Source organism: Humulus lupulus, chromosome 8 (assembly GCF_963169125.1).
Source record: "Humulus lupulus chromosome 8, drHumLupu1.1, whole genome shotgun sequence".
NCBI classification, from domain to species: domain Eukaryota; kingdom Viridiplantae; phylum Streptophyta; class Magnoliopsida; order Rosales; family Cannabaceae; genus Humulus; species Humulus lupulus.
In genome coordinates this window covers 6360305-6432393 of record NC_084800.1, presented here as the reverse complement: position 1 = coordinate 6432393, position 72089 = coordinate 6360305, and the positions used below count along the sequence as shown (strand labels likewise).

At 35.6% G+C, this 72089-nt stretch overlaps 2 protein-coding genes, 1 long non-coding RNA gene and 1 pseudogene across 3 annotated transcripts; 2 read left to right on the top strand and 2 right to left on the bottom strand.

Moving 5' to 3' along the window:
* Positions 1 to 17689: 17689 nt before the first annotated feature.
* Positions 17690 to 20537, top strand: LOC133793458 (uncharacterized). The gene is made up of 3 exons (XR_009874829.1): positions 17690 to 18173; positions 19106 to 19169; positions 20330 to 20537. It is a non-coding gene; the product is annotated as an uncharacterized LOC133793458 (long non-coding RNA).
* A 6814-nt stretch (positions 20538 to 27351) lies between these two features.
* Positions 27352 to 28799, top strand: LOC133794354 (uncharacterized). Its single transcript, XM_062231574.1, has one exon. It carries the CDS (start codon positions 27493 to 27495, stop codon positions 28132 to 28134), a length of 642 nt encoding a protein of 213 aa, XP_062087558.1. The 5' UTR covers positions 27352 to 27492; the 3' UTR covers positions 28135 to 28799.
* Positions 28800 to 39565: 10766 nt separating this feature from the next.
* LOC133794937 (protein phosphatase 2C 7-like) lies at positions 39566 to 41295 on the bottom strand (annotated as a pseudogene).
* Positions 41296 to 42557: 1262 nt separating this feature from the next.
* Positions 42558 to 49649, bottom strand: LOC133794353 (homeobox-leucine zipper protein ATHB-15). Its single transcript, XM_062231573.1, has 18 exons — positions 48393 to 49649; positions 47808 to 47967; positions 47550 to 47650; positions 47356 to 47446; positions 46938 to 47033; positions 46729 to 46842; positions 46569 to 46652; positions 46254 to 46409; positions 46059 to 46133; positions 45843 to 45949; positions 45565 to 45757; positions 44777 to 44962; positions 44560 to 44640; positions 44158 to 44292; positions 43751 to 44076; positions 43520 to 43625; positions 42990 to 43139; positions 42558 to 42903 (listed from the first exon to the last, which is right to left on the bottom strand). The coding sequence occupies exons 1-18, from the start codon at positions 48596 to 48598 to the stop codon at positions 42757 to 42759; spliced, it is 2514 nt and encodes an 837-aa protein (XP_062087557.1). The 5' UTR covers positions 48599 to 49649; the 3' UTR covers positions 42558 to 42756.
* Between the last annotated feature and the right edge of the window lie 22440 nt (positions 49650 to 72089).

Here is a 72089-nt window from a genome sequence, read left to right as displayed (position 1 = left end):
TTGTCGGACGTTGGTCAAAGTGGATGCCTCTGGTCTGACTCCCATCATAGCCCGGAACTGCTTCTTGAAGTCCCTAGACAACTGATCCCATGAGGTTATCGAGTGTCTCTTGTACTTCTCGAACCAACTCTTGGCAGGTCTGGATAACGACGTTGGAAACAACATGCATCTGAGCTCGTATCCCACGTTACTAGCTCTCATGATAGTGTTGAATGTACTCAGGTGGCTACATGGGTCAGTTTTTCTCTCAAATGCTGGGACGTGAGGAATCCGGAACCCTTGGGGAAACTGAGTGTTAGAAATATTGGGAGCAAACGGCTCGAGCTCCTCATCAGAGTCCTCATATCGACCGTTTCCTCGTTCATTCTTCAAAAGCCTAAAGGCTTTTTCGAGCTGATCAATCCTTTCTTGGACTGGGTCCTTAGGCGGTGTCTGGAATTGCCAGTCATTGATTATGATCCCAGGCTCGCGTCTCCGTGAGGGATCTCTACGCCCATTTAGGTGATTCCTTAGGTCCGGATTCGTCTGATCTCCCTTCCCCCTGCTCTGATTCAGATGATTCCGCAGGTCGGGATGGGTCTTGCGGCTTCCGATATTTTTACGATCTCGGTCGCGTTTACTGACGGACCTGGTTTCTCCGGACTCGTCACTGGTGAAACTTATTGATCGGTCATTTCGTGGTGAATCCTTTCTATGTCGCCTTGTCTCCGCAGTGCGAGACCGGGACGTCTGACTTCTCTCAGATTGTGCGCCTCTCCGCTCCTGGAAAGTCTCCCTGTGTCCCTGCCTATCCCCCGTACGCCCTTGACCCTGATTTTGAACAGGTTGAGCGTTTCTACGGAGAGGTGAAGGATATCTTATGGGAGACGGAGGGAACCGTATAGGTGACGGTGGTTGTCGTCCTTGCCTCGGCCTAGAGGGCCCAGAATTTGCCCGAGATGGGCCAGTTGCGTTCGGTGCACTACCAGGAACCTGAGTCCGAGCCTCGGTAGGAGCTCGGTTATTCTCAGCTCCTGCAGGTGCTTCCGCAGGTGTATTAGGCGGGACCCGAGCCCGGGTACTCCTCTGAGGCCTAGAAGGGGCGGATGGCTCTGCTGGTGTTGGAGGTTGTGTCGGCCTCCTTGTGGCAGCATTTTTTCGTGGACGTCCACGGGGCCTCCGGGGAGGAACGTGCACGTCCCTTGGAGGAGGGACTTGGTCTTCGCGCGGAGGCGGGGGCTGAGCCACCTGCGCCTCTGCGGCTATCCTAGTCAACTCCTCGTTACGTTTGTTGGCTTCTGCCAACAACTGTTTCAGCTGCCGATTCTCCAATTCTACAATAGGGACATAACGTTCAGGGTTATAGTACATGTCCTCATCCCTTGGTTGTGGAGGTGGCCCCCGGGAATCGGAGGACCCACTCCTTTCATCAGCGTCCGGGTTCTCCATTGGCTGTTTTCCAGGACGCCTTGGGTAATTTTCTTCAGGAGTGTTCTGATTGTTTGCAGCCATGAATCTCTCAGGGATGAATGCTTAAGGCTCTCAATGAAAGCACCAAACTGTTAACGCCGTTTTTCGTCAACAGGTAAAAGAATAGAGCACGTAAACAATTAAAGACAATGGCCAAAAGAAACAAACGAATCAAACACACGGTTTTTTACGTGGTTCAGCAGTTAAATCTGCCTAGTCCACGAGTCACTGTTATTAACCTCAAGATTATCTCTGAACAATTCTTTAGCAAGAATTCTCCAGATTTTTCTCTCAAGGATCAGACTTTCGGTCCTTTACAATGGTGCATGCCTTCTCTATTTATAGAGAAGGATGCAGAATACTATCCCACATATTTTGGGTAGTTACTCCTTTGTGAATAAAAATAAATGACTTTAAATGCCAATAATCAGATATTAAAGGAAACGTCCCCCAAAGATCAGGGGGCGTATAACTGTATTAAATAATATCCCACAATTCTTGGGGATTTACATCAATTAATGAGGACTACATCTCATAGTTATTACACTTGTAGATACTCAAGGTGGTTATAGCATATCTTCAAGGCTCCAGCATTTCTGGTCTCATGTCATTGTGCAAGCCACTGACATCTCCCGAGCTAACGTTTCTTTCGAAATGGGATATCGAGCTCAAGAACCATGCTCCAAAGTTCCTGAAGATGAAGGTGTTCTCGGAGCTACCTTTCGAGATCGAGGTCATTTCGAGATCACCGCACTCGAGATCATACATCATACTTTGCAAGCTCGACTTACAATCCTAGATCACTCTAATCCTCACGAGACCATTTGTTGCGAACTCAGCTTTCGAGGTCATATTTACTATGGCTCGAAATCTGGGTATAACACATATAATCATTAAATACTATAATAAATCATTTGTGGCCCTCCTGGCCTCCTAATCAAGGTCATAAACCTTATTAGGTAATTTGGGGCATTACATAAAGTATCGTGAATATTCATTTCCCTTAGATGAAGGTTTCTATACTTCTGCCAAAAGACCATTCTATCCCTCCATCAAAATCCTTTCCTAACTAAACCTCATGGGCATTTTTGACATTCCACTTTTCTTGCAAATATACCACTTTCTCATCTAAAATCTGTTACTCCTAATGGTCACTCAAGTTACTCAATTACCATTAACCATAACTCACAAACTCAAGGTACAAAATTCCCAAAATACCCATAGGCTCCTCCCGAGCCGGGTATTTAATCCCGTTGTGACTTTTAAACTAATTAGCTCCCTAGGACCGTCTCGGCACGTGCATCACAATAATATCACCACTCACACGTGGTATTAACCATATAATACAATTATCACACTTATGCCCTCAGCGGGCTAAAATTACCAATTTACCCCTAACAAACAAACGGGGCCCACATGCATATTTATTCCACCTAAACATGCATTTTAATCACCTATTCATTTAAATTCATATATTAACATGTTAATTCACTTATTGCCCTCCAGACACGCTAATCAAGGTCCTAAACCTTATTAGCAAATTGGGGTGTTACAATGCACAAACACAGAGACTCAAACTCTGATCAATCTCAGATTTAACATTCATGGCATGCCCTAACCATATGTTTCTCATGCATCACATTTAATCACTCGACATGCCTCAATAATAACCATGTCTGTCATATACACATGGTACAGTTTTCTTACCTTTGGTCCAAGCACAGGTTACCAATAAATGAGCCACAAGCACGACCCTGATTCCAAGCCCCTAGTGATAACCCAATCACAACCATAATATAAAATCTCATCAAAATGAGTAAATAAATACTTCCAAATCCAACCCAAGCCTCCGGGACGTCGAATCCCACTCAACTAAGTAGTAGGATCGATCCCAGGCCCTCATAGTTACGTTCCCATGACAAAAACACAAATCTGGGCAACTTTTGCCTTAAGGGCCGCGGCCCTCCATGCACCATGCTGCAGCCCGCCCCCCTGGCAGAGCCTCCTCTTGCTTCTTCAAGCTTGGGCCGCGGCGCCCTAGAACAGGGTCGCGGCCCAACCGCAAACCAGCCCAAAAGCCCTGTTTTTAACCTTTTAAAACCTTCCAAAAACCTACCCAAACTTCTCCAAACTCAAAAATCAAAGTTTCCAAACATCTCCATGATCCAAAACCAACAAAACCCAAGTCTCAAATCAATCAAAAACTCATCAAAACACAAAGTCCAATTCAAGCTTGAAAACTTTAAAAACTTAGAACTTAAAACTTAAATTACCTCTGATTAAGTTGTTTCCCAACTAAATCCTCCAGCTAATAAGCTTCTAATCTTTCCTAGGATCACTATGCCTCGATCCTCGCTTGAATCCGAGTCCTAGAACTCAAGTTTCCTTCGAAAATGCGATCGAGAGACAAAAATGGAACTTAGAAGGGTAGAGAACTTACTGAACGTTCTTTTTATTTCTTAACAGGTTACTTCAAGCTTAAGTAGCCTCAAACAAATCCTAACGCTCGGGGTCCTGAAAACACCACCGGGGACAAAATAGTCAAAACCTCCAGAATTTCCCCCTGATCTTACTTACTCTCAATTTATCACCAAATATGTATTCCCATTACCCAATAACCCGGTAATGCTCTAAATACCCCTTAACTCACTCCGAGTCAAGTATAAATCCCGTTGTGACTTTCCCACTAGCTTACCCCCTAGGATCGCCTCGTGCTGAGTAACCCTGGCATAACCAAATAATAATTAAGCACCACACAAATATTACATATATGCCAAATATTTCTGAAATGACCAAAATATGAAAATCACCCAATTACTCAAAAATGGGTTCACATGCATATTTAATACACCTAAACATGCATATTATCATTTAATAGCATAATAAATCAATTATGGCCCTCCCGACCTCCTAATCAAGGTCCTAAACCTTATTAAGAAATTTGGGGCATTACAGTGCAAGCCCTAAAAACTTACGTGTCCTAAAAGTTTGAATTTAAAAAAATCACAAATTCCCTCCAATCTCTCAAATCACCCAATAATATAAAAAAAAAACACAAAAATCACTCAAATCACTCTCTCTCTCCTCAGTTCTCTCTCTTTCTCTCTCTCGCTCCTCGGTTCTCTCTCTGTCTCTGTCTCTATCTCTGTCTCTGCCTGTCTGTCTGTCTGTCTGTCTCTCTCTCTCCTGAAGCTCCCTCTTTATCTCTAGCTCGTCTTTGCCAAGGCCAAACGACTGCCTTGTCTTCATCGACCATCGCCACTCGACGCGCTGCCCCCTAAAACCCCCAACCCCTAGAGCTCAGCCCCTCACGCGAGGCCTAAGGCCCTCAAATGACTTGTCGAAGTTTCTGCGATTTTGGGTTTTCCCAAACTTTCCGACCACTTTCCGGTCTCCTCGAGCCACCACGAGATGAACCTGTAGGATCTTAGAATTTAAATCTAGATGCATACTTCCTATTATTTTTCCAAACACATAATAGAAACATATAATAACATGACATACATATGAACATCAAATTTGTAAATTAACATAAACACAAAGATGTAGAAACTTACGAATATGCAGCGGAACTGGAATAACTCCTTCCTTCAATCTCTCTAACCCTTAATTCTTTTTTATAGCTGAGTATTATCAAGAGATTGAACTAGATCAACAACACAATATTCCTCACCAAGCCTTTGATCAACCTAAAACTAGTGTGGGCTGGTTCTCAACACATGGGATAGAGATCTAGAAGAGAAGAAGAGATAGACACTAAGAAATAATTAGAGTGTCTAGGTTTTCACTTACCCAATGAATCAACTGAGTCTGACTTCCTTATGAAAACTCTAGATATCATATCCCTTATATAGACAACTTAATGGGCTTTATTTAAATTTAAATTTAAAAATCCTAATTGATAATTAAATTAATTAATTGAGACATTCTAGATGGTTTACTCAAAGGTTATTCGGGGACCATGGATCCATGAAATGAAGCTCCAATAAGTTACTGTGAATTTATTTACGAATAATTTCACTACCCTATTAATTCCTCATGACTCCACTATAGACTCAAAATTGAACTCTTGAATTCATAGAACATATTTTTCAAACCATAAATACGTTATCCATTGTTATAACCATTATAGTCAGACAATCCACTATTGATGACTTACTAACGAAATGGGTGCAAATTACCGTTTTTATTTATTTTTCGTATTTTTATTTAGTTTTTTTTATTATTTTATTTTTTGTGTGTTTTCTTGTGTTGGTCTTATTGAAAGCATTGGTCGATGATGAAACTTTGAATTATGCTTAAAGTGATGTTAGACAATGAGGAATTTTTGTATGATTTGTGTGCTTGACTCCTATGTGAATTGCTATTTTGATTTATGTTGTTTTTCACTCTATGCACGATTGAATTCACCACTTAAATGTGTTGAATAAAATTTATGCTTGTTGAAAAAAAAAAAAAATTAAGTCCCAACCACTCTAGAAATCATTAATCAATTGTTTGAGGTGAAATCATAAGTACACATGATTAGGAAGATGATTAAGACAGTTCTTTGGATCGTTTGAGACAAGTATTTTTGGTAACAAAATACTGTAAGAATTCTACCTATATGGACCGATGGCTGTCGTATACCACACAAATTTAACAATGATTTTTCTTTCAATACTTCCAATTATTTCAGTATAATAGCAAGCACAGGTCGAACCCACGAGGACTATCGTTCACTTTATTATTCAAGAATTAACACTAAAACTTAAAAGGGGATTTTTATTTTTAACTCAAAATTAAATAGCATAAACTAGAAAGCAATTAAAGATTGATATTACGATATTAAGAAATACTTAAAGGTTAATCTCCACCCTCAACAATCATTCCTAATCACTAATAATAAATATTATTCCAATTTCTCAATTAAACTATTAACCCCGTAGATAATACTGAAGCAGTCAATTATCCCAATCTCCCTATTATAATAAATAACCAAGGCAAAGCGCTCAATAATTAACTCTTTTATCTAAGCAATAAATCTATGAAGCATACAATCTATTTAACTTAGATAAAGCATTAAGTCCTATGGAAACAAGTTAATCTAGGCAATAAATTAATGAAGCATATAATTCATTTAACCTAGGTTCTATTTTTCATCACAATCAACAATTCTTTTGACATAATTATCAATTGCAATTTATCACATACACATAGAATCCTACACTATTAGGCCAGTAATAATTCTAAGATGACAATAGAACAATGTAAAACCTTAATTAGTTGGCCACCTAACAAGAAATTACAAGATTCATAACATTCAATTGGAAAAATAGAAACAATCTAATATTGAGAGAAATTAAAGAACAATATTCATTATCAATAATCAAGAATTCATTTCTTGGGTTTTGAATTAACCCTTAACCTAAAAAGAACCTACTCCATAATAGTAATCATAATCACAAACATAATTATAATTAAAATTAAAGAGATTAAGGGAAGAAAAGAAACTAGATTGATGAACAAAAATAATGTAGTCTTCTCTTCAGTCCTTTCTCAGTCTTTTTCTCTCTTAAAAACGTAATAAGGATCCCTCTCAAATTAACCATAATCATCCTTTATAGTCTCAATTAAATTCTAATTAAAAAGTAATAAAAAATCTGAAAACAACGTCGCAAGTCGCGGCCTGAAAAATGCGAGCCGCGGCCTAGAACAAAATCTGAGCCTAAATCTGTCCCTCAGGCAGCGGCCTGAAAATTATGCGCAGCGGCTTGGCACCCTAGCCAGCGGCCTGTCTGGAAGAAAAAATTCTGAAACTGCAATTCCATTTAAAGTGTCGCGGCCTGAGTTTTATGAGCCGCGGCCTACCTCCAATTTCTTCAATTCTTGATCTTAGATAGCTTCCACGTTGCCACCACTTCCACATTTCAATCCCGAAAGCTTTGAATACTCCTAAAACTTTATTTTAACTACACTTGCCATCAAAATGTCAGATTTATCATCATAAAACGCAACGTAGAAAAAATGTTGTAGAATCACGAAACTTAGTGAAAACTATTAAAAATGTTATCATAACACCATCCAAGCATAGAAAAACTTAACAAATATTAATAAAAAAAAATGACCTTATCAAATTCTCCCACACTTGAATATTGCTAGTCCCTTAGCAAAACACTAAAATAACAAAACTAAAAATAAAACAAACTAATCTAGACTCACTAAACAACGGTCTTGTCAAAAGCTTGAATGTCTCTGAGAATCATACAAATAAGTAATGCCAAAACAATTCAGATTTTCATACTCATTAGAATTTCAACTCCATATGTAATTTACCATTTGATTTTCAAAAATAATTTACTAAGCACTTAATCACAACACCAACCCAAATGCATCAAATTTAATCCATACTTGCCAAATAATTTTCTTTTAAATGAGTCCCTATATACCAAAATGTTTTTCAATGAAAAGCATCCACTCCATAGACATTAACCAATCTGTAATGCCCCAAATTTCCTAATAAGGTTTAGGACCTTGATTAGGAGGCCGGGAGGGCCATAATTGATTTAATATGTTATAAAATTAATATATGCATGTTAATGTGAATTATATTATTATATGATGATAAATGCATGCATATGGGTGTACTTATAATGATAAGGGTATTATGGTAATTTGGCCTATTGGGTGCATATTGTAATATGTGAATGAGATTTTATTATTATGGAGATATATTCGAGCTATGCGACATGAGACGATCTTAGATTATGAGTTAGCGGTTTTGTCATAACGGGTTCAATTTCGGGGTAATAGAAATGTTTATTTGGTGATAGATTGGGAGTATTTGAGATCAGGGTGAAATTCTGGAAGTTTTGACTATAGTGTCCCCGGGGGTGTTTTCGGGACCCCGAGCACTAGGTTTTATTTAAGGTTACTTAAGCTTGAAGTAGCTTGACAGATAAGAACATACGTTAGAAACTTCTCGTTCTCTCTCAAAACAGTCTGTTTTACCGTTTGAGCCTTTTTGAGGGAATCTTGAGCTCTAGGAGTCGGAATCAAGCGAGGGTCAAGGCATAGCGATCCTAGGAAGGATTAGAAGCTTCTTAACCAAAGGATTCGACGGAAAACAACCTAATCGAAGGTAATCTAAGTTTGAAGTTTGAAGTTTTTAAAGTTTTAAAGCTTAGAATTGGACTTTGTGCATTGTTGAGTTTTTGGTTGGTTTGAACCTTGGGTTTTGAGGGTTTTGGAGTATTGGGAAGCTTAGGAACTTTGATTTGATGATTGGGGAATGTTTGGGTATGTTTTTGAAAGATTTGGAGTGTTTAAAACGCGTTTGGGAATGGCCCAGGGTTGGGGGCCGCGGCCCTGTTCTTGTGCGCCGCGGCCCTAGTTCGAAGAAGCAGGTGTCAGGAAGTGAGCCTTGCTGGGCGCCGCGGCCCTAGATGGAGGGCGCCGCGGCCCTTGCCTCAGAGAACCCTGGGGGCCGCGGCCCAAGGTGTTAGGGCCGCAGCCCTTGCCCTGTTTTCACCCCGTTTGCTCGTTTTGACCCCGGGAACTTAGCTATGGGCCTCGAGAGTGTCCCTACTACTTGGATTAGTTTGGATTGATCTCTTGGGGGCTAGATAATGGTGTGGAACCTTTGATTATCATGTTATTAATGGTATTCCATATATGGTTATGATTAGGTGACCGCTAAGGGCTTAAAGGTTGATCGTTCTCAAGGATCGTTCTTATATTGGTACTAGCTCGAATCTGAGGTAAGAAAACTGCATCCTGTGTATATGTGACACGCATGGCTATCATTGAAGCATGTTGGTTGATTATTGAGTATGACATGCATGGTTATTATTGATGCATGTTGGATGTTTAAATGGAAATGTTGATAGCATAATGAATGCTTGGCAATCTTGCCCATTTGCATATGATTGTTGTTGAGGCATGCTTGATGATTAAGTGAGATGCATGTGATGCACGAGAAACATGTGATTAGGGCATGCCATGAATGATGAATATGAGATTGGCCAGAGCTTGAGTCTCTGAATTTGTGCATGATTATGATTATGCTGGAAACTGTTTAGTAAGCATGCTGAATGCCCTATTCTTGGATAACTGGCATATGATATATGTTGATAGCATTGCTTACTTGTGTATGGTACTGACTAATTAGTCAGAATCGACAAAAGTGTTAGTATCAGCTGTGAGGCTGTGACTTATTTGTCAGGCTCGGCAGTGTTACTGGACACAGGTCAGGAAGCGCTGACTTATTTGTCAGAACGGCCTTAGCGTGTATCACGCAAGCCAACAGAGATTAGATCTAATTGACTACTAGCATTGAATGACTCAAGGAGCATTAATGCCTGACCGACCCTGAGGGTCGATGAACAAACAGAGCTTGAAGGCTAGTGGCTTACCCATCAGCCACTCTTCCGCTACAAAACAGAGCTTGAAGGCTAGTGGCTTACCCATCAGCCACTCTTCCGCTACAAAACAGAGCTTGGAGGCTAGTGGCTTACCTAACAGCCACTCTCTCGCTACAAAACAGAGCTTGGAGGCTGGTGGCTTACCTATCAGCCACTCTCCTGCTAGAAAACAGAGCTTGGAGGCTGGTGGCTTACCTAACAGCCACTCTCCCGCTGAAATCATGTGTTGTTCATTTGCTTGATTGAAAGCTTTATGCTCAGTGTGGTTATAATGATAATCATTTGATAATGTTTATGAAAAGTGTTATGTTTTCTTGCTGGGCTTCGGCTCACGGGTGCTATGTGGTGCAGGTAAAGGCAAGAGGAAGCTGGACCATCCTTGAGTTGGAGAGCTTGGGTGATGACGTGTACATATGCAGCTGCTCGACCGCCACGGCCGAGGTTTAAAGTGGAACTAGGGTTGAAACCTGTTTTGCCGCTTAGAACGGCTTGTAGTAAATATTTTCTATAATAAGCTCTTAAATTTATATTTTTTTTGGGATCCCAATGTATATATTAAACGTTCTAATGAAACGTTACATCATAACCAAAGTGTTTAAACCCTAAACCGCTAATCATACTTAGATCACGTTTTGGCCAAATGACTCGATTAGCGAGTTTAGCACTGTTTACAAGGCACACCGTAACGGTCCCAGGAGTTGGGGCATTACACAATCATTCTCCACTAATATAAACACACAATGATCAAAAATCAAAAGGTCTTTATAGGCTTGTAATGTAAGGCTAAGGTTAAGGGTAGTTGAGAAAGATACATTTAAGCTCAAATCACACCATAACATACATCAATTTCATTCTTTGAACTTGCCCCAAATTTTCCCATACAAATCAAGAAGTACCTATTTTTTTTCTTAATCTTCTTTCCATAATGATCTCACTATTTCCCCCACACTTATAGTTTTGCAAAATTTGCATATATGCATTTTCTTTCATTGCAAATCATTTTTTCTTTTGTTTTTTTTCTTCATAATATTCCAAGGAGAGAAATAGAGATCATACACAAATTACAACCAAACAAATAACCCATAAGTATTTTCCCCTTTTTTTTTACAAACCATCCCACAAGATCAAATCATATATAAATAACCATGGTGTAATGGGTTACAAAAATAAATATTTTTCAAGGAAGTATAACATCTAATTTACTAGATTTAATCCATAGTGATCTTTGTGAATTAAATGGTGTTTTAACTAGAGGTGGTAAAATGTATTTTCTTACTTTTATAGATGATTTTAGTAGATATACCTATGTGTTTCTTTTAAAGCATAAAGATGAAACTTTTGATGCTTTTAAATTGTATAAATTAGAAGTTGAAAATCAACTAAATAAAAAGATTAACGTGCTAAGAAGTGATAGAGGAGGAGAGTACTTCTCTAATGAATTTAATACATTTTGTAAAGAAAATGGTATAGTTCATGAGTGCACTGCACCTTATACACCACAACACAATGGTGTTGCCGAAAGGAAAAATAGGACTTATCTAAAGATGATAAATTCTATGTTGGTGTTTTCTAAGTTGAACTTCAACTTATGGGGTGAAGCGCTTTTAACTGCTTGTCACATTCTTAATCGAATACCGATGAAGAAAAATGAGATATCTCCATATGAGTTATGGAAAGGAAGAAAACCCAACATAGGGTACTTCAAAGTATGGGGGTGTCTTGCATATTACAAGAAAAACGAACCTAATAGAACAAAGTTAGGTTAAAGAGCCAACATAGGGTCTAATTTTATGATTGAATCTAGAGAAGTTGAATTCTTTGAGAATATGTTATGTGACAACAATTCTCAAGCTTCAACATCTCTAAAGGAGAATTTGTTATATGAGAACAATTCTCAAGCTTCTACATCCAAAGTTGATTCTCAAGAGGAGAATTCTCAAAAGGATGTAAAGCAACCCTTTGAACCTAGAAGAAGTCAAAGGCTTAAAAACCATAAAAGTCTAGTAGTGGATGAGATAGATTCTCAACGAATTTCATTCTACATGGTAGAAGGAAATAGAGAGGAAGTCATTAGGAAAATTCCTATTGTACTTCTCGTTGAGGATGATCCTAAGACTTATAGAGATGCTATGCAATCGAGAGATAGTGCATTTTGGAAAGAAGCCATCAATGATGAGATGGATTCCATTCTTTCCAATAACACTTGGGAATTGGTAGACCTCCCACCGGGGTCTAAGCCAATTGGGTGTAAGTGGGTATTTAGGAGAAAATATCACACTGACGGTACTATCCAAACCTTTAAAGCTAGATTAGTAGCTAAAGGGTTTAGGCAAAAAGAGGGTAACGATTATTTCGATACCTATGCGCCTGTTGCAAGAACAACTTCTATAAGAATTTTGTTCGCTTTAGCTTCTATACACAACTTGTATGTTCATCAAATGGATGTCAAAACGACATTCCTTAATGGTGACCTCAATGAGGAGGTCTATTGTAGTGCCCCGAATTTTCCGTTGTGTTTAACAGCGTGAACAGTAGGCCGGGAGGGCCATACCTGCTTAATTATGTTATTAATTGATTAAATGCATGTATATGTTGATTATATTATGATATGATGTGAAATGCATGAATATGTGTCCATATTTCTTTATACAGGGGTGTGATGGTAATTTGACCCGTTGAGGGTAAATTGATTATTTATTCACATGTTGGTGATATATCTTGAGACCACATTATGATGTGGGTTTGTTCGAGCCATTTGGCATGAGACGATCAAGGAATGTTAATTATCGGTTTGGTCATAACGGGTTTAAGCTCGGGGCTCGGGGTGAGTCTCGGGGTGTTTTGATGATTAGAATGTTACCGGGTATTAAAGGGTAACAGGAGGTGAAATATTGGAGTTTGAGGATATTGAGATTAGCGGGAAAAGGAAAGCGTTAATTATGATTAACGGTGTAGGTGGAAAATGTCAAAATTGCCCTTGGGTGGTTTTAGAAGCTTTATTATGCCTAGGGGTATAATGGTCTTTTGGTATTTGGATATATATGATGTATGGGTGGCTGTGAAATAGAACCCAAAACAGAGTTTGCTTCATCTTCTCCTTCCCGTACATTCATCTCCATAGTTTCTCTTCTTTGGAATTTTGAGCTCAAGTGTGGAGCTAAGCTAGGAAATCAAGGGGCTAAGGTTGTGGTTTTAGTTCAGTCATTGGAGAGGGTTCAATACCAAGTTTGAGGTAAGCTTTGATCATTACTTTTCTGGTTTTGCCCTGTTTTAATGATAAGTTTCAGCTTGTGTTTTTATGGAGGATTGTTGGAATTGATGGAGGTTTTAGGGGGTTGTCTTGGGTTATGATGAGGGAGAGTTTTGAGTGTTATTTAGGGGTTTAAATGGGTGTTTGGGAGAGGTTTGGGTGGTGTTTAAGTTGGGTTTGAAGGGTTGGTTCTAAGTGAAATCGTAGAGGAAGAAAAACAGGGGTTTTGGCTGAACTGGGCGTTGCGCCGCGGCATGGCCAGGGTGAACCGCGGCCCTTGGTGAAGGCATGGACTTAGCGTGGTTCACGCAAGCCAATAGAGATTAGATCTAATCGATTATTAGCATTGAATGACTCAAGGAGCATAAATGCCTGACCGACCCTGAGGGTCGATGAACAAACAGAGCTTGGAGGTTAGTGGCTTACCTAACAGCCACTCTCCCGCTAGAAAAGAGAGCTTGGAGGCTAGTGGCTTACTTAACAGCCACTCTCCCGCTAAAATCATGTGATGTTCATTTGCTTGTTGAAAGCTTTATGTTTAGTATGATTATAATGATAATCATTTGATAATGTTATTGAAAAATGTTATGTTTTCTTGCTGGGCCTTGGCTCATGGGTGCTATGTGGTGCAGGTAAAGGGAAAGAAAAGCTCACCAAGCCTTGAGTGGAGAGCTGATGTGGTGGTGTGTACATATGCGGCCGCTTGACCGCCACGGTCATGGTGTTCTCAGAGGAACTAGGGGGTTTACCCTATTTTTGCCGCTTAGGTCGGCAGGATTGTAAATTTAAAACTGTAATGACCATTTTGTACTGAGAACCACTTGTAAACGTTTTGTTTAGCTCTGCAGAGCAGTTTGTAATAAAATCTCCATTTCCTTTTTATTGGTTTTACACCTTAACCTGTTAATTACACTTAGAGCACGTTTTTGACCAAAGGACTCGGGTAACGAGTCAAATTTCCGGTCCACCGTTCACCGTAACTGTTCTGGGGTAGCCAGGGCGTTACATCTATATGGAACAACCCGAAGGGTTTGTCCTACCAAAATATGAACATAAAGTTTGTAGACTTGTAAAATCCTTATATGGATTGAAACAAGCTCCTAAGCAATGGCATGAGAAATTTGATCAAGCCATCATGTTTAATGGGTTTAGACATAACAATGGAGACAAATGTTTGTATTCCAAAACTTGTAAGGGATATGTGATCATTATTTGCTTATATGTGGATGACATGCTTATTCTAAGTAATAGCATGAAAGGGATAGAAGAAACGAAGAGGTTTCTATCATCAACCTTCAAGATGAAAGATCTTGGAGAAGTTGATACCATACTCGGTATCAAAGTAAAGAAACATAGTGGGGGTTTTGCATTAGGGCAAGCCCACTATGTTGAGAAAGTATTGAAAAAATTTAACCATCTCAAGGTTAAAGATGCCAATACTCCATTCGATCATAGTGTAAAACTAGAGAAGAATGAAGGAAGAGCGGTGGCTCAATTGGAGTACGCTAGTGCTATAAGGAGTCTAATGTACGCTGCCCAGTGTACTAGACCTGATATAGCAATTGCGGTAAGTAAACTTAGTAGGTTTACAAGTAATCCAAGTGTGGATCACTGGAAGGTAATTGGAAGAGTCCTAGGTTATCTTAAGAAAACCAAAGGACTAAGCCTTCACTACTCCAAATTTCCTTCGATTTTAAAAGGATATACAGATGCAAATTGGTTATCCAATCTTGGGGACAACTTGTCCACAACTGGTTGGGTATTTACACTTGGTGGAGGTGCAATTTCTTAGGGTTCCAAGAAACAAACCTGTATATCTCATTCCACTATGGAAGCAAAGTTCATAGCTCTAGCTGCTACTGGCAAAGAGGCCGAATGGTTAAGGGATCTGTTGATAGAGATTCCCCTAATCAAAGATAATGTATCTACTATATCAATACATTGTGATAGCCAAGCGACATTGGCTAGAGCATACATCAGAGTGTATAATGGGAAGTCTAGACACATTAGTCTAAGACATGGATATGTAAGAGAATTGATTCAAAGAGGAGTCATCCCAATATCCTATGTGAGAACAAGTGAAAATTTGGCAGATCCTTTCACTAAGCCACTAACGAGGGATTTAGTGGCTGCATCATCTCGAGGGATGGGACTTAAACTCCCTAAAGAGATTCACGATTGATGGTAACCTATCTTAACACTAGTTATTCAACTAGTGTTAGGTTCAATAGGTAACAACAAGTCAATCAAGTGAAGAATATTAGTTGTACTCAAAACAAGTCCCATCTGAGATATTGAGTACTTGTGTGTTACCAAGTGGAGGGTTAAAACCGAAAGGTTTCTTAATCATTTTTTCCTTAACACATGTTTCACATTTACGATAGTTTTTAATATTGCATGCAATCATACCACATTTTACTACTCTTTTCATGGTAGAAAAACCTATATGCGATAGTCTAAGATGCCACAAAAATAAAGAATCATACTCAACAATATAGGCGGAATTAGCATTTTTATTGATCACATTGAAAGTTACATCATTGGTGCACAATTTAACCATACCCTCACAAGAGTACCCATTTCCCAAAAATACATTTGATTTGGTAAGTATAAGTTTACCAGACTCAAAAACGGCTTTAATGTCGGGCTTGCCAAGCAAATCACCACTTATCAAGTTTCTACTTGTTCTCCCCATTTCCTGCGTGGACCCAGGACATTCCTCCAGGCCCATGGTCAAGGGCTGTTCAGCATGCGGGCCCGGGCCAAGGCCTCTTGGTACGGGAATGTCCAAGAGGGGCACGGACCCGGGGTGCACGTCTGGGCCCATTAGGGGGGTCCGGTATGGTCATCCGGGACAGTCATCCGGGAGACGTGCAGACCGTTCGAACCCCCCACGACATACGCTTCCTGGTCCCGGACCCTGGTACGGTCAGGGCCTGTGGTAAATGAAGAGGGACAAAGGTAAACGAACCCGGATCACATCGTCCCCGGTTGGAGGGACCCAGCGTCCAAGACCCTAAAGCCGCCCCACTCCGCGTGGGCGTTGTCCCCACTTTTCACCTGCGAAAAGGCCACCTCGGGATTGCACGTTGTTGTTTTAGATCAACGCTGCCAAGTACTCTGACTGGTCTTGTCCCCAGAATCTGCCTCGTAACTCGAAGTGTCCAGACCAAAAGCACCAGTTTGTCGGGCAAGATATAGCTCTTGGGTCAACTTATTGGGCCTTAACTGGTCTGGAATTCATGTATGTTTTATCTTTTATATTGGGCTTCCACTAGAAAGGCCAAGAATATCCATATCTCTGATGGGCCCGGGTCATACCCGGCCCAGACCCAGTGTTCCCATAAGCCTATAAATACAGGCTATAGAACATTGGAAAAATGGATCTCTCTTCAACGAGTATACAGTTAATCTGTCAAAATATAGAGAGAAACTCCATTGTAAAGGGCTTTCCAAGCTCTAATACTATTGACTCGTGGACTAAGGCTCATTAACGCCCCAACCACGTAAAAATCTCGTGTTAACCTTCTACTTCTCTTATCGTTACTCTTAAATATTCATTAATATAGTTACCGAAAATCTCGGTAAACACTACTCATTTCGGGAACATAAAGTACATTCACTAATGTAACTTTCTTTCCGGAGGTGAAGTAGACATCAATAGTACCTTGGATTTGCCCTCATTACCCATTTGTATCTCATGGTTGCCCTTTGATTCTTCAAAGGTCTTGAACAATGATTTGTCATAGGTGACATGGACGGTGGCACATGTATCATACCACTACCCTTTCACCTTGCCTTGGACCGCATTCACCTCACTAAGGGTAGCAACTATGTTTTCCTCTTGAGTTGCGTTCACCTTAGGTCTTTGTTGATCTTTTCTATGCCTACACTCTCTAGCATAGTGACCCTTTTTCCCACACACAAAGCAAGGACATGTCTCGCCCTTAAACTTGTTTGGGTTGTTTTCTAGACCCAAAGGTTTCTCATTACCCTTTTTCCCTTTGTTTTTGGGATGTTTTGGTTGTGACACCGCATTTTCTTTGGAAGTCTCTCCATTAGACCCCTCCACAAGTTTATCTCTACATATCGATTCCTCTTCGATTCGAATATGCTTTTGGATCTCCTCCAAAGAATAATCCTCATTTTTATGAAGGATTCTTTTCCTATAGCTCTTCCAAATTGTTGGTAATTTAGCCACTATAGCACCAACTTGAAAGGCCTCGGGAAGCTCTGTAATATCCAACATTTTCATAATACATTTATTTATTATAAATCAAAGTTTTAATACATAAAATGTACAACTTTACAAATTTAAGAAATAGTAATGGAAAAATAGTGTTTAAAATATGATTTTATGTTTTTAATGAGATTAAAGAAAGAGAAACTTGAGTAGTCAAGTATTGGACCCAAATGTCATATAATTTTAATTGGGGATTTTTATAAAAATTAAGAAAGTTTGGCTAAAGGGCTTATTTGAAAAGAATTTTAGTATTTTGGGTCCAAGTGTAATTTTTAAAAATAAATAAATAAATAAATAAATAAATAAAATAAAAGGCTTCAGCCTTTCATTTTACCCGAGCCCCTCTCTCTCTCTCCTCAGAAAACCTCTCTCTCTCTCTCTCTCTCCCTCTCTCTCTCTCTCTCTCCTCTGCGTATTACTGTTGCCGACGACGCAGGAGTACTTTCCGGCCACCATTTTTAGCCACGCGCCGGACCGTTGGATTCAGAGGCCTCCGAACTATCGACCCACGCGGGAATCTAGAGCTCACTCGCCGATTAAACGCCTCAACCACTCGATTTAAGTTCGGCCACCCCGCGACTTCAAAGTTGCGATTCGGCCACCTCGGGCATCCGTTTGCCGATCCGTCACCACCATCGTGCTCCTCGTGTTGTGGGCTTCAAAACCCAATAACTTGTTCCTACATCTATCATAGTTGGGTGGTGGGCCCACCACGAGCCACCGCGATCCACCGTAGACTGACGGTCGAAACTTAGTGTTCGAGGTTCCGAAGTACGTTTTGAGTCTCAGAAAATCATCGTTTGACTTATTGTGGAACCCGATCATTTTGGTATAGTTTCTTTAACCTATATATTGTGATTTAATTGTGATTGATTAGAGTAATTGTTATTATGTGTATTTATGGTATATAATTATATATTATTGATATATGGAATATTTTCTGTAATTTACTGGCTGTCTGGGATTATATATATTTTTTATACAGGTTTTGATTTTGGAATTGTCCACTTTATAGCTGTTGTGCTGTCTAATTTTCTAGAAAATATTAGATATTAAATAAAGTATAAAAATACATATTTAATTGATTTTATATTAATATGGAAATTATTATGATTAAGTAATTTTAATTATTATTGTTATTATTTTGTTAAGTAAATCAAGAATACAGATTCATATATATATATATATATATATGAAAAGTATGATTTATAGTAAACCTATTATCTAACCATTATTATTGTATATTAATATTTGAATATTAAAATAATATCAAATATTAGTTTCTTACAGTTATTGATATTTGTAAGACCAGTGAAGTTTGGAGAAAGTATATTTATTATATCACTGGAATTGATATTATGACTAATTAATAATAATATAAATATTTATATTTATATTATTATCATTATATTGATTATTACAACTTTATGTTAAAAATATGATTTCTTTTATAAAATGACTATTTGAATATATACATCCATATACGTATTGCTATTGAAGTATTTTGTTATTAATATCGAAATAAGTTTAATTATAGACGATAATTATTATTTTTGTTGGGATTATTATTATTATTATCATAAGGGTACATTATCTTATGAGCAAGGTTTAAAGCATGGTTTTATATGAAGAGTTATTTGCATTACGTTGATAATAATTTATTATTATCATTTATATAGTTTCTGGTATTATTAATATACACTATCAATAGTGTATATTTATGATTTTGATAGAATTTAATAAATGATGTGCCTTGAATAGGATTTGTATGGATTTGATTGATTGACTCTTGGTGAGGAATTTTAAAATAAGCTAAGGACCTAAGGTAAGTAAATCTCACCTTTTGTGCTTAAGTGTAAGATGCATGACTACATTGATTGTGTACATGTGATGAGTTAAGTATGGTATGATGATGATGCATATAATAAGTATGTGAAAAATGGTTATATGAACACCATAAGGGTGTTGTGTGATATGTAATTGATGAATTCTGTGATATGTGAAAGATGTCTTACTTGGTTAAGAATGATATGAATTATGTGCAAGTATGTGTTCTTATGTTGATGGATATGTGGATTACTCTATGTTCATGATTTGTTATATGTTATGATATATGAAGCGTTTAAGTTTTTAGGCTGGAAACCTTAGACCTGAGCCATAGCTCTACGTTAAGGTATAACAACGCCACCAACCCAAAGCTTCATGTATTATGACTAAAGATGTTTTGAGTTATATGAGATGTGATACAATGCCTTGATTGAATACCATCAACATCAGTCATGAACACGAACATTGGCATTTCAGCATCAGCATGTATGCATGGCATGTACAGTTATGTGATACATTATTATGTGATATAAGACCATGCATATGAATATGAGAAAAGTTATGAAATGTCTTGAAAAGTCTTATGTAAAGTTAAACATTTTAATGACACAAGGCTTAAGCAAAATGATAATAAGATGTTTAAAAAGGGTGCCACTGTTTTGATGAAGCAATCAAGTAAGTTCAGTAAAGAAGACGGAAGTCTATAAGACTTATAGTGGCTGCCCACTAGTGTGGGCTAGGTCAGAGTTGACCATTCAGATATGTTTGCCATGTTTCCGTCTTTCTCCTCCATATGTGTAATAAGTATGGCAGCTATGGCAACGATGAAATGAATGTTATGATGAGCCTAGCTGAGATGATGGCTAGCCGGAGGAGAACCCATGGGATTCTATATGATATGTGTAACAAGCCCTGCAGGCATTGGCTGAATCAAACAGTGTGCACAAGTGAAATCGGGCCCATAAAAATGTGAAACTAAAAGAAAGAGCATAAAAGTAAAGTTTGAAAGTGCATGAGCAATAAATGAAATGCATAAGTATATAAGTCAGCATATTAGTATATGTGCACTACAAACTCACGACATTCATGTGTATGTGTATGCATGAGATTTGCTTACTGAGCGTTAGCTCATTATGTTATTTTCTAACATTTTTCCAGGTGTGGCTTTAGCTGTTGAGCAACTTGTGGAGCACGGACTCAGTAGCAATGCAATAATGGTTTAGAGTTTTCATATGGCTGCCTTAAATTTAAAGTATTCATACGTGTAATAATTTCTTCTAATAAGTTTATATAAAAGTTTAAATTTTTCTGTATTTCTTCGTATCATTTTATTTAATTCTTTTGGTCAAGTGCCTTACATACTCGTAAACCCTAGAATTATGAGTATGTGGCAGACGTACCCTACCTTAGGGACGTTACAAGCTCAATCTTTAACATTTTCAATTTATTAACAATAATTTGCAATTCATGAATTTGAGGAAGAATAGGTTTATCACCAAAAAATTTGAAATCGAAGTATTGAGATATCAAAAACTTTTTGGTACCTTCCTCTTCCGCCTTAAACTTTTTCTCAAGTGCATCCCATATCTCCTTGGCCGATTTGGCCTCAGTGTAGAGGTCATAGAGCCTATCGGATAGGGCGTTGAGGATATGACCCCTACAAAGAAGGTTGTCCTCCTCCCTCTTCCTTCTCTTCTCCACCTCCTCGGGAGTGTCTTTGTCAGATGGCTCGGCTAAAGGTGCCAAGGATGACTCAAGGATGTAGGCAATTTTAAGAGTGGTTAAAAGAAACATCACCTTGTCTTGCCACCTAGTAAAATTGGATCCATCAAACCTATCCAATCTCACTAGGTCTTCGTTCATGATCTTGATTGTCTCCCTTTCCATTGAAACAAAAAGGGATAAGCTTTTGAATGTTAGGAAAAATTGTTTTGCCTCAATGGAAATTGATAATAATATGACAACTCTATGCAATATATTACAAATAAATAATGATTGATTGAATAAGATTACAACTCTATAACTGAAAATACAAATAAACTAAAGAACAATAAGAAGAGAAGAAGAATAGAATGGTGAAAATACAACTCAAAGCAAAATGCTACAAGTAAAGTAAAATGTTTGAAATAAAGAAAAGAAGATTACAACTCAAAACAAGAAATACAAATAAACAAAAGAGAAGAATATGAAGATGAAGAGAAATAGAATAGAAAGAAAGAATAAACAAACTAAATAGAAGCAACTCTCACTCACACTACCAAAGTGAAGAGTGTTGGGGATCACCAACTTGAACAAGATTTGAAACATTTGTCCAAAAACTTATTTCCCCCTAACTCAAGCACTAAGGGATCTCTCACAGATTATAGGAAATGCTTTCTAGAATTATCAAGCCTCAAGGTGTTTCTAGCCAAGTGCTATAATAGATAGAAATGTTGTGTCTTACAAGTGAGCTATAGGCTCCTATTTATAGAGTTTAGAGACACCCTTTGAATTTCAAATTCCACCAAGCCCATGGCTGCTACCAATGTTTAATTGCATTAATATGGAATTAAAAAAAGAGATTTGAGAGTTATTTGGGTTTTTTGAGCCGTTCAACAAAGATTGAAAAAACTGAAAATTTGTCAATTTTTGGCCTGTGGCCGCGGCCACCGACTAATTTCAGCACTTAAAAATGTGTTGTTTTTCCAAACGGTTCCAAACCCTCCCAAATGATTTTGTAACTCCCAAAACACATTATCGGGGTTAAAATCATATCTCTAACAACTATATCACATATGACTTTATGAAATTCATCTCAATATTGTGTAACAACAATTTTACACAATAAAGGGTAATATTTGGAAGTTACAAATTTGTAACACTAAATATGTTACATTATTTGGATATATTTCATATATCTAAATATTGTAACTCTCTATTATATGTTACAATATGTGACACACTTTGTCACATTTATTTAATGTAAACATTATATTATAATATAATATAATATTACATTATATTATAAAATAATATAACATAGATCATATCGTAGATTACCTAATCAGTGAAAATCCAATGCACTAATCAAATATTAGGACTCGTTTTTTTGAACATATAATTACAACTATAAACCACTGTGACCTAGTCACTATAATTGTAACTATCCATATGTTCAGGATTTTATAAATGTTTGTATTATTTCAATAATCACGTAATAAAACAAGCAAGCAACACGGTTGTCATACTAAATGATTTCTACTACTTTTATTGACAATATGAAATTGTGTTACATGTCCGACATGGTTTTATAAGGGCATAAAACCCAACAGAACCACCACCATATTCCTTGCATCTTGGGCTTCAAAACCCACTAAATAATCAGACCCAATGGTCACCGGAGTTGGAAGTCAATGTTCGCCAGAATCCATGGTGATTTTCGAACCTTCAAGCGTAGATCTATGCTTTTCCAAGCCATTTCAAACTAAACCACTGCCACCACGATATTTCCCATGGCTTGGGCTTTAAAACCCAGTAGTTAGTTTTCCGAACCACCACCGTGGAGTAGTGGCGCCACCACTTACTCCGTCCATTCTTTTAGGGCTCACAATGCGAGCCCTAAAAACATTCTATTAGGACTCGTGCGAGTCCTAAAAAACCTCAGTTTTTAAGGCTCTCAAAAAGAGGACTCGCGCCCCGCGAGTCCTAGAAAGCCTTTTTTGCAGTAGTGTTTGATGCCTTCATATTCTAAAAAGGATTATGAAATTGTTAATGTTGTTGAGGTATTTTCTCTTTTACACATAACTATATTTTACTTGTTTATGAATTTATATATATTTAGCATAGATATGTATTTTGTTTTTATTGTTGATTGGATTGTTATTTATATGTTAGGTTATATATATATGTATATATGTGTGTTATATGATTGATATTGAGCATATATTGATTAAATTGGTTTGTTTTTGTTTTGTTTTCAAACATGTGTGGATTTATATATGTGTTAGTATATACTATATGTTTGAATGTTAGTATTAGAAGTTTATTTGGAATTATATATGTGTTAATATATATAGTGAACTTTGTTTGATGTTAGAAAGTAATTTATGTTTTTTTTCTAATTATTTATGAGTGTTGAAAATATTAAGTTATTAATTAAGTTTATGTTTTAATGATATGAGTTGGTTAGAATTGTGATTTTCTTTAGAATTTTTTTTAATTTATTATTATTTTTAAATTTATTAATTTTTTTATTTCGAAAAAGACGACATGTCGTCGTTGTAGGTCCTAAAATAAAAAAAAAAAAATTTGAAAAAGACCTACAGAGACAAGATGACGTCGCAATAAGGTCCAATTTATAAAAAAAAAAAAAAGATTTTGCGAGTATCCTACTGCGACAACCAAGTCGTCGCAATAAAGAAATTCTATTGCGATGACATTTTGATGTCATCGCAGTAGGTCCCTACACATAAGCACTAGGTCCATGCGCATACAGACCTTCTACGATGATATTTTTGCGACGACATGTTGTCCTTAAAAGCCTACAGAGATGACTTTGTTACATACAGAGACGAATTTTGTTGTCGCTAGCTGTAGGCCTGTTTTCCTGTAATGGTGGGGGATTGACGGGGTAACACAGAGATTTGGTGGGTTAGGGATGGTCGGAGACAGAGCCAAGGGTCGGGGTTGAACTGAGAATCTGGGCACTAGTCTTCGCCTATAAATCATCCTTATTTTGATATGAAACTCGAGAAAACATTTTATGAGTAACAAAATTAAGATCGCTCCATGGCTTGCTTACTTGGGCACACTGAAATTCGACATCAAAAAGCATTTTAGAGAAGTTCATAATTTTTTCAAAAAAAAATTTAAGATCTGCTTTGAAAACCCATATTCTTTTTTTTATTATTATTTTTTAAGAATTTGGTTTGTGTTGAAAGATTCAGGAGCACTCAGAGGGATTTTGACTAAGTTTTTGTTGGACTATGATTGAATCTATTGAGATGAATAATAAGTTTTGTATTGTGATATGGATTATTATTTTTGTTTGGATTGATGAATATCGAATCTGATTTTTTTTCTTATAAAATTTTGTTTGAGTATGTTAGGTTTAATTGGAGGAATTTGTTGATGAGATGAGGAAGATTTATTTTTATTATTATTGTTTGTTTGTTTTAATTAATACATATTTTTTTATTTAAATTCATTAATTACTTAAATATATTTTTTATTTAAAAAAATCAAATTAAAATTAAATTACAGGGTCATTTTAGTCCTATTAAAATAAAGTTTGACCAAAATTTGAATCAAAGTATTATTTTGTTTCATTTTCAAAAAACGGAGTCTGAATTAGTCATTTAACAAAGGGATTTGTTCATATTTACCCGTTTTTAGAGATCACTAACTAAATATACCCAACAACAATATTTAGTTAATTTATACCCAATTTTTAGAGATCATTTACTTGAGTTGCCGGAGTGAGGGCTATGTCGTGACTGAAATTAATGGTGTCAAAAGTGCAATGGTGAGAGAAGCAATTGTTGGTGGTGAAACTGGACTGGTGAGATATTTCCGAAGTTGCTGGAGTATCACCGGAGTATCGACAGAATGTGGAGAAGCTCAAAGATCATTTGCGTCATGGGCAAGAAGAAGATGAGTGAGGGTTGTGCGTGACTGTGTGTTTCAGTGTGTGTGTGAGTGGGAGAAAGGGCATAAATGAAAGAATTTTAAAATCTGGTTAAAAATTAAAGATGTCCTCTAACAATGGGTACTCCATCTAATTTTTACTTTAACAAAATAGAAGGTCTGATTAGTAACTTTTGCACAACATAAGAATTAAAATGATATTTACATATATATATATATATATAAATATATATTTTTTTAAAAAGTATTGACAAAGGAACTTTTGGGATTGAGCACACAATACGAATAAGCTATATAACATAAACATTAGGATAATAGTATTATTAAATTGGATACGATTATATAATTTTTATCATGTGATAATTTTGTTGTGAAATTTAAGAGAATATTAAAAAAAATTAATCCAGCAACAATAATAATCCACCTAAGATAACTTAATGCCTTCGAATTTTTTATGAATTTTTTTATCACATTCTCTCATCTTCATATATTTTAATAGTTGGAAAAAGAGATTATAATATTGTATTCAATTTATTTTTCATAACTTATTGTTAAGAAATAATCAACTAATTCATTTCTTCTATATATATTTTGTTGACTACATTTTTCGCTATCAACCGTAAGAATATAGATTAAAGAAATAAGTGAATCGAACTCAAGGATATTTACATGGTTCATGTTATAAATGAACTATAGTTTACGAGTCTCTGGTATTAAGATGATTGAAAGCTTGTGAGGGCAAACTTCAATGGTGTATTCTGAGTCAGCATTTAGATTACTCTGAGTACAAAGTATTTTCTCTCTAAAAAACTGAACATTTTACAATGAGACTCCCGACCCTATTTATAGAGGGTGGGGTCATTAATACTAATCAAAAGTAATTAATACACATTCTTCCCATTATTGGGAGATTAATACAACTTCAATGCATTGGGCTGCATTGAATAGAGACCACGACCCAAGCGAGATTTGCGGGGCCCACTGCAGAAAAAAACACATACATTATAGGGAACATGCCCCAGGTACTGTCAGGGCGTGCGGTACATGTACCTCCATGTCAGACAGCGTCGTAGTGGGTGTGCGAATTGTGGAGTCGTACACTCGACAACTCTGTTGACGGATCGCCCATAAAGGTTGTCAGACGATCCTGTGGCTCTAAAAACTCACATTTGCTGACACGTTGTGCCTTATCTTAGGTCCGAGAACCAAAACCTTGGACCTGTGAGACGACTGGGAGACAAGAGCCCTCGCCTTAATTGTCCGAGCAAGAGAACCTCCATCTCTGAGGACAGACCTCAGAGAGTAATCTATCAAGGCACCCACAATCCTGTTCGAGGCAAGGTCTCACCTAGGAGGACCCTCGCTTCGACCATAGTCCTCGAGCAGTAACATGTCCTGATGACGTTTATGAACGTCCAAGCCAACCACTAGGGGCCACCACGTGTGTGTGGTGAAAATACGTCCAACATATTTTTTAATAAACTCTATCTATTCAATCTCATCATTGTGATGAAAATTTTAACCCATACCTATATAATTAGTAATGTGGTTACCCAACACCACTACTCTTTTAGCATTTTCCGTGAATAAAACTTTATAATAACCAAGTTATTTAGTTATTTATATATATAAAATCTCTCATCGACATAAAAGGGTTGGAAAAAAGAGAGAGAGAGATATTGGTCCAAAACAAAAATGTGAAGAGAATGAAACAAAATTGTATATATATATATATTTATGATCGATAAATTTCTGTTAAAATATGAAGTACTAACTAAAATATATTTTTTTGTTCATATGCATAACTTGGTAGTATATCTATTTCTCCTCTTGGCAAGCTCAGGTTCAAATTCCTTTGTCCCATTATTAAAAAACAAAATTAAATAAATAAAAGTGAATATTTGTTCAAAGAAAAAAAAAACTGTAGCGAAGACGGTCAATTAAGTTGTTTATTATCATGTAAATTATTAATTAAGTGAAATGCATTTAGTCGAAAATTTTAATGTCTATCTACATATATGTATAAAAATATATTGCTATATATGCTATAGGATATTAATTAATGGACAATAGACCATGCATGTGATCACGTCCACTCAAGAAAAGAGCAGCTAAAATAGCCAAGTATTTAAAATCAAGACCCCTTGTCCTAAGACATGGTCTTCAGCAATTCAATACAACGACCCTGAAAACTGATGGTGTCAATCGAAGACCTCGTCCTCATCATCTATAATAAAGTGGGTAGAGATAGATATTATGAATACAAAATAAATAAAATAAAATAGAATAGAATAGAAATAAAAAGAAGGTATCCATATATATATCGTCTTTTAAAGTTCATTGCATGCATAATATTTATTTCAAACCTACAAAAGCAAATCTAAACTTGCTTTTCCTTCAACTACATCTGGAAAAATCTAGCTGATTCACGAGTAAAATCCAAGCTTCCATTGATAAGTGACGTCTAAACTTTCAAGCTCCACAGAAAACACAACTATTCCCACTCCAGAAAGTGGGATGAGAGCCACTATAAATACACATGCATATACTTAATCAGTTTCCACAATACCATTCATATATGCACATGACTAGCTATAACCACTCGTAATATTTGCTTCGAAACATTCCTACAAAGCCTCTTATATTAAGTTCCCTACTTCCATAATCATCAGTAGCGAACAACTACTTTCTCAGCTATGGCACCCCACGGAGAGTCAATCCCAAGCTCTACTCCAACTTTCTCAAACCGGACGGCCTCAACCTTCTCGAAGCCGCCTAGGCTTCCAATGTCGGAGAGCCTGCACCGAACGGTGTCAGACATCTCCTTTGAGCTGAGCAAAGCCGAGGCGGCAATGGACTGTGATCTACCGCCGATATCGGAGGTGGAGGACGCCAAGTGCGAGTGTTGTGGCATGGTGGAGGAGTGCACGCCGGAGTACATAGAGAAGATAAGGGAAAAGTTCTTCGGCAAGTGGGTGTGCGGTCTGTGCTCGGAGGCGGTGAAGGAGGAGTTGCAGAAGAAGAAGAACGATGCCGCCGCCGGCGGTGGTGGTGGTGGTTGCAGTGACGGAAAGGACGTTGAGGAGGCTTTGGCGGTACACATGAGTGCGTGTGTGAGGTTCAACAAGTTCGGAAGAGCTTATCCGGTTTTGTTTCAAGCTGAGGCTATGAGACAGATGCTCAAGAAGAGCCAGAGTGATGGAAGAATCAGGGCTAAGTCTATTAGTCCTAGGGACCTCAAAGGTGGTGCCTCAAAGAAGGGTGGGATTGCTCGGAGTTCGAGTTGTATTCCGGCGATCACCAGGGATATGAACGATCTAACCATGACTAGTAGCTGAGCTAGAGCTAGCTATAGCTGATGATGATAATCATGATCGATGATGATGATGATTAAAAAAGGGAACATGGTTTAGTTATTTTGTAAACCTCTTTCCCCCCTTTAACCATTATTTAGCCTCTACCTTGATTATATATGGACTCTTGTGTTTGAGTATTAATTTTAATTCTCAGACACAGAGTCTCACCTATATTCTACATATATATATATATATATATATTCTTGTTGATGATTAGCCTTTTTGTTACCTTGCCAGGTTTTTTTGTGTTTTAGGTTATTGTCCGAGTTCTGCCCTATCTTCTTTTTTGTATCCCATCCCATGAGATCTCCATGGTTTTCAGGTCTTGTATGTTTTAAGGTCCATCATTTTTAGAGTTTGTCTTGGGGCCCTTTTTTTAGGTGGAGAGATGACTTTTAACCCTGTCATTCATATAAGTTCTTGTTCAACTTGGAATCATCAAATGACTTGGAGTTTGTGGGTAGTTAGCCTAAATATGTTAAGGCTTATAAGTAGTGTGTTAATCTCCTTTCTCAAGGGGTTTTTGCTTTAAGTAGTTATGTGACCACGAAGTCTTTATTTATTATTTTTTTTAGTTTGAAAAATATTGTAATTGATTGACATAATCTGAAGTTTCAATAAAATAAGTCTTACCTTATTATTATTAATATTTTTGTATATATTAATGTTATGTTGTGTGTGTTTCTTAAGGTTTTATATTAGAAGGGTCGAAATGAAAGCCTATTTCAATAATCAAATATTTCACACAATGACATTGATTCTAACACCATCTCCGACCTATGCATCAAAACTATCTTTAATTTCAAAATTGTCAAATTTACTTCTCCAAATTTCGCCTAACTTTATCTTTATTTTGATGTTATTCCAATAAGCAATTATTAATTTGATGCAAGGGTTAATCACTCATATATCCCTATTAAGTTAAGTTAATTTCATTAATAATTTTTTTATTTGTACTTATTGATATAAAGTTATTACTTAATTATATATATTAATGTAAGTATATAAGATTATTATTAGTTAAATTATTTATTGATGATTAAAATGAATTAGAAAAATGAATATTCTTTTTTTAGGTAAAATTTAAAGTGAAATTGAAGTAGTAGTGATTAGAGATGAAATAGTAATTTGAAATGAAAAGTGTAAAAAAATAAGTTTAAAGTAGATTTAAAATGAAGTAAAATAGAAAATGCAAGTATAAAGAACTGATATAACTGGTACATGTGAGTAGTCAGCATAAAACTATTAATTATGATGCTTGGTCATTTAACGATAAAGAAATATTCATATAAATATTCTTTTAAATAACTAACACACACCCTAATTGCTCTTTTTCACTATTGTAATTTAGTGCATTCATAATAAATACACCAATCTAGGCCGTTCTGCGTCCACCTTGAGTTTTTTTGTGGCTTTTTACAATAGAATATCATGAAATAAGTTTTATATATAAATTTTTAAGAAATTACAGATTTTATTGGTTTTTTGCAAAAATGACTTTTTTTTTAGAAAAAGTATTTTATTATTTTTCTCATTAAAATTTCTAAGTTAGAAGTTTATTTTCCTATATTTTTGTACAAAATTAATTTAAGCTATAGTTTTACTATTTTTTTGGGTAAATCAGATCCGTGTATTGCCCAACAATCAAACAAATTACAACCTAAACAACACCAATAATTAGGCCTGAAGAGTTCAATTACAAGTTTTCAAACCAATCTATATCTATCAAATTTACTTTCTTTGGCATTACACCTTGTATTCTATTTTTCACGTCACTTTGAATTCTTTTTGTGAGAACCAACACCGTACAAACCCTCTGATTCCATATTGCAACATTCCAGCAATGCCAGATCTGGTAAACTGTAGCTGCAAGAGCCACTGCCAGGACGAGAGCTTTGCTCGAGTAATCCATCTTAACAATTTTGGAATTGTTGTTGTAGACACCTTCCAAACTAGCCATTCTTTTATGCTGAGAAAACTGAGATTACTTAAATGACAGTCAAAGAATAAATGATCTCTAGTTTCCTTACTCATTCCACACATTACACATTGGTCATCATGGGCTATCTTGAACCTGTGAAGCCTCTCTTTCACCTGTAATCGATCAAGGACCGAAAGCCATAGAATGAATCTATGCTTCGGAGTGGCAAGTCTATTCCACACCTCCATTCTCCAATGGACTTTCGAATGAGATGAGCAAAGGAGAGTGTACCCTTCTTTAATTTTGTATTTACCCAAGGAGATCAGTTGGAGTAAGTTGAGTTGCTTGTATGCTTCTTTCACCCGAACAATCTGACGCCAGTACCAACTACTGGTACTTGGGGCCGTAAACTGGTACTTTATTATAGTTTTACTATTAATAAAGTTTTGTTAACTACTATATTTTTCTCATAAATTTTTAAGTTTTTTTTTTAATTTTGCCATAAAATTTGAAAAAAGTCTAATCCTTATTTTTTTTGTAAACTATAAGTACGTATAAAAGCCATAAAACTGAAAATTCCCCTAAAAATAATACTCTAAATATAAAAGCAAACTTAAAATAAGTAATCATATACCAAATTTAAAAATAATTCTTTTTCTATACCAATTTTTAAGAAAAAAAACTTAATAACGTGATTAGTGGTGAAAATGCATTTTTTATTAATTTTAATGGTCAAAATAAATTAAGTTTAATTAATTTTTTAATGGAATTAACATGAATTATTTTATAAATGAAAATATTTGATTGGGATTTAATTTGTTGTTATATTGTAGGAAATAAATTGTGTTTTGGTACTTTGAAATGAAGAGAAAATAAGATAATCAAATCTGAAAGAAGAGGGAAAAAATGGTAAAAATAAAAACAAGAGGCCCAAAAAGATCCAGGCCTGCCCGCTCACTTCCTCTTCCTCTCACCTTCTCCCGCCACGTGGCGCAGCTCCAGCGTGCCACGCGTTTATCTCACCTCCCCAGACCCGCCCGCTACCCGGTTCCGTGCCCTGCCGCGCCCCGCCTCCTCGACCCAGGCCCAGCTCTGCCTAGGCCTCTCCTTCAGCACCTGCCCAAGCCCAAGCCCAAGCCCAAATCCTCCTCTCCCTTCTCCTTTGGCAGCCCAATCACCAATTGCTGCCATTTTCATTTGAGAAATTTACATAAATACGGAAAAAAATATATATAGTTTCTAAATTTATGAAGAAAAAAAAATTATATAAAATATGGTAAGTTTTAGAAAAAAAGTTTAAAATATGGTAAATAAATTACCATAAACTTAATTCTCTTCTCTCCCTCACCTTCTTTCTCTCTTCTCATTTCTTTCTTTTTCTCTTCTTATTTCTTTATTTCTCCTCCCCCATTGAGTGTCCATCTCAGATATCTTCCGGCGATGCTACCTCCGTCGCTGCCTCCAACAACGACAATGACGATCTGGTTTTTCTTCTTCTTCTTTCTTTCTTTTTTTTCTTTCTTATACGTCTTCTTCTGTTTTTCTTATTCTTCTTTTTCTTTCTTCAAATCTAATTTTATTCTTTTTCACATCTGATTTTGAACTTCATATTTGATTTTTCTGGGTTTTTTTTTTTTGCAAATCTGTTTAAGTAACTAGGTACTTGACTTCATATTTGATTTGATTTAAGAAATGTACTCAAGGAAAGTTGACTGCTATTATTTGGTATAGACTAAGGTAGTATAAGAAGCTAGGTAATTGAATATTTTATGGTACTTTTAACATATGAAAGCTTATGTTAGCTTATTAGTTTTTTTGGTTGGAAAATGGCAAAAGTTGTCAAAAGGTTTATCCCTGTGATGTTTAGATCAATTGGATATATGTTTAGTAGCCAAACGTTCACCAAATAAGGTTCTAACATAAATATTTATGTGTTTATTAATCATTTAAAGAAATAGAACTAGAACGTTTGCTCAAAAAATGTATCGGTTTACAAAATTTATTCAGAATACAAGTACAAGAAATAAAAAAACAAGCAAACAAAACTTTTGATTTTTCTGGGTTTTTTTTTTTCAAATCTGTTTAAGTAACCAAGTAGCATGATGTCTGATTCATTTTATTCATATCAGTTTTTTTTAGACCTAGGTGTAACAAGTTACAATAAAGATTAATTTAGGTTCTTTTGTTTAGATTTTATTTTATTTTCACATCTGAATAAGTAACCAGGTACCATAGCAATTGGTTCTTTTTTTAAGATTTGATTTTTTTTTTCAAACTTTGCTGTAACCAGTTACGATTATGATTAGTTTAGATTTTTTGTTTGAATCTTATTTTTTCCAAGTCTGGCTAAGTAACCGGTTACCATTGCAACTGTCTCTGATTTTTTTCATTTTTTTTCAGACCTAGTTGTAACCAGTTACCTTCACCATCAATTTAGTTTATTTTTTTCATATAATTTTTTTTCTTCCAAATCTCACCAAGTAACCGGTTACAATTCAGTTGATATTTTGATAATTGTACATTACTTAAAAAAATATAAATTATTTTTATAGTTGTAACCAATTACTACAACACCTCTTAAATAATAAAACTGATTTTTATAGTTGTAACCAGTTACCACACATCATTAAAAAAAAATTGACAGTGGCATACGATTATTATTACAAAAAAAAATTAAAATTGTTTTGATAGTGGTAACCAGTTACTGTGGATAAAATATTGATTAAAGAAGATAAAAAATGGAAGAAAAGAAGAAGAAATGAGAATAAAAAGCAACTGCTTACACCTAGGTCTAAAAAAATCAGATATGAATTAAATGACTCATGCGTCATAGTACCCGGTTACTTAAACAGATTTGAAAGAAAAAAACCACAAAAATCAAATATGAAGTTTAAATACGAAAGCCAATCATTTGGCTTTCTTACATACCAAGATAGTGGTTTTCGGATGAGCAGCTAAATGATTGCAATGTCATAGAGGCTTCCTTTGTGAGTGACAATAGAAGAAGATTGCATGTGGAAAAGTGTGACCTCCGCCTTTTATTTCAGCATGATAAAGATGAGTTTAGCTATCTCACTTGTTTTCATCCCATAATTTCAATTTGTTGCAAAATAAGATTCAGTGGTTATCCTTACTAAAGAATGTTGTGTGATCTTGTACACAGTACAACGCATGGAGCCATAGTTGTATTAATTTTATTTTATGCTTTTGTATTATTATTTTTGACTTTTTTTTTATTTTAAGTGGATCAATCAAACATATGACCTCATTGATAGTTGGATACTGCTTTAATTTTATTTTTTTTATACTAGTACATTTATTTTTATGCTTTATCACATCTGATTTGATAAAAAAATATTTTATCAAATATGAATGATAAAATTAACATAAATAGATTAAAATTATAAAAAATAATCTCAAAATAATAAAAACTAGGTACTAAAAAAAGTATAAAAGATAAAATATGGTAAACAAATAAAGTTTTACAAATATATGGGAAAAAAACTCCCATAAAAATGTACACAAAAAAAATATGCCATAAAAAACTTTAGAAAAAAAACTGCCATATTTTTCAAAATTTATAAAAAAAAATCTCATATTTGGTGTAATTTCCTCTTTTTATTTGTGGACTTTTGCAATCCCATCAATCTCTTATTTTACTCACACTCAAGCTTCATGCAAAGAAATAAATCCAAAAATAGTCATGATAGCATTATGAATAATAATATTAATAATAGAATTTGGTTTTAAATAATCAGATTTTATTATTTATATTTTATTTATTTATAACCCCAATTGTATTTCTATTTTGCATTTTAATCCCTTTTGAGACTATAAATAGGAGTTTATTTCATTAGTTTTGGACGTAATTTTGATTGTAAAGAAACTATAGAAAAATTTCCTCACTTTTCTCCTTATATTTCTTTATAATTTTTTTTTTTTAGAATGATGTGCATAATGGTCTAATCTTCCTTGGAAGGTTAGGGATGATCCCATATGCAAAGTGATATTATTTATATTTTTGATTCAATATATATATGTATTTAAAGTTTATACATTTGAGTAATTTATATTATTATATCATCTTTATTTATTGTTGTTAATATTATATATAGAATTAGTCATGTTTTTTCTATGTATTTAAAGTTAGTATAAATAATATTGATGCTTAGTTTTATGTTCAATATTTTATTGCATTATGGCCTAATGGTATAATGTCATTTTTAGATTTTTCATAAGATTAACATATTGCTTCAAAAGTAAGAACATATTTGCTCAAATATATTTTTGTAAAACATGCATGCACTTTAATATTAAATCCTCAAATTAAGTAGTTGGGATGTGAACTACTTGTTTGTGTAAATTTTATGAATAAAAAATCTATATAGCTAAACAATATATATGAGTGATTCTTGATGTCTTTCTTTTCTCTAATTTTGGATTACATCTTATTTTTATTTGTTTTATTTTATTATCAAATTTTCAAACCAAAAATCATAAATCCACTTCCTTTTTCATTTTCTTTCACTAACCTCTTGTATTTAATTTCTACTAATATTTTTGCTCTTAGTTACCTCCTTGTGGAATCGACCGCCCGATATTTACTAAAACCACCGCTTAGTGGATGCACGTTTTGGGCGTTAAACATAACACACCTCACAAGATGTGGGATTTGCGAGCCCAACAAAAAAAAAAGGAGCAAGGTTGCAGTCTGAATTTTTATGTTTTTATCAGTTTTTTTTTAGATTTTTTCTTGAATACATATATTTTTTTGTTTTTTTTTTACTTATTTACAATTCCTATTTTTTTTTTAAATACGCACTCAAGCTTTCAAAAATACAATTTTCAAAGTTTCATAATTACAAAAATACAGATTTTAGGAAAAATAACTTGAAAACAACTTGCTCGACCAACAAAAAAAAAATAGCAAAAATAATATATATCATAACAACTAAACATCAACAAAAAAAAAATCTAAAAACACACAAAATAAAGATGAAAGATAAAACCGTAAAAATGTAAAAATTTCCTTAAAACCGTAAAATTTAAAAAAAAATGTTTTCCGTAAAAACATAATTTTTTAGCGAAAATAAGTATTTTATGTAATTTTATTTTATTTAAAAAAAAAAAAACATTTTGGTTTCTTAATATTAGGGCTAGGCAAAAATATTTGTGGGCCGAAAACCCAATCCACACTGAAAAATGGGTCGAATAGGCTGAATTTTACTAGGCCGAAACCCAATCGGTGGCTGCATTACTGAGGCCGAACAATTCAGCTCGGATACAGGTGAGGAAAATATTGAGTACATTACAATAAACTTAGGGGGAAAATATTTTCCCTAAAAAATACAATGATGACGTGGCGAATGAGAATTTGACACCTGACATCACAAATCAAGGAAAAACGACAAAGTATTGAGAAAAGACCGACAAGCAAAAAAGATAGGTCCAGGGCCTAGGGAAGTCGACCAAGCCTAAAACCCCTAGGGGTGGTCGGCCCCAGCATGCACAAGGACCCCAAGGGGTGCTCGACCTGACCCCAACCCTAGGGTGGTAGGCCCCAGTATGCCCAAGGACCCCTAGGGTTGGTCAGCCTGATCTCAACCCTAGGGTGGTCGGCCTAAACCCCCAAGTACACTTCTATGAGAAATAATCACTCTCGTTCAAACTGAGATCAACAGGCCTAGCACATAGAGGATCAACAGGCCTAGCACCCAGAGGATCAACGGGTCCAACACCCAGAAGGTCACAGGTCCAACACCCAAGCATTGGTCGTCGGGCCTAGCACCTAAGTCTCATATACCAACAGAGACTTAACATTTTCCCAGAAGTTTCAACCGTGCATTATTTACCACGATCTAAAGAAACAACGAGAAGACCCACTGATAACTCTACAAAATAGAGTTATTTTATCACTTTTTATGTGCTAATTGTTGCTTAATTCTTAAGTTTTTAATTGGTTTATTAAGTTTTAAAGTAATTTTGAATTTATTAGGTTTATTTTAAATTTTATACATTTTTGTGTATTTTTATAGTTATTTTGTTGTAAAGTGTTGTAATTTATTCATTTGAATTATTGCTGCTTAGTTATAGGTCAAAAATGTCATTTTATTGAACTTAAATATTAAATATAAATTACGTGATAATTAATATTTTCAAAAATTAAATTGATTTATTTTATAGTTGAAAATATTTCACTATGATTTATTTTGTAGGAAATTTATGGTATTTTTGCAATCAAACCCAAGCCTCCAGCCAAGCCCATTAGTCGATCCAGCCTGCCACTCACTCGACCCAGCCACCATAGGCCCGCCTGGCCCGTGCCTCTCCTCCATTCAACCCACCCGAAGCACCAGCTGCCCCAGCCGTGCAACTTCCTCCACGCCACCAGCGCCCAGCACTCCACCAAACTCTTTCCCAAGTTTCGGCCAGCACTCCACCAATCCTTTCCCCCAGCCAACCAAAGCTAGCTACCAACCCAGGCCCTCCATTCGGCCCAGCTGCCTCCAGCACCTGCCATCCCACACCAAGCTTGCCTATTGTCTTGAGCCCAACAATGTACATTTGCCCCCTTTGTCAAAAATGCCAACTTTTTACCTAACTTTTCTATACATTTTACCCCAACATCATCATTATACCCTATAATTTACTAATGTTTGCCATACTATTATTAATTTAATTAACTTAAATTGATTATTTTAATACTCTAATTTTGGCTATAAATAGGAAATTTTCAAGACCATTTGGGTGTGCTTAATTTTGGGAGAGGCTACACTACACAAGTTTCTACACCTTCAAACTTTTCTATTCTCTTCATCTTCTTCTTCTTTTTGGTCATTTTTCCTATGAGTTTTTAGAGGAAAAATTTGGGGGTTTCTCCTCCAAATTTTCCTACTTATGTTTGTAATTTTTAGTTTGTATTTGCTATTTTATTTATGAGTTTCTAATCTTTTTAAGATTATTAAGGTGATGATGAAACAATATGTAACTAGATAGTGTTTATTTTGTATGTTGATTTCTCATTTTGTGCAATAACGTTTATGGATTTTCTTCTTCAAATATTTTCTTTCATCTTAAATATCATGTATTTTTTATTGTTAGCTCATATTTACACTTTGTTCTTCATTAGTGCAAAAACATAATATTCTTTGTGTAAGATGTGTCATTAAATTGTACACATATTTACACTAAATGCTTTGAAATTATAATTTTAAAAGTGAAGATAAATCTTATATTTTTATAAAAACTTGTACTTAAATAGAATATCTAATTTGAATAAGTGATGATTTGATTAATTTCTACTATTACTAAAACTTGGAAATCAATGTATTTATAAATATTATTGAACTTATATTTTGTAGATTATTTATCTTAATAATCTTTCTTTTACCATCTTGATTTCTATTATTAATTTATGTTTTTATATTGTCTTTAATTTATTTATTATTGTCCCTTATTTGATTTTCTTGTCACAAATTCTCATCAATCTTTGGAGCTAGGTTATAATTTATTAATTTTGGTTTAAAATAGTTTTCTTTTCGATTTTAGACAACTCATTTGGGTTCGACATCCTTGCTTACACGATCACTATTCTATATGAACGATTCGTGTGCTTGCGATTTATAAATATGTAAAACATACCCGTTTTGGATCCATCACCCACGATCATGGGAAGATGGACACGTCTCTCCATTACATGATAATTGTGTACAAAACCACGATCCCAATACTATTGGTCATGTAACAACCTGTGGGTACTATAAATAAAGGACCCAAGACTTCATTTAGGGGCACTTTTTGGACTCTTGGCTGGATGACTTTCCCTGGAATTTCGGAGATCTAAAGAACATTTGGGGAGAAATTCTGGGCAAGTGACAACCAGTGAATACTTTGGTTCAACAGGGCAATTGTCAAGTGATTCAATACTAAAAGCTAAGTGGGTGAGGTTATTACTGTTCATCAGAACAGGGTTGAACCACTATAAAAGTCATGTGTGTTTATTTAAGATATTGTACTCTATCATTTATTTTATTTATTTCGTTCAAAATATGTCGTATAATGCACATACGACCGTAACTTGTAAGGGCTTATTCCATTTTAGCCAATTTATAAAATTTCATTTATTCATATAAAAATTGATATTTGCATCATAATCCCTTTTCTTTTGCAAAAGTTATTTCTATTCCCCTAATAAAGTATTTTGATAGCACAACTTCATTATGTCACTCTTTTGTTTCAGTTGAGCCATTTTGATATTAAATGGAGCATGTTAAATGCCAATAAGGATATACATATAGACATGTTATTGGACCACATGTTAAATAAATAGTTTTTTTAAGAAAAACCATTTTAAAAATAAATTTAGGGAATTAAGAAAACAAAAAATGAAAAAGTAAAATTAAATAAGCTTTCCTTTAATTAAATAAAAAAATGTTAAAAAAAAAGATAGATAGAATGAAGGGTCTCTTCATCTTCTATATTTCACGATCAAAACTTTATTGTAATACTCCTAGCTTAGACACGAACACCAAGAAAGAAAATTAAATGAAGCCTAGCCACCACATTGCCCAAATCTAAAATGACATTCATCCTCGAGGTTGCACCGTCGAAATATATGAACCTAGATATGGTGTTTCTGTCCACCCTAAGTTCGGAACCTTTGTTCTTCTGACGACGCCTTTTCCCGAGCGTGGCCTTGCCTAAATGCTCTACCCTTGCCTACGCTTCATCCAACTGTGAATCTAGGCAACCACGAATGGGAAGAATGGAGATGATTGGAGAAGAGTGGAAAATCATAAGAGAGGGAGATGGGGAAGATAGAGTAAGTTTTTTATTTTTGTTTTTAAATTTTGTCGAACTCATCTAATCTATATTGTCTTTGGCACTGTCATCTGATCTGTCTTGTGTGTTCGTAAAATTTGCCAGCAGTATTTTTTAACTTTTCATCGGAAAGGAAATTAAGGAATAAAAAAAAACAAAATTATTTAGGTTTTTTATTAAAGTAAAATTGATTTATTTTTTCATTTTTTGTTTTTTTTATTCCCTAAATTTATTTTTAAAATAAAAAATTAATTATTTAGCATGTGACCCAATAATATATCGACATTAGTCTGCACTTAACAAACTTAGCTAGCATTTAATAGCAAAAATAACTCCGGTGCAACAAAACAATAATGGAATTATGGAAGGGAGTTTTGCCGTAAAAACTGTTGATTGGGGGCATAAGTGTAATTTTGCAAAACGATGTGTGTGTGTGTGTGGGGGTACCCCAAATGTCCCAGAAAAAAAATCTAATTTTGCTAGTTACAGTTGTTACAATTTTCGCCAAAAGAAGGAACAAATAAACGAAAACACCATGGCCTTAACCTATATATGTTTATTTAATAAGAACACTCTTTCTCTAGAATTAGTTTTAAATTATATGAAAGAAAGTGTTTCATGTTCTAAACATGGTGTGGTCTACTAGATAATCGTTTAAAGGGAGAAAAAAAATCAACCATAACGAGAAGCAATTCGAATCCCCATTAAATGCACAGGAGGATTTTCTTGAACTAAATAAGGACAAGCAAAATTTACATATCTAAGGAACTTTAACATGACCCATATACCAAAAACACATATGGCATTCCACATTACAGTTCTTTTGTTTATAGTACACAGATTTCTTTACTCAGAAATCACATTTGAGGCCAAGAGAAGAAAAAAAAAAACGAATGGACATTAGCAATATATATGAATTAGATTTTCTTATCTAAGTAGTATGTAGGGGAGATTAAGGCTTAGACCGTATGCTGGGTGAACTTTTGATCCATCAGGATTTGCTCTTGAAATTTCTTTGAGCTTTGAAATCCACCATAATCACAGAGATGTTGTCCTTGCTGCCCTTGTTGAAGGGCAAGCATGGGCATGCAGAGGTACTCAGCCGCTGCATGAGCAGCTAGATAGGCCCCCAAACCCCTGTCTGCCAAAGCTGTCACACCATTCTTGTGCCAGAGCAGTAGCCGCCGTCGAGCCACTTCACAAATTTCCTCGTTCGCCATAACGTCCCATAAGCCATCACTGGCTAAGATAAGGCACTCGTCCTCTCTGTAAGATAAAAGAGAAAAAAGAGCAACTAATTAGAAATTAGAGACAACAAAGAAAACAACGGTACTACTGAAGCAAGCAACTTATTTCTTAGGCATTAATGGAAGGTAGGATCAATGTCAGATTAGGACTGACAGAGATCTATCTATGGACCTTGGTGGCCATTCCACTGAATGACCTTTCCTCCGGATGCCTCAATCCTAGCATACTCGTCCTCTCTTCGGCTGAGAAAATAGATAAAGCCAAGAGAAAAAGTAGGAAGAATAGATTAGGTTCTCCGAAGAGAAGTTCTGGCAAGTTGCGATATGAAAGACCACGAAACCTCCTTCCTTACTTTATGATCTACTGACAACGGGACGGGTTCTTTCCCACGGCATAGCACCGCTCTTGAGTCCCCACAGTTTGCAACTATGATGTGTGATGAACACACTAATGCAACCACAGCTGTAGACCCAACAGTTTCTGGGGCAACAGGCTCAACTGTAGCATCAGAAGCATCTCCATTAATTTTTCCTCCAATCTCATCATCTACCTTTTGAAAGCAAGAAGTGAAGGCTTTTCTCCCACATCTCCATTGCATTAATCATCATTACTCATTCATATCTCCTCGGCCAAACCCAAATGGATATTAAAGTTAACAGTATTAGAGTTTTCCAGAGTCAACTATCAGAAGGAATATTAAAGTAATACAATCCAAAAATAATAGCCCATATTTTTTTGAGAAGTAGGCAAATGACAACTAACAAATAGACACCATAGAAAAGAGATTACCTGAGATCCCCCATGGCCATCCTAAACACCATAAAAATAACTGGTTAGGTGTGCCAAATTCTGGTCGATTCCATTGAGCATATGATTTCCAATAATTGCATCTTCCATTTCTGGTCTTCTTCCACAAATAGAAACAGAGCCCCAGAGGGGAAGACAGTCCTATTCTAAAACACTTCGGCTGCCTCCTTTACCAAAATTCTTCTCCCCATGTGACTGAATAACCAGTGTAGAGGCCACTAAGTCAGACTTGCTGGATCTATCTGAGGCAGGGCTCACTGCTGCAACAATAACTTCACCGGAAGGCATCTTGCCATTGCTTGATTCCACCAAGATAATAGCCTTAGCAAACTTATTAGGGGTTATATTATGGTTTCTTAATATTTAATATACATTAATATTTTGTTATCTTAATGCCTATTTTATAAATTAGCAAAGTTATCATATAGCTTATCAACAAAATCATTACATAGGATACTATATGGTTTTCTACTTAGTTAATATATACATATATATATATATATATTAACTAAGTAGAAAAATAACTTAAAATTTACTTTTGAATCATAGCAAAAATTACATATTTTGGTTACTGGTTGAAGTTAATATTGTTTAACCAAATTAAATAATAAATCAAAACTTAATTTTGAATCTTTAGTATAAAACTCACTTAGTTAAATCATTTTTTTTTTTGGACGGTAAGAAATTTATATTAACATATACCAAAAGTATTCCTTTTAAAAATAAGTAGTAGTACCAACTTTTTGCCCAAACAACTGGTAATATGACCGAATTTTTTTTCTAAAGTCATAGATATACCCACAAACTTATTAAAAAATAGCAATGATATAAGAAAAATGGGTGGGTTTTGTTCGTTTCAAGAAGCTTGTTCCAATGATACTACCCTTCGATCTTGGAGTGGCTGAAGGGAACCCGTGTTCGGCAGTAAGCTCATCGAAGTTTCTTCCTCTTTCCTTCGATGCATGTTGGCTCCACTTAATTTTTTTATTTTTTTTAAACATTTAGGTATTTTTTTGTATTTCAATCTTATTTTTTTTTAAATTTATATATTGGCCCCATCCAAAAATTTTCTTCACATTTGGCCCCCTTGCTTTGGTTTTCTACCTCTGTCCCTGCATGTTGTGGTTGGCATCTAGGCTGAGCAGTTTCGACGCAAGTATTTTTGGTTTATTTTTTTCCTCGTTAGATTAAGTAGAATGGGATTTTTGCAACGTTAAATGTAAAGTACAATTCCGTTAGATTTTAAAATTTGGTTCATGAAGGAAATAAAACTTATAAGCTCAAATACCAAGATATAATACCTGCGGTAAAGGAACTGTCATCATCTGAAAACATCAATTGAGAGAAAATGAGAAATGTGAAAGAAAGTTTGTAAATGAAAATTAAAACTCTCCCTGACCTACTTTCTTTTGCATTGTAAATTTTATTAATAATAATCATTGATATTTTAAAATATAAACTACCTAAATATTATCCACTTGTCAAATATTTACATAATAGAATATATAGGAAAATGTAGAAATGTGCTTCCACAAATTGTAACGTGAAATTATTTTATCAAACATGGCATCGGTTAAATAAAAAAAATAGCTCCATGCAAGAAAGAAGATGACAAAAAGAACATAATTTAGTCACATTATCACAAGGAAAAGAGTCATAAAAGAGTTTGTTAGGAACTAATCTCAGTCTCAACATCCAAACTCCAAACTAAAGCAAAATATCCAGATGAACATAGAAGACAAATTAAGGTTTCTATCCTTTCTTAATCCTATAAGCTAATATAGAAGTTCAGCCACTTGGTCTAAATATCACACAAAAGACCAGTTCATAAACATAAAACAGATACAGTGTGCGTTCTCCTCCTCGTTCAGCACTTTCCAAGCCACTGCTCTTTCGTATGACACTGGCCGTCCCATGCTCGAAAGACAGATTCCCCCTTGAAGACAAGAAAAACCCTACAATAGGAAATTCATAAAATAAAAATGTAAGTTTCAATGTCAATAAACCTGTGTTTAAAACAGAAAGAAATGAGAGGCTGGACCTGCTGCATTATCTGAGGGAACTCTGAGCAGAGAGTCTTCCGTCCATGGTCATCAAAAATCTTTTCCAAACTAATATCTTGCAGTGCAACCAAGGTGGTTTCAAGCATGTCAAGCCCCGCCTGGTTTGCGAAGGTAAAAACTGGCAAAGCCTGCATCAACATATAACCATGCTTCAAATCAAACGTTACAAGCAAGGAAAGTTTTGTTCAAGCAATAAGTTGACCCAAGTTCTGTGTTTGAATATAGATATGTTAAACCAATATCCTTAACTTTTTACTAAAATATTACTGGTACACTATATCCCTTTCCTGGCTGTTATATTTGTCATATTGTTGATGCTTATAGATGGCTTCCTATAAATACTATTATGTTCCTTGTAAGTCCCACTAACAAATCCAACTGCAGAATGACAGCAGTAAATCGAAGTCATAGCATTTGCACAGTAACAAAGTGTAAGATCCCAATTGTCAGTGCATGGGATGGGGGCACAAGAAGAGAGATAACAGAATACACAAAATTATGCACGTACCTTCATTGAGCAACACATAACAGCATCCGAGTGATGCCACAAGGTTTTGAGAAGTGTTTCTCCTCCCTCGCCACTGGATTTAAGTAGTTCAACACCCAAGTAGCACCTGATTAACAAAGAAACTATGTTCTTAGTAAAATTATCTAATTTGAGCTACTAATACCTTGTGCATGAAGTAGATTAAAATCAAATAGGGTAAAATAATGTGTAAGATGGAAAAATACGACTCACCTATAACTGTTGCAGATCCAACGAGCAAGTGTCTGTGCTTCGGGAGTACCAAGCGGTGAGCGGAGACCAGCCTGTGAACTCAAATGTGAAGGTGACAGTGCTAATGCCACCCTTTGAACTGATGAGATAATGCTGCGGACATACTGCCTAGCCATGGAGGCTACATGTTCTTGCATGTGGCTTTCAAATGCAAATTCAAAAGCTATCGTCATCACAGACCTCACGCAACCATTGTTTGCAGAATAATCACTTGAAGCTTTAGTTCCATTTGGCCCAATTTCAAGAGCAGAAGCCAGGTCTAGGGTGCGATTTGGACTAGAGGCTTCCTGCAATGTTGTTCACTCTGTATTATGACTTGCCAAATTGAATTAAGAGATCTTACAGAACAAAACTACAAGGAAACTGACCTTCCCAGAATCCAAAGGAATTATTCGGAACCCAGAAGGCAGAAGAGGTGCATCATCAGCAAAAGATGCATCAATTGGAGCAAAAATAAGTTCAGCACAAGAGCCAACAGCATTCTCGTCCATTCCACTGCAGAGCTAATGAAACAAAAACATGCAGTAAAATTTAGTATAAGAATCAGTCATATACACGACAAACATTACAATAGAGTAGAAGTAGGTACATAGGCAATGGAACTTGTTCAACACTCCAACAAATTCTAAGAATGGCATCTACATTTATTACACAAGTTAAACGCTTAGAGAAGTTAACAGCATCATGCCATCTACCAGCTAATATCAAAATTGACACTATCACAAACCTACTGGACCATTAGAAAACTGGAATAAATAAGAAAAACTTACTTGCAAAAGGAACATTTCTCTTGGCATCATTGCATCTTCAGGAGAATGACCAACACCTTCCAACTTAATGACTTCCAAGAACTACAGCACAAAATTATCAACACAATTTACAAGTCTTAGAAAGTTTAATAAAGATAAATCTTTATGTTAACGTCTTCACATAATGTAGCTGAGGAAGATAATGTAAAAAGAGCCAATCATTGCTGTCTGTCTTTACCTCGTCATGTTCAATAGTGTGTGCCAGGGGCAGTATAACTTGCCCACCAAAACTACCAACCCGTGAACCTGCTAAACTACAGGGACCCACTTTAACAGCTGCAGCAGAATAAGCATCAATGTTGTTGTCAGCCCATTCTGACCTATGCTCTCGCAGGAACCTAAGAAGGATAGCAGGAGGGACATTCTGGGAAATAACACAGAACAGTAGAACATGAATATTACAAGAAATGTCAAAAGGAATAAAATGGTAACCAAAAATGACATTTTCACCATGCAACTGGCTTAAAAGTGAGGCTTGTATATTCTTAGACATAGTTATTACAACTTGGCTGTCTTTTTCCTATAGCTTTAAGTTGTGCACAGCATGTTACTGAATATCCATTACATAGGAGGTGGGGGTGGGGGTGACAGTTAGAGATTATACCCACAATACCTCCAAGACTTCCTCTATAAGAGGAGAGTTGTGGTACCATATTAGCTAAGGCCTAGCACCACCTGAATATCCATTATAAACACTATAGTCTATGTAAATAATCATGTATAATAAGTAATATATTGCATCGAAATTCAATCCATGGCACAAATCATCTTATCACGTCCAAATAGTCTATTTATTATCAACTCATTTAAAGTTTTGCTATATCCAAAGTCTTGAAAAAAAATAAAACAAATAAAAAAAACTGCTGAATCTGATCTCATCCATTACAGTCCCTATGGGACGCATAACAGAGATGTTTTCCTCAATTATAGCAAATAATCAAAAAATAATTTGTGAAGAAGCCTGACCTGTAACAGCATAGAGGCTTTAGCACATAAAACTGCATTGCTGACAGCTGGAAATTCATTAGCGAAAGAAAGATTTAAGCCCATTAGTTTGTCAGGAGATGAATTTACAAGGATAGTAACATCATCCATCCCATCGTTTCCCATCATTGACCACCCCTCATCAGTAAAGCCATTAAGTGCCTCATTAAAACCCCTGCCAAGTAAGATCCATTAGATTTTAATGGAAGAGACAATAACTATATGGTGTGACAAACATCTCAAAAAGGAACAAGCCAAACCTGCTAAGCCTTTGGCTCAGTACTCTTAGAGCAGCAGGACGTCTACCCCAGCCTGTGACATTAGACTGAGAAACCTCATGGGCTATCTGCCTTAGCTGCCTTAATGCCTGAAAAAAGAATACAGTAACATAACAGAATCAGAAATAATACCTCGCACTTAGACATATCTTAAGCAGAGTAATAACAATCATTAAGAATCCACAGAGAGATTCTCACCGCCATTGTTGTCTTTTGAGCCAGAACAGTAGATGACTCATACAGTGGACGCAATACTTCTGGCACATTCCAAGGCTAATTATGATTAAGAAAAAACAATATTTAGTTATCGTTATTCCCAATCCCACATTTGCGTCAGACAAAAATTACATCAAAGAAAATTGTTCAACTACACAATTAATGTAACTCAATCACCTCCAAATCCATATGATCAACAATGTGTATGATTGAACCACCCCCTTCACAAGGTCGAATGAGGTATCCACTAGGCAGCATCTCTGCCCTAACAAAATGTTGCACCGGAGGCATGGTTGGACCATTCTGAGTATTTTTAAGAGATCTCTCACAAACCTGTATAATAACAAATTAACCAGAAAGAGTTACAGTGATGAAAGCAAATGCTTTGCACAAAAGAGCATTTGCACATGCACATACACATCTAAATGAATACTGTCAATTGATATGCAATGCCAAGAGAACAAGATTTCATAGCTGTATATAATTTCATACCACAAGGCTGCCATCTTCTAAAACAGAAGTATAACGCAATAACCAGAAATCGCGAGCAGGCGCCAAAGTAGTTGGAGCGTAGAGCTGCATCAATAAATAAAAAAATTGTCTAGTAGTGTTCTAATTAAAATGACAACTTGACGTGTATAGTTGAACTTACCTGCAAATAAAGCAGCTCAATGGTTCCACCATTTGCGGTTGGCAGCACGTTCAGAACATCCACGGCACGGCAATCGCGATACCACGATGGTCGATCCTTGAGGATTTCCGCAACCTGGAATGAAAATAGATTGTCAGAATTTTTTTCAACTTATACTCAAGTGAGACTAGAAGAAAAGAAGAAGAATGTGTTAAGCTACATGAACTTACCCTAGTAGGTTCTAGACCCACCAGGCCGCAGGCTCGTGCTGCCACTCCAGTGCAACCATGAGAAATAGCAACGATTCCAATGGAATCCGGACCAGGCTTTGTACATTAGAACATATAACACAAAAAAAGTATCTAATTAAGTTATTCGTACAGCTTCAAAGCCGCAACTGTAAAACCAATGACAAAAGGAAACTAGGCAAATTTGATATTATAATAGACCACGTCTTTTTTTTTTAAAAAAAAAAAGCTGAAACTGTAAAAGTCCAAAGGCATGCTGATGTTTACGTTTCCCAATAATAAATAAATGAAGCCAGTTAAAATATAAATAAATAATTCACGCCCCAAAAGCTTGACCTTTAGTTAATTATATATTAATATTAATTAATCAGCTAATCCATTAAAAATTGCAAAAGGGTACCTTCATTCCAGGCATTTGGACCCACTCCACAGCAGTTCCAGTAGCCTTTGAAAGAAACTCTGCTAAAGTTTCCTCTGCAATGGACAAAAGCCTGGAAACATACAAACCAGAAATCGATAAGCTAAAAACACACAACAAGAGGTGTCACAAGAAACGATGACTGAAAAGGACCCAACAACAATAACCCCACTAACCCTGCAGGACTAGCATCTCTCGGCGGATGCTGAGGGGTCAAATGGTGTTGACCACTCGTGACCACCGATTCACAACTTGTATCTTTGGTTGCAAGCGTTGTCTGCAAATTAAAAATTAAAAAATAAAAAATAAATAAAACATTCTGCAATCTCAACTCCCACATAGTTATGAAAATATCATAGTACAAGTGAGTACTTGAGATAATGAAAAAATATAAATAAACAAAATTAAAATAGCTAAAGACATGTGTTTCTCACGCTTTGGGTATGCTGGCGAAAATATCCATTTTCATACACCAATTGCGACACCTGCTTCTGCAACCTATCATTCTCCTCCATTAACAGCTTATTCATGGCTGTAAGCTTCCTATTCACAGCCTGAAGGCGTGATGCTTCTTTCCTTTGTTTCTCTCTGCATCTGTATATGCACCAAAAGAACCCAACAAATCAATGGCAAGAAATAAAATAGCCGCTCCGGCTAAAGGGAAATTTTAAAAATTCCAAAAGTCATAAAATCTGCAAAATATATACCATAAAATGCAAAACCCAGAAAAATTATATCATTTCCAGACTGGATGACCGCGTTTTAAAAGAAAAATAAATATTGAGAAAAATAACAAGTTGGATGCCAGAAAAGATAGCGAATGAAACAAAGAAATTTTAATGGACGATGAAAGAAATACCATTTCAAAACAGGGAACTAACCCAAATTCTTAGTTACACATCCATAACCAAAGTATCGAGATCCAAACTATAAATTCTTACCTAAAACTACTATTACACAAACACTTAAATGAACAAAATTATTCAAAAAAAAGGGCAGATAAGTAACAAAAGTTGTACCTTCTGTTCTGAAACCAGACCTTGATTTGTTTAGGCTCAATATTAGAGAGAATAGGGCACTCCCTTATAAGCTGTTGGCGACGAATCGAACTGGGTTTGGGGCAATCATGATAGAGCCTTTCAAGGGCTTCAACCTGCTCAGGTGTGTACCTTACATACTTACCGTTATCCAGTCCCGGTTTACCATCCTTGCAGGACATAGCCATTTTCAGTTCTCACCTCAAAACACCAGACCTATACTAAGTCGTTTCTCCTCCTCGGGACCAACTTCTAACTCTTGAAAAAGCTTCAGAGCTTGAAAGAACCAAATGGGTCGGAATCCCAGTACAGAAGTTTGCAGAGCCTCCACGTCCCTAAATCTTCGAGCTTTCGTACTTAAATTGTTAAGTGAAAATAAAGATAGTGATAAGCTTAAAGGGGACAGCACTATCCTTAACTCGGAGACAAATATCCTTGTTTCCCGAAATAGTATAGACGGCGCCAAATACAACGAACATATACAAATCTTCGAGATCAGAGCTCAGAAACACCCATAACCAAAGCTAACAAAAAACCAACAACCACGATCTGGTTCAAATTTAGAAACAAAAACAAAAAACACAAAATTCCCAATTCGACTCGGCTAATCCGAGCGATTCCCCATAACTCAAAGCGATCTTTTAATCAGCAGCGAAAACGAAAGCTTCCCAGCAACCCCCATGGCTTCCTTTCCTTCACGTTCCTAAAAGAAGATGCATACTTCTAGGGTTTCGAAAGCATCAATAGATAGAGAGGATGAAAGGAGGAGGGGGTGTGGTTTTGGGAGAAGTCAAAAAGGGAAATCACGGGTCTGAGATTTTGTTTATTCCCAAAAAAAATAAAAAGGATTCAGATTCTTATTCGGATTCGGACAAGAAAATAAAAAAGGGCGAATAGCTGTTCTGATATTGAAACTAAAGCAGCAGAAGGAGAAGAGGGTGAGTGAGCCCTAGTTCGAGGCAGTAGCAGTGGAGAAGATAATAAAAAGCAGTTGTCTCTGTTTTTGATTATTGGTTTTGGAATTGGATTTTGAAAATTTGATTATTGGTTTTTTAATTCGGTGTTTTTGGATTTTGGTTTCATTCTAATCTATGGCGTTGTGGTTGAATTTGATGGGGTTGGCTGTTTGGCTGGGTTCTAGTAGTGCAGCTGTAGATGGTGTTGGGTGTTGGGTGTTGGGTGTTGGTGTTATTGCGTTTTTTTTCATTGGTTCGTCACTTTCGGCTCAGACTCTTTTCTCTCTCTCTCTCTCTACTGTACAGCCAATGTTGCTACTACTAACCTTTTTCTCCCTCTTTTTTTTAATATTATTTTTAAATATTCGTTTTCTTGGTAATTTAAATCTTCACAATATCTAAAATACCCTCATCCAATTTGCCCAATCACACAATTCAAACGTGTTTAAAGCTGCCCTGCCCTATCCTATATGTAATATTTTTCCCACTCTTTATCTAACATAGAATTTGAGAATTGAAACAAATCAAATAAATAAATAAATTTCATTTTTTTTGTCTAAAGTTAATTTCACGTTTACGCGGTGCTCAAACCATACTCTTCAGAATAACAATAATTTAATGGGACGAATGATATGATTTTGTGTGCCAGAACTTGATTAGTTGTTTTCCATCAAGTTAAAAAAGTTTGAGGGTTATTTCTGTCCAACACAAGTAAAAGTGGAAAACGTATCCACTAAAGGGCAGGTGCAAGATGGTAAAAAAAGTCGAGTTAGAAGGGCAATAAAGGAACACCATGCGCGAATAAGCAGCTTTAAAATACTAAAGGCATGAGAGAGAGAGTTTCTGCGTGGGGGCAGAGAGGACACCATGATGAGGTTCTTGCATGCGTCTCGGTTTTAATTTCTTAAAGCTGATATAATATTATTATTATTATTATTATTATTTTCCCCCATAAAAGGAAAAAAAAATCATTTTTTTAATATTATAAGAAAAAATATTATAAAATTTATTATGCTACGTCATCATTACCACGCTGCAATGTATATCTATATTATACTATACTATACATGTATAATAAATATGTACAGTAAAAGATATTACATGTACATAATATACTTACATAGATGACATGACGTTTGACATGACACGTGTCACATAAAAGAATAGAATGGTGATGGGATGGTGGGTGTGTGATGTAATGGGTTCGTAGGGACAATTACGCGGCTGTCCAAAGCTATTATAAACTGTTTCGTTTATACCCCCCAAATCCAATCTAATCAAATTCGACATACATACACACACTACAACTACGCCCAAACTCGTCGTTATCATCTTCAATTAGCGTACTGGAATTCTCTATTAGATACAATATTAATACGAGTGTAGAACACTCAATCTTTTCAATGCCTTGTATTAGGGCAATTAAATTAAAGCCACTGATTTAATTTCCTTTGTTGGTAATTTTATTCATGAATTTCATTAGCCACATATTATTTGATGTCCTCTAGTAGATCCACTTTGTCAATCATGGGCTATGAGCTGTTTTTGGTACTATTTAGGTGTACAATCACTAAATATCTGGCTTCATTTGCCTGCCTACTATATTTACCTAGAAAGAGATGTTATTATATGCTTGTATAGTTTGATTTTTATTTTTCTTTTGTATAAACATGTGGATTAGAGTGTTTTAACTGAGCTGAGCGGCAAACATGTACGTATTTAACAATATACATATATATATGTACAGACACGAGCCCAAAAGATTAATGTTGATAATTACTACTATTGTATTGTTCCATCAAAACTAATAATAAAGAACGATGGTGTCAGATAGAGCAGGATATAAATGCATGCATGTAATCAAATCTTTTCATACTTAATGTGTTTGTCGATATATATTCGTCGTATTATATGATCAAAACTTTTTAAAAAAAAAATCTATGTCTACAATCACTCACTTTCAGCAAATTAAACGTATATTCCATAACAGCGAAGAAGTTCATTATGATAGAGCTAGAATACAGTAATAATAGATAGGTTGATTTTTATTTTCTATAATTGAACATATATAACAGTATAAACTGTGAGTAGGTACGTTTCGTAAGTGAATGCCTATAATTAGTGCTGATGATTGACAATAGTGGCAAGTAAACGAGGTATATATACAATGCAAGATATAATAAATGAAGATCTCAAACCATATCTATTCGGACTATAATAACAATTATAAGATGAATTTATTGGAAATGTAAGAAATCTCTCTTTTCTTTTTTAAATACGTGAATGTTAAATTTAGGGTTGAATAATAATGGAAACGATTGATAACACCAACAACATATGTATATAGTACAGTTTATAATAAAGCCAGTTTCATAAGCTTAATTTCTGAAGAAAAGATTGAAAATATTCAAAGTAGTGCTCTTAATTAGTTGAGCAGACATATTTTGACCACGGAAGTGTTTTTAATTTGTTGACCATAAACCCAATAGATCTACCAAAAGTAAGCACTTGCATATGTTGGTAGAGAGTGGCTTGGCTTGGCTATACGAAAATAGACGGGCATAGATGATATGATAATAGAAAGAGAGTAGATGGGGTTGAAAAAGTGGGACCCACATGGTATGACTTCAAAAAAATGCTGAAGGAGGAAGATGAGGTGGCGAGGTGTGATGATGGAGTTGATTCGGTGGGCGATATACTCGGCGGCGTCTACGGCCTAAAAGTCTATGAGCAGACAGCGTGCCACAGAAGTGTGTCTGGCCCTGGCCCTCGCCCTCGCCCTGGCCCTGGCTCCTAGGCCTGCTATGCGGCCCTTATCTATGACTATAGCCATTTGGGCTTCTTCTAAACCCAGTGCTCTCTCTCTCTCTCTGCACTTCGGACTAACAATAGTAATACTGTACAACCAATTTGTCATAGCACCTATTTTTTGGGTGGAAAACAAGTCGTCAGCAATAAATTCAGAGCTGCCCAAATAAGATTTTCTGGATTCACCTGCAAGTTCCTTCACCCACTACTCATTTCATTTTCTAAAAAAGTATCGTTCTTTGGGTACGTAGATGTATGCAAAATACGTTGAGTGTATGGTTAGGCCAGCTTATTTTGGGTTTGAGTATAAAATGAAATTGAAAGTAATTGGTAAAGATTGAAATAAGAAAAATGAAACATAAGAGGAATACATTATGTCTCCGACTATCTAAAATATTAGGCATTTGCCTATGCGTGGAAGCAAAATGATTATTACATTTTTGTTGTTATTTTCCTAATGCTGTTATCGCAAGTCGTAAAGTATGATAAGTGTAAGCTCTATTGGGGTTTTAGCAAAAATAATTTCGGAATTTATATATGCCATTGATAGAGTAATTATCAGATATGATTTATTGTGTATTTATGTTTTAGTGATTTGGCTTCTGATATTTTTTACTTTTTGATATTTTTAGCCTCTTATCTACCGATTATTACCAATTTTGACTTTTTAAATTTATGACGGATATCATACCAAGTTGACTCTTCTCAACCAGACTCGCTAAATAGACGATGATTGTAATCTTTTCAGGTACTACATCACTGCAATTTATTACAATAACTTAAATGCTAAAAAAATATGTAAATTATCATAAATTGACTCACCATATTTCTGACTTCATTTAATGAAAATTAGAGTACTAGATAATTACTTCAGAATATTTCCATCGTTTTCAATTTTAAATGAAAAATTTGAGGATATATTCTAAATAATATACACTATTTTATTTATATGATAAATTTATAATACCTCTTTCGTTTAATTTCTCACTCTCTTTCACATTAATATATACCCATAATTAATTTTTTATGTTCTACATAAAAAATTAAATCATTTAAATATGTTAAATATGTAGATCTCAAAAAAATACTAAAAATAAAAAAAAATCAATTAAAACAAACATTTAAGCAAAAAATTATGGCTTACCAAAATTTTCATCAAATTTCAGCAAAGAACATCGATGTATTATTGATTTTGCATCATTTTAGCCAAAAATCAAGTTTTCATGATTGCATCACAAAAGTATTGAAAAAACATCGATTTTGCATTAAAAAAAACATCATTTTGGAAAGAAAAAAGACCAAAGTTTCAAGTTGCATCAATTTTCCATCAAATTTGCATCGATTTTCCACCGAAATTGCACAGTTTTGGCCAAAAAATCAATTTTTGTGGATGCATCGCAATTGCATAAAAAAAGCATCGAAATAACATCGTTTTCATTATTTTTTTTGTACAAAAACAATGTTATTTCGATGCAATTGTGATACATCCATAAAAATTGATATTTTGGCCAAATCTATGCAAATTCGATACAATATTGAAAACTTTGTTTTTTTTTTGCCAAAATGATGTTTTTTCTATGCAAAATTGATGTTGTTTCGATGTTCTTGCGATGCAATTATAAAAACTTGACTTTTGGCCAAAATAATGCAAAATAGATGATACATCGATGCTCTGTGCAAAAATTTGACGAAAATTTTGGTGAGTCATAATTTTTTGCTTAATTATTAGTTTTAGGTTTTTTGCAATTATATCATGTCTTGCTATGTTTTCTTGCTGGGCCTTGGCTCATGGGTGCTTTGTGGTGCAGGTAAAGGAAAGGAAAAGCATGGCCAGCCTTGAGTGGAGAGCTTGGGCGATGTGATGTACATACAGGGCCGCTTGACCGCCACGGTCAATGATTTCTCAGAGGGACTAGGGGTTTACCCTATTTTTGCCGCTTAGGCCGGCAGAGATTGTATATTTGGAACTGTAGCAACTCTTTTGTAACTTGAACTACTTGTAAACATTTTAAAAGGCTCATGAGCAGTTTATTTACTTAATAAAATGTACCCTTTCCTTTTTATTGGTTTTTCACCTTAACCTGTTAATGGTACCTAGATCACGTTTTTAACCAAAGGACTCGGGTAGCGAGTCAAATTTCCGGTTCACCGTTCACCGTAACTGTTCTGGGGTAACCAGGGCGTTACAACTTGGTATCAGAGCAATGCCAAGGTTAGGGTTCCTGTAGACTAGCTGGGTATGTACACACATCGTCGAAGACAAGCTCGACTCACGGTTTGGTAACTATTTACGTGGTTACATGAATAATTGTTTAAACGTGATATATATGTATTACCTGCGTGCATGAGATATTATGCTGAGCCTGTGCCCTGAAATATCATATCTTCAGCAAATGTGTACCGATTAGTGCTGAGATTGCTGGCGCCTGCTTATTAGTATGGTTGTTTATGAGTTATTATGTGATACATGCTGAGTGCTGAATGCCATGAACATGTATCTGATTGTGAATATTGAATGACTGTGGAATGTGACTATTATCTGTTTGTTCTTGGACCGTAAGGCGGCAAGAGGTTTAGTTATTACTACCTGACTGGCCGTATTGATTATTGTTTCAGTAAGGTATCAGTGACAGAATGAACCCAGAACAGACAGACACTGCAGCTGGCCAGAGTGGTCAGGGTCAGAGTAATGACAATAGTCAGGGTCTAGAGAATGACCAATCTCAGGTTCCACAGCCAGCACCTGCAAACTGGCAGCAGATGTTTAATGATTTGCAGGCTATAGTGGTAAAACAGGGAGAGGAGCTTCGTTTCCTAAGACAGCAACAAGTGCCAGTGGTAGCCAGTGTTGCAGAGGCACCTTCTGTGCCGGTGCCAGTTATTGGGCCACTGCCTGGGGTTGAAAACAGATTGGAACCTCTTTATGAGCAGTTCAGGAAACAACAACCTCCTGTGTTTGAAGGCAGTGCCGATCCTACCAAAGCTGAACAATGGATGAGCATGCTTACCACTATGCTTGACTTTATGAGGGTAGTTGGTAATGAGAGGGTGGCCTGTGCTGCCTATATGTTTCGGGAAGATGCCCGAATTTGGTGGGAAGTGGTTGGTCAGACCAAGGATGTTAATCTCCTGAGCTGGGAGGAATTTCAAACTTTGTTCAATGAAAAGTACTATAATGACGCTATTAGAGTGGCGAAGGCTGATGAGTTTATGAGGCTACTTCAGGGAAACTTATCAGTGACCGAGTATGCCTTAAGGTTTGACCGTTTGGCTAAGTTTGCCAAGGAGCTGGTGCCCACTGATGGGACCAGGAGAGAGCGTTTCCTACAGGGGCTACAGCCTAGGTTAGCCAGAGATGTGCGCATCACCACTGTGGCAGGAGTGACTACTTATGCACAGGTGGTGGAGAAGGCACTTACAGCTGAAACTGCAGAGATTAAGATCTGGCGTGAGAATGCAGCCAGAAGAGATTTCAGGAGGCCAGGTCCTCCATTTATGGGTTCTGGTAGGGGTGTTGGCCCTAGTGATCAGAAGAGGAAGGTTCCTGATACCTTCCCAGTTCCAGGTCCTGACAGGAGACCTCGTGGTGTTACAGTAGGTCGTCCTGGGGGCAGTGAAGCCTGGAAGTCTTATCCCGAGTGTCCTAGATGCAAGAGGCATCACTTGGGAGAGTGTAAGGCAAGGGCCTGCTTCTCTTGTGGAGCAGTGGGTCATCTGAAGAAGGATTGCCCTAAGGCAAGAAAGGAAGAGCCCAAGAAGGCAGACAGCTCGGCCCCAGCGCGAGTGTTTGCATTGACTCAGGCAGAAGCTGAGGCTTCCCCCTCAGTTGTTACAGGTCAGCTTCTTAGTGCAGGAACTGTTTATAATGTATTGATTGACTCAGGTGCTACGCATTCCTTTGTTGCTAGTAGCATTATTGATAGATTGTGTAGACCTTGTGATTTCCATGCTGTGGGGTTTGGTACTTTGTTACCCACTGGGGAGCTGGTTGTATCCAGGAGGTGGGTTAGATCTTTGCCAGTGATGGTGGAGGGCAGAGAGTTGTCAGTGGATCTTATAGAGTTGGTTATGACTGACTTTGATATGATACTGGGTATGGACTGGTTAGCCAAGTATGGGGCAACCATTGACTGCAGAAGGAAGATGGTCACTTTTGAGCCTGAGGGTGAAGATCCTTTTGTATTTTTGGGTACTGTGCATGGACCCCGTATTCCTATGATTTATGTATTGAGGGCTAGGGATTTATTGCTAGAGGGTTGCATTGGATTCTTAGCCAGTGTGGTTGATACCACTAAGGTTGTGCCAGTGAGACCAGAGGATACTAGACTTGTGTGTGAATTTCTGGATGTGTTTCCAGAGGATTTGCCAGGGTTGCCACCACACAGAGAGATTGAGTTCGTTATAGAACTGGCCCCAGGGACGGAGCCAGTGTCTAGAGCACCATACAGGATGGCCCCAGCGGAGTTGAAAGAATTAAAGGTACAGCTGCAAGAGCTGTTGGATTTGGGTTTTATCAGACCTAGCTTTTCACCTTGGGGAGCGCCAGTTCTGTTTGTAAAGAAGAAAGATGGTTCTCTGAGGATGTGTATAGATTACAGAGAACTGAATAAGTTGACAATTAAGAACCGGTATCCTTTGCCAAGGATAGATGATCTGTTTGATCAATTGCAGGGTACGACGGTATTCTCTAAGATCGATCTTCGTTCTGGTTATCATCAGTTGAGGGTCAAGGAGGGAGACATACCGAAGACCACTTTTCGCACTAGGTATGGGCATTATGAGTTTTTAGTTATGTCATTTGGGTTGACTAATGCCCCTGCCGCTTTCATGGACATGATGAACAGGGTGTTCAAAGATTATTTGGACCAGTTTGTGATCGTCTTTATCGATGATATTCTGGTGTATTCTCAGACTGAGTCAGAGCATGAGCATCATCTGAGGTTGGTTCTGCAGAGGTTGAGAGAACACAGATTGTTTGCAAAGTTCAAGAAGTGTGAGTTTTGGTTGTCTCAGGTGTCCTTCCTTGGGCACATTGTCAGTAAGGAGGGGATTAAAGTGGATCCATCAAAGATTGAAGCGGTCAGAGATTGGCCAAGGCCAAAGAATGCTTCTGAGGTTAGAAGTTTCCTTAGATTGGCAGGGTATTACAGACGTTTTGTGGAGGGGTTCTCAAAGATTACTACTTCGTTGACTGAGCTGACACGCAAAGGTCAGAAGTTTGTGTGGTCAGACAAGTGTGAGAACAGCTTCCAAGAGTTGAAACAGAGGTTGATTACAGCTCCAGTTCTGAGTCTTCTGACAGACCAGGAGAAGTTTGTGATATACTGTGATGCTTCTCATCAGGGTCTGGGCTGTGTTTTGATGCAATCAGAGAAGGTTATAGCTTATGCTTCTCGTCAGTTGAAGGAGTACGAGAAGAGGTACCCCACTCATGACTTAGAGGTGGCAGCAGTGGTTTTTGCTTTAAAGATATGGAGGCACTATCTCTATGGAGAGAAGTGTGAGATTTATACAGACCACAAGAGCCTGAAGTACTTCTTCACTCAAAAGGACTTGAACATGAGGCAAAGGCGTTGACTAGAATTAGTGAAAGATTATGATTGTGAGATTCTGTATCACCCAGGGAAAGCCAACGTGGTAGCTGATGCTTTAAGCCGGAAGGGTCCGGGACAGATTCATGGTATTAGGCTGATAGCCAAAGAGTTAGCTGATGATATGACCAGAGCTGGCATAGAGTTGCTGGTGGGCCAGTTGGCCAATGTTACGCTACAGTCTACGCTGCTAGAGAGGATTAAAGAGGGTCAGTTGAGTGATCCACAGCTGATCAAGATTAGAGAGGATGTCTTGGCTGGAGCATCCAGGGATTATACAGTGTCTGATTTGGGGTTGTTGAGGTACAAGGGACGGATATGTGTTCCGTTAGACACTGCGTTGAGGCGGGAGATTCTGGATGAATCTCATACTACACCTTACTCTTTGCATCCAGGCACCACGAAGATGTACCAGGATGTAAGATCATTGTACTGGTGGCCAGGGATGAAGAGAGATGTAGTAGAGTATGTGGCTAAGTGCTTGACATGTCAGCAGGTCAAGGCTGAGCATCAGAGGCCGACAGGGTTACTGCAGCCTCTAGATATCCCAGAGTGGAAGTGGGAAGACATCACAATGGACTTTGTGGTGGGCTTGCCCAGGACAGTTGGTCAGCACGATTCCATTTGGGTGATAGTGGATCGCTATACCAAGTCAGCTCACTTTCTACCGGTGAGGACTACCTATACTGTTGACCAGTATGCAGATCTCTATGTGAGAGAGATCGTGCGTCTCCATGGTGCTCCTAGGTCGATCGTGTCAGATCGGGACCCTACATTCACTTCCAAGTTTTGGAAGAGTTTACAGACAGCCATGGGTACACGACTGAAGTTCAGTACAGCTTATCATCCTCAGACACATGGGCAATCTGAGAGGACGATCCAGATATTAGAAGACATGCTGAGGGCATGTGTGCTGGACTTTGGTGGTTCATGGAGTAAGTATCTACCTTTGATAGAGTTCTCCTATAATAACAGTTACCAGTCTACCATTGGTGTTACACCTTATGAGATGTTGTATGGTAGGAAGTGTAGATCTCCCATTCATTGGGATGAGACAGGTGAAAGGAGATACTTAGGTCCTGAGGCGGTTCAGAGGACCAGTGAGGCTATTGAGAAGATTAGAGCTCGGATGCTTACTTCTCAGAGTAGACAGAAGAGCTATGCAAATCTCAAACGCAGGAACGTGGAGTTCCAAGTAGGAGACTATGTCTTCCTTAGAGTCTCGCCATGGAAAGGGGTGAGAAGGTTTTGAAAGAAAGGCAAGCTGAGTCCCAGGTTTGTAGGCCCATTTGAGATCCTGGAAAGGATTGGTCAAGTGGCTTACAGGCTAGCCTTGCCTCCGGCATTGTCGGCCGTGCATAATGTATTTCATGTTTCCGCTCTTCGGAGGTATGTATCTGATGAGGGTCATGTTTTAAGTTACGAGGATCTGGAGCTTGAGCCAGATCTCTCCTTTGAGGAGCAGCCTGTTCAGATACTTGATCAGAAGGATAAAGTCCTCAGGAATAAGACAATACCTTTGGTTAAGGTGTTGTGGAGGAACAGCAAGGTCGAGGAGGCGACCTGGGAGCTGGAGTCTGATATGCGGAGTCAGTTTCCCGAGCTGTTCAGGTAAATTTCGATGACGAAATTTCTGTAAGGAGGGGATAGTTGTAATGCCCCGGATTCCCTATTATGGTTAATGGCTGGTTTAGTAGGCCGAGAGGGCCATAACTGTTTAATTATGCCATTAAATGTGTTTATGCATGTTTATGAGAATTATATTATAATATAATGTTAAATGCATGCATGTGAGTCCACATTTGTTTACAGGGGTATTATGGTAATTTGGCCCGTTGAGGGTATAATTGTATATTTGTATGTGCGATAATGATATATTGTGAGACCACATTATAATGTGGATTGGTTCGAGTATTTCGACATGAGACGATCTTTAAACGTGATTTATCGGTTTGGTCATAACAGGTTTGAGCTCGGGGCTCGGGGTGAGTCTCGGGGTGATATTAAAGGTTATAGCGTTACCGGGGATTTTAGGGTAACGGGTTATGAAATATTGGAGTTGAGGATATTGAGATTAGCGGGAAATGGGAAGCATTAATTATAATTAACGGGTTTAGCAGAATGTACCAATTTTGCCCTTGGGGTGGCTTTAGAGGCTTAAGATGACACAAGGGGTATTTTGGTCTTTTTGGAAGGATATATATGACTTAAGTGACTTAGAAAGCTGTAGAATAAACAGAGCAAAACAGGGGTTTGCTTCCTCCATACCCGTACATCACCTTCTTCATCTTCTCCATTGCTCCTTTGATGGTTTTGTGTTCTTGGTGATAGTTCAAGCTAGAGGAACTTAAGGGCTGGATTGGAGACTTGTTTTAGCTTGTGTGGGAGGTTCAAAATCAGTTCTAAGGTGAGTTCTAGCCACTGGTTTTTATACATGCTCTGTTTTTGTTTTAGTTTGTAATTCATGGAGTTTGATGTGGAAAGTGTGAATCAAAGGGGTTTTTAGTGTTAGTTTCATTGGGGTTTGATGTGAGTAAGCTAAGGGTGTTGCTTGGGGGTTCAATTATATGTTTGGAATAGGTTTTAAGATGGTTTGAGGGACTGGTTTGAGAGGAAAAACGCACAGGGAGAAAACTGGTTCGTGTGGCCGGCTTAGCCATTCTGGGCTGGGCGCCGCGGCGCAGCAGGGGAGCGCCGCGGCCCTTGGCGCCTGGCAGATGGGGAGCTTCTCTGTCAGGGGGGCGCGTCGCGGCGCAGCAGAGGGGGCCGCGGCCCTTAGAGCCCATTTTGCTAAAATGAGGTTTTTGGCTCGGGGATTCAAACCATAGGTCTCGGGGTTGGACCTAGCACCCGGTTGGGTAGTGTTTGAGGTCTCGGGGGCTGAGATTTGGTTTGGGAACCCTTGGTTATCATTTTTATTGATGAATCCTATATTTTGGTTATGACCAGGTGACCGTCGAGGAATTTAAAGGTTGATCGTTCTCAGGGGTCGTTCATATTATAATACTCACTCAAACCAGAGGTAAGAAAACAGTGTATGAATATAGTTGCACCCTGTACAGGTATATGGCATGTATGATTTGATATTTGAGGCATGCTGGTTGATATATGTGGACATGGATTGCATATTAAGTGCTAGTGAATGCTGAATACCTGCTTGAGACACTGACTAGTCAGGGTCCGACTCTAAAGTCGAGAATCATGCATTGAATGACTCTATAGCATTAATGCCAGACCGACCCTAGGGTCGAGAAACTTATAAGCGCTTGCCTGGTCTACGACCAGATGATTATAGCCAAGGTATATGACCCTGGTGACTGTTTGTCACAAGGCTAAGGGACGTTGTCCATAGTTTCGACTCTAGAGTCGTGAGGAAGGTTATGTTGGTGACCAATCGCCATGCACCTGTCCTGATCAAGCTTATGAAAGAAATCTCCTATCAGTTAAGCCCTGGTGACCCTATCGTCACATGGCTAGAGGGAGCGATGCTCATTATTGTGACTTCTGGCTTTTGTCACCTACTTGTTGGACTGATAGTCCTGAATGGTTATTATGAACGTTGTTGATATTATATCATGTCTTGCTATGTTTTCTTGCTGGGCCTTGGCTCATGGGTGCTTTGTGGTGCAGGTAAAGGAAAGGAAAAGCTTGGCCAGCCTTGAGTGGAGAGCTTGGGCGATGTGATGTACATACAGGGCCGCTTGACCGCCACGGTCAAGGAGTTCTCAGAGGGACTAGGGGTTTACCCTATTTTTGCCGCTTAGGCCGGCGGAGATTGTATATTTGGAACTGTAGCAACTCTTTTGTAACTTGAACTACTTGTAAACATTTTAAAAGACTCATGAACAGTTTATTTACTTAATAAAATGTACCCTTTCCTTTTTATTGGTTTTTCACCTTAACCTGTTAATGGTACCTAGATCACGTTTTTAACCAAAGGACTCGGGTAGCGAGTCAAATTTCCGGTTCACCGTTCACCGTAACTGTTCTGGGGTAACCAGGGCGTTACACAAGGCTAGGTGAGTTTTTCTTTCCCTTTACCTGCACCACATAGCACCCATGAGCCAAAGTCCAGCAATAAAACATAACACTTTTCATAAACATTATCAAATGATTATCATTATAATCACACTGAGCATAAAGCTTTCAAACAAGTGAGTGAATATCACTTCAGGTTCTGATAAACCATACTGAGTGACTGACAAGCAAGTCACCAATTCAAATGGAAGAATGGCTGCTAGGTAAGCCACTAGCCTTCAACAGGTTCTGATAAACCATACTGGGTGACTGACTAGCATGTCACTAATTCAAATGGAAGAGTGGCTGCTAGGTAAGCCACTAGCCTTCAACAGGTTCTGATAAACTATACTGAGTGACTGTCAAGCATGTCACTGTTTCAAGTGGGAGAATGGCTGCTAGGTAAGCCACTAGCCTCCAAGCGCTTATTTCATTCATCGACCCTCGGGGTCGAACTGGCATTAATGCTCTTTGAGTCATTCAATGATGATTGTCGATTAGATCTAATCTTGTTGGCTTGCGTTAACATGCTAAGGCCGTCCTGACTAATGAGCCAGCTCAACGTGACCAGTGCCCAATACCACTGCCGAACCTGACTAATAAGTCACAGCTTCACAGTTGATACTAGCACCTTTGCCAAATCTGACTAATGAGTCAGTACCATGCGCAAGTGAGCAACATATGCTAAACATTCTTTATTCAATCCAAGTCCATATTAACACAACCAACATGCCTCATGAATATCCATGCATGTCACACTTAGGGAGCATTTTTCTTACCTCTGGTTCGAGCGAGAATGAATTTGAAAAACAACCCTGAGAACGATCAACCTTTAGATTCCTTAGCGATTGCCTAATCATAACCAATTATAATCCATTAATAAAATAAATTAATAAATGGTTTACAATCTAAAACCACACTCCCGGGATCAATCCCCCACTCTCGGGATTCTTAAAATACTCCGAACCTTAAGGATCATTCCGAGCCCTAAAATGGATTTGCTGAAAAATGGACTAGCGATGCAGCCCCATCAGATGGCGCTGTAGCCCTGTGAGTGGCGCTGCTGCGCCAATAACAGACCAGAAACTTTCTGGTTCATCTTCTTTGCGATTTTTCTTGAAACCAAACCCTCCAAACCAATCCAAAACCTTACCAAACACCCAATTCAACCCCTAAACTTCATCTACATCATACCCTTATCAAAACCCAATCAATTTTACACAAAAACTCCCATTGATTCTAGCTATCCACACCAAAACTATAAGCTGAAAACTATAAAGTAAAACAGAGTATGGCTTGTTTTTCATGGATGAATTCTTACCTCAAATGGAATTAAAGTCCTTTTCAATGGGTGAACCGAGTCTACAACTCCCAAGCTTTGATTTCCTAGCTTGTATCTTCGAATTGGGACCAAAAACTTCAAAGAATGATAGAGAGGAAATGATGTACGGGAAGGTGATGAAGTTGCTCTGTTTTTCTGTTCTGTTTCTACAGCCATCCAAAGCCATATAAATCCAAACTCAAATGACTAAAATACCCCTAGGTCTTTAAAAGCTTCTAAAGCCTTCCCAAGGGCAAAGTTGGTACTTTCGAACCTATACCGTTAATCATAATTAACGCTTCTCAATTCCCGCTATTCTCAAAATTCCCAAACACCAATAATTCATGTCCCGTTACCCTTTTTCTCCCGGCGACGTTCTAATCATTAAATCATCCCGAGACTCACCCCGAGCCTCGAACTTATTCCCGTTATGACTAAACTGCTACTTTAACACTTAAAGATCGTCTCGTGCCATATAGCTCGAACAAATCCACATTATAATGTGGCCTTAAAACATATCACCAACATGCATCCAAATAAAACATTTACCCTTAACGAGCCAAGTTACCATCACACCCCTGTAAATAGGAATATGGACTCACATGCATGCATTTCACATCATATCACAACATAATCAACATATACATGCATTTTATCAATTAATAACGCAATTAAGCAAGTATGGCCCTCCCGGCCTACTATTCACGCCGTTAAACACATCGGAGAATTTGGGGCATTACATTATATATATTATAAGTTATTTATATTGTACTATTTATAATTATAATATTGTTATAGATATTATAAATTATTTATATTTATAATATTTATGTATCTTTAATTTAGTAGATATAGATATAATTATTGCATTTGTCATATTGTGTTTATTCAATTATTATATATAAGATATGGTTTTCCTACATAGACAACTTCAAAACATATGGAAAAAATGGGTAAAAATTGTATTCCAATGGATTTCTACTTTATATTTTCTAACCATATGCTCATGTCTTCTATATATTAGTGATTATCATTTAGTATTCAAACATTTTTAATTATGTCTTTCTCATTTTTCATTGCACATTTCTCTTATTTTATATTTAAAGTGAACAAAGGAGATTAAAAATATAATATTTAACTAATATAATGAAAAAAAAAATGGAGAAACTATTGTATAATGTGATGTAAATGTTGAAGCAACAATTTGTCTCTCTATATTTGGAGGTATAATCCGACGGTAGATGATGCTGTGTCACTATTCAGATGGTGAGGTTTGCCTTTGACTCGTCGGGGAAACCTGCAAGAAAGACACTCCGATGCTTAAGTCATTGAAAAGTTCGATGTCTTTGCTCTTCTATGAATCTCATATTTATAGGACAAAATATGTAAAATAGTTAGTTAGTTTAAGCAAATCCTAAATTAGTGGGGAAAAATAACCGAATTTCCCTCCAAAAAATACTGATTTTGAATTACGCGTTCAGAGGTCAGAGGCGCAGACTGCCTCTGACCCGTGGCTTTTGCCTTCGGAGCTTCTGCAGTTTAAAACGATTCGTTTTGAATGTTCAGTAAATGAGGAAAGGATTTTGGGCCGAATATTTTGGGCCCAACAGTAAAATATAGAGGTAAAATAGAAAGAAAAAAAATATATGGTTTTCATGGTGTGTTTTGAATGAGAGGGTAGAAAAACTAATGTAAGTAATTTAAGTATGAATGGACTAGCTTGAAAGTAGGATAGTCAAAACTCGATGATTAGACATTATTAATAAGAGTAATTAGCGGCAAAATCTCATCATCTTTAAATTGTATACACTTAACTCCAATTTTTTTTCGTCAGTGAAACTTCCCAATCTACAGTTCTGTTAGCAAATTTAAGGTGTCGTCCATTCTAGGTTTCGATTGGTCCGCGCTATTTATTTATTTAAAAATAATTAAAAAATTAAAAAGAGTCAAATCTTTTTATAAAATTAAAATTTAGAAACGATTTTTAATTTTCTTTTTTCTTTTTCTTCTTCTGCCAGATCTCTCTCTTTCTCAATCTCCCTCTCTCTCTTTGAAATACATACCCATGCTCAAAAATAAAATCATAACCATGCTTAGAGATGAAGGGGGTCGGATCTGGGTTTTTGACTGATGCAGAGGGGCTGGGTTGACTAACGGCGAGGGGCTGGGTGCGGCTGGAATGGGTCTCCGGCGAGGGGTTGAGTTTGAATGATATGCAAAAAAAAAAGAAAAAAAATAATGGAGGAAGAAGAGAGGAAAAAGAAGGAAGAAGTCAAAGTCAAAAAAATAAACATCGTATAACATAATATCAAGGAGAAAGGAGAGAGAAAGAAAAAAAAACAAGAGAGATAAATTTGGCTTTTCTTTTAAAATTTTTCTAATTGTTTAGTTATTTTTTAATTTAAAATAATTAATAAAGTATGCTTAGACTTTTTTAGTTTTTAGTTGTTTTTTAATTTTAAATAATTAGTAAAGTATGATGTGGATGAATAAGCGATCATTACATGTGTTCATAATAATAAATAACAGACAAAACAAACGTGGACCTTAGATTTGCTAACGGAACAATAAATGTATAGGTTTCACATGCGAAAAAAAAGAATTGGGAGTTAAGTGTATAATAATATAAAGATGAGAGGGTATTGTCGCTAATTACTCTATTAATAATAAAAAATATTTATTTGTAAACTATATATTAAAATAAAATCATAATAAAAAGTCTAAATAACTATAAGTATTTATTGTTTAATAATAAAAATTATTGTAAAATATAAAATTAAATTACTTTGTCTTAAGATTTGTAGGTATTCAAATATGAATAATTAATAATTATAAATATCTTTAAGGGTTTATATATTTTTGGACCCTGTGTTTTTTTCAATTATCTGTTTGGACCCTGTGTTTTAAAAAATATATTTTTAAACCTTATATTTTGGAAAATGGTTCAAATAGATCCATAAACACAATTTTGATGAAGAAAAAATTGAATATAACAACACAATTTTTAAGCAGAATGATTTTATTTTTGTTCTGAATTATTAGTTTGGTTAATTATTTGTGATTTCAGTTGAGAAAACTTTGACTAAAATCGGGTTTAGAGTTCTATTTGAATCATTTTACAAAATATAGGGTCAAAAAAGTAATTTGTCAAAACACATAGTCCAAATAGGTAATGAGACAAAACACAGAGTCCAAAAATGTATATAAATGTATGTAAAATATTGTTGGAGTCGTATGTAATTAATTGAGAATATAATTTAAATACATTTAGAAAAAAAAAAGAGGAAATTATATTTTATATGAGATTTTTAATATAGTGTGCAAAAATATGGTTTTCTTTTTTAAGAATATTCACTTTTATGGGTTTATTTTTCCATATATTTTTATAAAAGTAGGTTTATGTTATAGTTTTACTCTTAATCAAGTTTTATTAATTTGGAAGGGAATGTTTGTAATTTGATTATTATTCTTTATATTTTCTTTATATTACTAATTTTATATTATTATTTTTCTATTTTTTTTAATATGAATTATGTTTAAAATTATTTTTTATTTATTATAAACATTTTTTTTTCTTTTTTTTAGATTGTACGTTTCTTTTTTTCAAATCCTGGGTAAGGTAACCAGTTACTTTATTGATCTTTGACAGTTATGTAAAAAAAAAAAAACCATAGAGCTAGGTTTAATAACATGTACTAGGAGGGTAACGAGTTATCCTATGAGGAGTAACTTTCTGCCATAAGAGGGATAACCAGTTACCATAAGAGGGGTGACGGGTTACTCGTATTAAATATGAAAAGAAACATCAAATTTGAAGGAAAAAAAATGAAGAACACTTCATTAAAAAATGAATAATAAGTAACTATGATTTTAGTAACATAGGTAACCAGTTACCATAAAGAACCCAAAAATATACACACACAACAGAACGTGAAGGTAACCAGTTACCCCCTGAAATATACACACAAAGAACGTGAAGGTAACCAGTTACCCCCTGAAATATACATACAAAGAACAAGAAGGTAACCAGTTACCAAAGATCTGAAGATAGAAAAAAAAATCAGATCCACCCCATTTCCCTTCTCTCCCATCTTCTTCATATAAGTTTTTTTCTAGATTTGAATGTTCTCATCGGGCTAACTGATTACTCATTCACGTTTTCATATTTTTATTAGTTTTCTTTCCAAATTTTGGTATTCATATAAAAGTTACAGTAAAAGAAAATGCTGAAAAAATTGATTTGATTTTTTTTTTACATATAGTGGAAAAAATTATAAAAAAATTACAATAATAAAAGATAATAAATAAAAAATAGTAAAATAATTATGTAATGTTAAAATGTATGTGTGAAAAAAAAGGGAAAAAAGAAAATAGAATGAGAAAAGAATAAGTGCAGAAAATGAAGAAAAAATAAGGAAAAAAAACTTAGCAAATAAAATAAAAAAATATGAAAAAAAAACAAAACAAAATAAATGATGAAGGAAAAAAAATAGATAAATGAATAAAAATAAAAATTAGAAGAAAAAAAATAATGGAAAAATAGAAAGAAAAAATATGACTAAAAAAATTGGTAGAAATAAAAGAAAAAAAAATAGAAGAAGAAAAAAAGAAATAAAAAAAGTTCATATATGTGAAAAAAGAAAAAAGTAAAATAAAATTACCTTTAAAATCAAAGAAAACATAATTATGATAAAAAATGTAGCATTTTTATATTTTAGTTAGTTAATAATTATATTTCTTATACTTTAATTTTTTTTTTAATAAAATTTTCTATACAAATTAAGAAAAATATAATTATCATATTTTTGCACATTGATATATAAGTCATATTTTTAAAATAAAATAAAAAAAACTAGTTGGCTTATGTAAGGCACACCATACCCATGATTTTGGGTTGTATTTGGCTCCACCTCTTCAAAAATGGGCCAACACAACTCAGTCTACATTTTTAGACGTATGACCTAACTCAGCTAATTTTAGGGGCATGGTGTAAAATGATCCTTAATGATATGTGAAGGTAAGTAAATGTCCATGTTTCTAATTTTGTAGTAAAAGAGCCAAATCATCTCATTAATATCATATATTACCAAATATGTCATTTAATAAATTATTATTTTATTCTAAATATTTTAATATTATGGTATATGTATATTAGTTTTGTTTAATTAATTTTTATTTTAGAGTTATTTTGATTTTTTTTCGTTTTTTATGAGTTGTTGAATGATATACCATACCACAAAGTATATATACTGAGTTGAAAAATAATAAACCATACAAAATTATTACTAAAAAATGTATATACTATGCTAACAAAGTTATATACTACCATTAAAATGTATATACCGTAATACAAAATTATATACTATCACTATTTATAATAAAATAGAAACTAAATATCACAAAAAAAAATTATATATCATACTACAAAAAACATATACACTAATTAGAAAATAATATACCAACAACCTATAAAAAAACTTAAAAAATCAATATAACTTTAAAATAAAAACTAATTAAACAAAACTAATATACATATATCACTATATTAAAGTCATACAATCCTAAATAAATAAATAAATTATAAAAAATGACATTTTAGGTAATCAACAATGTAAAAGGGTTATTTCTCTACAATTTTAAAAATGAGGACATTAACTTCTTGATGCCTTTATTTTAGGCCATTTACTATAATTTCTCCTAATTTTATCAAGAGATACAAAAATGTAGGGTAAACTAATCCAGCTCAGCACATAATTTTACAATTCTAATTTAATTTTATTAAAAATTTTAAAATAATTTTATCATATCGTTCATCTTCATAGAATTAATAAAATGAATAAAGCCACTGGCAACCAACAATACAAAATTCACGATTATTTTTTTTGTTTATTTGAAAAACTAAAAACGGTGTCAACCCAGAAACCTTCAATGCTTAAGTTAGTATCATAGTTACAAATCATAAAATAAAATAAAAAATGGAAAATGGAAAATGAAAATGAAATAACTCATCTTGCACCGAAGTAGTATTATTAGAGTGTTAAAGGTATGTTTGGTTTAAGTAATGGAAAGAAAATTGATCAATGTTCGTTTCATTTCTTCAAAAAAATAAAAGTAAATGTCATTCTAATGTAAGATGAAGAAAATGTAACAATTTTTTTTATATTAAATTTTATTCAATTCCATTCATATTTATATTCCCATTATTATTCATATTCCTCTTATTTCATTACATCCATATATACTAAGAATGTAAAACATATAGGATTAAAATGAATACCCCTTTGTGGAGGTCTTGTAATGTTTTATATAAAGAGTTGTGTTAGCTTAACCTCTCTTCATAAGACCAGTTTCGAAGACATGTGCATGCAATGACCTATGATACATTAAATGCTTTTTTTACTAGTGTACTACTATAATAAAGATACCCAATTAATGATACATTTTTTTCTATTTTCACTATTCATACAAATTTGAGTCAATTATGGCCACAAGTTCTCCGTATTTTTGTAAAGTATCATTTTGGTACTCTGTGTTTACAATAATACTTATTTGATACTTTATATTTTGAAATCATATATATTCGGTACCTTTTATTTTGAAATCATATATATTTAGTACCATAAATTTTACCAATTTAATCAATATGCTTTTCAATTATGTGAGTTCCAAATTCAAATTTAATTACTTAATTATATATAACTTATAATACTTTGGTCATATTGATAAAATTTATTTATCAAATATGTATGATTTTAAAATACAATGTACATTATGAGCATTATTAGAAAAAAAATGAACCAAAATAATACTTTGCAAAAACACAGAGTACCAAATAAGTAATTCCCTGAATCTTATTTAAATTACATTCTTACGTTTATCTCTTGCAACAAAAATGTTATTCTTAGTATGTGTAGAATATTATAAATTACTTGGTTTATTATTTGCTTAAAATGTCAACTCATTGAAGATGTATTGCTTTTATATTTTGATGGAAATAAACCATATTATTAGCGATTGAAAAATAAGATTAATATACCTCTTAGTTGAATTCTGTTTGCAAATATTATAATAACTATTATGTTTCTCTCTTCAACTAATGATGGTTTTTTTTATGTGCATAATATTATAAATTGTTTGGTTTTTTATTTGTTGTCATTTAAAAAAATAAGTATAAGTTGTTCTTTGTCAACTCACATTCAAATATAATGACATAATTAGTTGAACTATTATTTTATAATATGAATGAGAGAAAAAATTAGTTGTTGATAGCATTTTTAATTTAAAAAAACGAAATATATTATTTTAAGTTATAATATGTATGACCTGACTAGACTACAATTATAATTCATAATTACCAACTAATTTATTGTTTTAATTCGGTTTTAAATATCATGCCAAATCATTGATTATATGTTACTTTATATTTTAATGAGAATAAATCATATACTTAGCAATTAAAAAATTAAATTAATATACGACATTAAAACTAATTAAACATGTTTTTTTAAACCATTTAGTGTGTGAAATGCCTAATTGGGTTTTTTTTTCTCTTGACTAAACTGAATATAAACTAGAATGATTATATTAACAAAATGTTTTGTCTTCTCGACTCATATAAGTCAAATTTCAAATTAAAATGTTTAATCAATCAAACCAAACATACAACCAAAAGCAAATTCCATAACTTTTTAAAGTAAAATTGATATAATATGAAAATATTATATTAACAATGGAAATATTTATAACCTTAAACAAATAGTAGATGTTATGCCCAAAATTTGACAATATCACGTGGCGAATCGTGAAGCGATGATGTGTTAAGACACAACATTCGCCACCAGTCGCCAAGAGGAATGACCATCGCCACTCTCCTAACACTTAGGAAGAGGCAGATCTCACGAGAGCCGACCTACTTCTCCCATTGCGTGAACCCAAATGATCTCTAGATGGATACATAGGCACCAATTATCTAGAGAAAAGGGTCATAGCCAGTCGCGTTAGCCAATCAAGTACACACCACAGGTCCCAGCTAGTCGCCAAGTGTCCTAGCTAGTTGCTAGAGGCCCTCGGTGATCGCCAGGGATCCTCGTCGCTTGTCGGTGGCCCTCGCCACCAGAGCCTTCTCCCGCACCAATGTAAAGCCCTACGTCACTATGGCTGCTACCTGGAATGACGACTGACCCTGCAAACAAACACGAATCTTTCTAGCGTGCTTTATCCTCACTCACACACTTTCTGGTAAAACTTGCTAGGAAGTCAAAATCAAAAAATCATTGGACAAAAAAACTGTACCCCTTAAATCCAACTCAAATTTCAATTTCTTCATTATCAATCCTTAATAAATAGGAATTGATAAAAATATATTTCAAGTCACACACATACTTCAAGATCCACATGAATATTTTTGCTTTTCGATATTCTCTGAATCCTAAACAAAATAAATTTAATTATTTCTAGAAATTGATAAATCAAACCAATAATGTCATAGCAAAAAGATGAGGTAGAGAAAATGTATCTACATCGATGGAGAAAATTTAGAAAACAACAAAAAGATAATGAAATGAATGAACATATGATTGAGAAAATGGAGGAAAGAAAGAAAAATCTGTAAAAAAAAAAACCCACACCAATCGGAGGCTCAAATTAAGGCTTTTGAAAATAAAAAACAAACAAGCAAAAAGGTAATACCATACATAACTGAGCCTCAAACCAAATGATTTACCCATGCTAATTTCTTGGGTTAATCTTATGAGTTGCAGAAAATAAAAGAGGGAAAATTAATTGTCAAAGTCGTTACTTTTAAAATTTTACGATATTGAAGGTCAGATCCAATGTGACAAATAATGAGAGAAACTTTGAAATCATTTTTGTTGCAACCTACGAAATCACTGCACTGATTCTTCAAGAAATTTTTGTTGGGATTAGTTTTGGTATGTTTTTATGGCGTGTTTTAAGATGCAATTTTAGTCTTTTATTTGTTTTGGTG

Excerpts from the sequence above, each read along its gene's own strand:
- LOC133794354 (XM_062231574.1), top strand. The coding sequence starts at position 27,493 with ATGGCACCCCACGGAGAGTCAATCCCAAGCTCTACTCCAACTTTCTCA.
- LOC133794353 (XM_062231573.1), bottom strand. The coding sequence starts at position 48,598 with ATGGCTATGTCCTGCAAGGATGGTAAACCGGGACTGGATAACGGTAAG. Across the intron at positions 47,034-47,355 it reads TCCAAATGCCTGGAATGAAG|CCTGGTCCGGATTCCATTGG; the intron begins GTACCCTTTTGC and ends TAATGTACAAAG. Across the intron at positions 43,140-43,519 it reads TTATGTGTTGCTCAATGAAG|GCTTTGCCAGTTTTTACCTT; the intron begins GTACGTGCATAA and ends ATGTTGATGCAG.